This window comes from Phoenix dactylifera, chromosome 5 (assembly GCF_051530095.1).
Source record: "Phoenix dactylifera cultivar Ajwa chromosome 5, Ajwa_hap1_PhDact_Kaust_v1.1, whole genome shotgun sequence".
Taxonomy (NCBI): domain Eukaryota; kingdom Viridiplantae; phylum Streptophyta; class Magnoliopsida; order Arecales; family Arecaceae; genus Phoenix; species Phoenix dactylifera.
In genome coordinates this window covers 22,415,146-22,486,765 of record NC_143194.1, presented here as the reverse complement: position 1 = coordinate 22,486,765, position 71,620 = coordinate 22,415,146, and the positions used below count along the sequence as shown (strand labels likewise).

Here is a 71,620-nt window from a genome sequence, read left to right as displayed (position 1 = left end):
AATAGAACCCTACGGCTCAATAGGCACGGTTCCCTTAGTCCTCCTATCAGTCCCAGCTTTTCTCTTTTCCCTTCCGTGTGAGACTCCACAAGGGCCCGTAGGCCACAAGCAACCAGAGACATGGCAAAAAGACCAAGCCATCACTTTGTTAGGCCGGGTGGGTGCGTTGCTTGTAGTTTCAAAGCTCCTCCTTTGGGAGCCAAAAAGAAATCCTCCTTTGCTTTTCTCTGAACATAGGATTCCTCTGCCAACTAGTGATGTGAAGAGAAGAGGAGAGATGACAGGATAAAAATAAAATAAAATGAAAAGGGACATGTGACTAGGGGTGACAGTGATCACCCAAGTTAAGACTTTCAGATGAAATTTCTCTAGAACTTCGTGAGCATAGATTTCATGGGCCATCAATCTAGCCCTGCCAGACTATGAATATTCCTTTCATTAAGATTTCTAACATGAGCCAATTTCTCTATTTATAGGGCTGTGCCTATAAGTTGTCAGTCCTATATATCTGCCAACTAGGTTGAGCCAAGACTGTTGGCATGATTTGTGGGAGAGCTGAAGGCAGGTTGACGGACCATTACCTGATCATGCTAAGTCCTTGGTGGAGCTTGTAAGGCTTAGTATTGCTCTTGTTTTTTTCTACTTTAATTTCTTACAAAGACCAATACAAGTGCTAACAACATAAAAGCTAGCCTAGGAAACGTTACTTGCAATCTTTTTTATAAGCATTAATTAGGAAGGAAGATTAACCTCACAGATGTGGCTAAGGAGACCATTTCATTCTTTAGGCTCGTTCGCAAGTGACTAATGATCTCTCCATGTCCTTGGAGAGAAGAGAAGATTCACTGAAATAAACAAACCTCATCAATCAACAGGAATGAGCTGTGAGTCACAACCTTGAAAGAAAAAAAAAGAGGACATGAGAGATGTACAAAAAAGTGTCCACGTAGCGCGAGTCAACCACATTATTTGATTCCAAAAGGCCAGCTTGTCCAAAGACAAACTCAATAAACGACGTGGCCCACATAAAAACGCTGTGGTTTGCTATGAGCTGGAAGCGTGGACTACTGGAGCCCCCTTCTAGGCTGGCGAGAATTGGCTGAGAAGACTAGGTAACAAGACTACAACGTTCCCCATGTTCTCCACCTCAAATTGAGGGGGGGAACAGAAGGCAAAAAGAGTGAGGTCTTTTTCAATGTTTCTGGTACTTGGAAACTAGATGGTGGTGCGTCAACTCCGGCTCTGCACCCTGCCAATTTGATAGGACTCCATTAACTTTGTCACTGTAGTTCTGTCAAGAAAAGAATAGACGGTAACAAAAATTTATCGGTTGAGACGTGCTGTCACTGTCTTTAAGAATAGATCGCGCTTCTCGAAGAATGAATTTCGGTGTAGCAGATAATAGTGACCTATTCTTAAAAATACAACAACCGAAAAGAGGAACAGGAAGATATAGATATAATTTTTCTTATGTTAATCCTCGGATCTGATAAGATTTAAAAAGAGAAGATAAATTCAAAAAACAAGCCTGCGCGTGATGATCGAGCGCGACGCGCCCAGTTAACCCATTTTTGGATCGGATATGCCAATATTGCCTTAGGCCTCGAAGAGGTTTTGCGCGCGTGGGTTAATTATTTTCTTTGCTTCACCAAGTTAAAAAGGTTAAAGACCATGTAAAGACCATTTGAGTTTCATCTCTTTTTAATATAGGGCTAAAGAAAGTACACAAAAGAAAAAAAACGTAGGTTTGGAATTTTGAAATAGTCCAATAGGTTCTATTATGAGCGATTTACATATATTTTTCTTAAGAATTTGCATGAGATGGCTCTAAGTTTTGGCGCGTAATAGTTAGAATGCCAGTTGTCTACCTGCCTACGTTTGTCATGCTTTGATAATAAATGAATTGAAGTTACGCATCTGATTAACTGAACTCTTTTCTTTTCAATAATTTTTAATATGTATTATCTAATGGTTTTCTTTTCTTCTCAGACATTATCAACGTTATAGGTACTTCAAAAGATTATACCAGACACTAGACTTAACAAAGGAGAAAGAGAGAGAATTTTTCATTTTCAAGACCTCTTTTATTCCAGAAATTCTAAAATAAGACCTCAAACTAACATTTCATGAGTCATTCTGATATGTTAATTGAATTTTTTGGAGTACCTAGCCAGTGAAGTACACTTATAGCACTATCATCTTCAAATTTAGGATAAAACCAGGATCTTGAAATGAAGGTTGAGAAACTCAGATTTAGTGACAACACGAATGAGAAGTGTAAGCGTCTCTCTAGGTAGAAGCTCCAGAGGATTCAGCGAGGGGAAAATGAATTTTATTTTAATTGATGACAAGTTAACTTGGTCCTACATAAAATTTCTGGGACAACAAAGATGTCGGAGAGAGAGAATCCAACCAATGCACAAAAAAACATTGTTACTTGATAAGGGTGTAAAAAAAGAAGAAGAAGAAGAAGAAAAAAACAAGAAGAAGAAGAAGCTGCTTTCCCCCGAGTTGCTGCCGTTCAAGCGCACAAGAGGGCAATATATTAGAATAAAATGACGGGAAACTCAAACTTGCCTTGATTCATATTTGAATTTGACAGGTTTTTTTTTTTAATAGTAAGAATGAACTCTTGGGCTTATATGATACCAAAGAAAATTAAGGATCCATTCTGCCATCGCTTTTATTTCTTATTTTTTATTTTTCAAAAAATTAAATTAAAGGATAAAAATATATTAGATTTTGATGGAGGGTGAAATGGATCGTCCTGTCTACAACAAAAAGGCCGCCCAATTTTGGCCCAACAAACGGCAACGCCGACCGGTTGAATCCTCGGTTCGGCTCAGAATCATTCCGACCTCGGACTCCGCCAAAAGCTCCATCGACCTCCAATATTCGCCACTCGGTCGGGGCGACTGCTTCAGTAGTACTCCCCAACCCTCGAGCTCGGGGCGTTCCACCGAGCACATCTTGGAACCCGGGGAGCTGAGCTATCCTCGGTACCTGTCTAGCCAACCACGCCAAATGCATGATGCGACCTCTCAACAGGTTCGGCCTCTCCAACAGCCGCACCCATGTGTGCGCCCATGCTCTCTTACGTGGCCGTACTTGCAACGCCACCGCGCCACGCTTCAATAACTGGCCCTCGACAGTCAAAGGACAGCACCATGATTACTCCGGCCATACTCTGCTACGACTGTCAATACCTTACTGTTCTCGAGAACGAACAGCACCACACGCCACCGGCCAGCCTTAGCTGCGCGCCATTCGACTCAGAGCCACCCCCTCTCATGATGAGGGTGGATAATACCTTTGCCACCTGAACTTCTCCACCGGGACTACAAATAGTCCGGTCAGGTAACTTCTAAGAGACTTTTTGGTTGGTATAAATTTACCCCACTCTAACTTAATCGTCGGAGGGCCCTCACCAGAAACACCGGTGAGGCTTTGTGCAGGTCCGCCACGACGGTGACGGCGCAGGAAGTGGCCTCTGTCTTCTTCCTCCAACAACTAGTGGCTCCCTCCACTCCTCCGGTGTGGTCACCCTCGGGCCAAATTTAAACCACAACAGGTATTATTATATTTTATTATATTTCTAGAGAAATGAAGAAAGAAATTTTTATTTGTTATATTTTAAAAATAAAAAACTTATATTTTTACCTCCACCCTTTCTAAGCTTGTTGCCCTATAATTATTGCCATCATTATCATCTCGATCATATTGCTAGCACCTACGCTGCTACCATTATTGTGGCTAATATTATCACCATCGTCGCCACCTTCCATTCTTGTTGTCACCTCTACCACATTGTTAGTGTTCACTACCACCATCACCGTCGCTATCACTACTGTAATCATAATCTCCTTCACCACACCATCACCATCGCAAACACATCTACTGTATCGCTATTAGGCTTGTTACCAATACCATCATTTCCTTCACTATCTTCGCCGTAATTAGCACGATCTCTACCATTATCGTCGTATTTATTTTTAAAAAAATAATAAGCTAACATATTTTTATATATATTTAAAATAAAGAAAAATTAAAATAAAATTTTATTTTTTAAAATTCTAAAAGCAGACAATAATAAAAGTGATGCAGCATGACACCTAGCTTACCAGGCTTATATCAAAGGATTCTCCAAGGAACATGAACACCCTCAGATCAATTTATTATCATCAACTGGACTGATATTTCGACAGTTACAGTGAAACTTTAGTAATACTCCAAGAGTCCCTGACAACTTTTTCTGGGATGGACTAGACCAACCCGGAACTCAAACAAGCATGCCCAAAATTGTACTTGCGAGTAGAAAAAAAAGAACACAATGACATGGACGCCCCAATGCCTAACCTGCGGACAAGTGCAATATCCTGGAGCCTTGCCTTCACATTTTCATGGCGTGGGTGTGAGAAAACCAGAGTCGTAGCAGAGATATTAGGTTCCAACCAAAGGCTGTCTGCTATGGAGTCTACTTAATGCTGGAAGACTAGGTTCCAACAACTCCCACTACAACAAAGCTCGGTGGAAATTCTGGATCAATTGATCAGACTACTACTACTTGCTTCACGACTGGGGGCCAAGTCAATAACTCTGTCAAGTCACATGACTTGATAGATATCATCTTTTGAGCCCGTTCCCACTGTCTGTACGCTACCTGAACTTACATTGTGGGCAACTGCTAATGTTGCATTAATCGATGAGAAACTTCCTCATGTCACAGACTTGTAAGTTTTTTTGTGGATGTTCAGAAATGCTGTACCAAGATATCATGGAGCTTAGATGAGTTTTTTTCAATCAAACAAGGACAGTGTTGCCGATTTTTTTGGCTAGAAACATTGGAAATAGAAGTATTAGCATAGTCGACAAGTTTTTCTTACCACCCCCCACCCCACCCCTAAAAAAAAACAAAAGAAAATTAACATTGATAGTCAGTTTGCATATGAAGGCTATACGTTTCACATATTAGTATATCTTTAATTTCTAAAATTAACAGTGTTGGTCGGTTTGATATGTGTGCATGTGTGTATTTGTGTTCTATACATCTAATACACTCTTTGGGGTCAACTGATCAGCTTGTTTAACATGATATATACTAGTTATGCTTTTATTAGATTCAAAGGCTAAGATAAAAATATATACTTATCAAAAATAAAAATTGCATAGAAGCAAAATTCTAAAAGGATGTCTCGTAAGATAAATATGATTGTTCTTAGACACACAGAGTTGTGAGTGAATGTTATAAATTGATGAGGATATTCCATTGCATGGCAAAAAAAAAAATCCAAGCATACTAATAGCTAGAGAAGAAGAATGAAAAATATAGAAGAATATTAAGAGCAAGTTGTCATTCGAGAAAGTGACCACTTATATAAAATTGTTGTCATTTTTTTATAAAAAAAACTTATATGGGATTGCTGTAAATGTCTATATCTATATACTCCATCATAGTTGGTGCTCTTTATGCAAGCCACTGATATTGCGGATGAAAATGGTGGAACGAGGACTCTAGACCTGCAAAGTTTGGTGGAGCAGGCGAGGAACAGTGCCTTACGGAAAAAATAAAACAGAGCAAGGGAGAAAGGTTGGTTATTAATATAAAAACTTTAAGATGGTCTATATCTAAACAAATACTAATAAAATATCTCCTCCTCCGCCCTACCGCCGTCACCTCTTCCAAAAATAAAATATAAAATTTCTGAAAATAATGCACATCTGCATTTGGTCTGAATTTCATTTGGCTGTCATTTCATCTCTCCCTCTTCCCTTAACCAATGGTCGGGTCCTCTTAACCCCACTGAACACCCCCACCCAACCCCTACTCTCCTGCTTTCTTTTATTTATAGCCTGCTGGCATCCCACAGCCCCCGCCTGGCCCTTCTTCTACCACCCTGCTCTCTCTCTCTCTCTCTCTCTCCCTGACAGGAGAGCAGACTTGGAGAGAAACGTAAGTTGAGAAGATCCACTGGTCATCTGATGATGAGCTCAGAAGGAGATGAGATGGGCAGGAAGATGAGCAAAGAAAAGGAGCCATGGAAGAAGCTTGACTATTCCTTCTTACCCTTGAAACCTTCCACCCATCTCTCCATCTTTTCTTCCTCATCTCTTCTAAGACCCGCAACCTCTTAGAAACCTATCCCTTATTCCGTCCCTTCCTCCTCACCTACATCCGTACCACTACCACCTAACAACCCGTAACAAACAGGAAGCACCAAAAGAACACGCCCATGAAAAGGCCAAGCAGCTCAGGCTCCTTTGGAGGAATAGAAGGAAAGGAACCTGGTCTCATTCCCATCTCACCATCAGGTACTCTCTCTCAGTCTCTCTCTCTCTCTCTCTCATATTATTCCTTCTAAATCTTTAATCACTTGTTGTTTCATCGAACTCTTCAGTGGAGGAGAAAGGGAAGTATGAAGGTAGATTCCAATCCATGTCGGATGGAATGGAGGGGGTGGAGTGCGAGGACGAGGAGCTGTGCTCCCACGGTCAATCAGCGCTGGGGGAGAAGAAGCGCCGGCTGAGCGTGGACCAGGTGAAGGCCCTGGAGAAGAACTTCGAGGTGGAGAACAAGCTGGACCCGGACCGGAAGGCCCGGCTGGCCCAAGATTTGGGCCTCCAGCCCCGGCAGGTGGCGGTCTGGTTCCAGAACCGCCGCGCCCGGTGGAAGACCAAGCAGCTGGAGCGCGACTACGGCGCCCTCCGGGCCCGCTACGAGGCCCTCAAGATCGACTGCGACGCCCTCCGCCACGACAAGGGGAATCTCACCGCCGAGGTAAGCCGAGGAGATCATGGCCTTGTGAGCTCTAGAATTACTATGGCTATGGCTATCCGAGCAACACCATCAAACAAACTATAACTCATTTAGTGAGTCGCTCGCAGCGAGGTCTAGAACAACTGCAAATTACATTTGATTTAACGAGTCACTTGCAGTTTCCTTGTCTGAATCAGTTCGTACTTGCATATAGATGATTTGAATTTTATCTTAATTGTTTCAGATAAAGGAGCTTAAAGCCAAGTTAGCAAATTCTGCAACTACAACAAGATTGAAGAACAAAGATGCGGAGGAGAGGCCGGCTTTGATCTATAGGGACGGGGCTTCGGACAGCGATTCCAGCGTGGTGTTTAATGATGAGAACAGCCCTTACTCTGGGGTGGCGCTGGACCAAGACTACTTTATGGGATTCAAGTCCTACTCCTCTTCTTCGTCTTTGTTTGAGAGCAGAGCTTTAGATCAGAAGGACTACTTGGAAGAGGGGTTTTTGAGCGGCGAGGAGCTTTGCAGTGGCTTGTTCGCGGAGGAGCAGCCAGCTGGCCTCTCTTGGTACTGCTCCGAGCCATGGGAGTAGGCATTCTGGAGTGCTTCTTTCTTGTAAAATGGCAGTGTAACTGGAGCTTCTGTAATGCGAACCGTGTAGAAAGGGGCATAGCTTTTGGAGCCGGAGAGGAGAGAAGGATGATGAAAGGTGGGGAGGAAAGCGACCTTTCTCTCTAACCCAAAAAATTGCCCATTGCTTTGTGTGAGGTTTTATTGGCGGAATCGCCCCGGTTAGAGTAGGGGAAGCTAGGGAATAAAGGGGTAATTTTGAGAGAATGGACTGATGTAGATGGGATATTTGTTGGTGGTAAGTGGGGAATGTTTCACTTCTTTGGGCATGGTAACATCTACGTGTCTTTCTTATTTTCTATGAAGCAATATTATGTTGGACCTTATCTATAATTGAGATTTTATATAAAATTATCTTTTACTATTACAAGACAGCAAGCCACTCTGACTCAGTTATATCAAATCCTTTTCTTCTTTTCCATCAAATTCATGGCTTTATTCTTCCTTTTTTTTACCTCTTTGGGGCCCTTTGCATTGCATCAGTAAAAGTATGGTAAGTTTGAAAGGCTAGCTCATGGAGTTTATGGAGCAACTAATGTGGAAAAATGCTACAAGCACCTCCAGAAAAGGAAAAAACTAATTTCATGAGGGACAGCGATAAAGGAAGAAGAAAGAGATGGGAACCTGTGTTCGCGCAGGGTATGTTTCATTAGCTGATACTTAGGTCCTCCATTGGCAAATATATGGGCTTTGTAATTGGTGAGTGATGCAGTGCCAGTGTCCCATCTCGTATGTCTGTGGGCCTCATCCAACAGAACATTATCTGGCAAATCAGAGAAGTTGTATTCTATCTGAAAGAAGATGTCTGAATCATGTTAACAACACAACTATCCCTTGAGTTATCCTGATCCATTCAAATAGTTCTTTGCACCATCTACTTCCCTACACCAGCTTTTGTTGCCTTTGTTATCCATGTAATTCCTCAGGAAACATCAGCCCGTTGAATCCCTTTTTTTTTACTCAAACTCTGTTGTAATAATACTATTCAAATTATTTAAAGCAACTCCTACCAATTGGGTTGGATAAGTCTTTGCTCCCAAACTTCCATGTTTCTAGAGTCCTTCGACTCACCATAGCATCGTCTTCCTCTTCTTCTCCGTCAACCGATACAACTTTTCCCACAGCAAACTTCCATTGTCCCAACATTTGTTCTTTCTAATATTACTCACCTTGTGCCTAGGAAACCTGACCATAGCAACTACCTTCCCTGGCGCACTCTTTTTTCTTCCTACACTTTGGGGCCATGGGTTGGTGGGATCTATTGATGGATCCCAACCTCCTCCTCAATACATGAGTGGCGCCGATGGCACTCTCTCTACCATTGCAAATCCAAAGTTCTTGGAGTGGAGCCAGCAAGATCGGAACTCATTGTCTTAGATCAACTGCACGCTCCGAAACTGAAAAGGCCATCCAGCTTCAGTTATCTTTTGGGAAGCACCAAAGAGACACTGCATTCTCTCTTGATATCATAGCATTCAACGGCAATAAGAAGTTAAAACATCTAAAGAAACAAACGGCTCGAATGACCAATTATCTGCAACAAAACAAGGTCGTTGCCGATCAACTATCAACATGTGGTTCCTGTGAGGACCGATGTGGGCATGTATTTAGTCCCATATTATATATACTAGGTTGATATTGAATTTTTATACAAGACTAAAAAATTCAAATAACATCTTCCGCTAGCTTTTTTGGATGAGATCTCATATGAGAATCTATGTGGATATGTATTTAGTCTCAAATCAGCTATGCATTGAGTAAAATACTTATATAAAATCAAGAAATCTAAATAACACTTTCCAACTGGCCTTTGAGTTAGATCCTAAATTGTTACAAACGGTATCAAAGAGAACCTGACTCGTGGCCTATATGGACTAAAGGATATTACAGTCTAGACGCATTTAGATTGATCACAGACTGACCATGATGTTTGTATTTGGATTTATGGCACATGTAGTTAGATTTGAACGGATTTGAACATTTAACCTTGCAGGTTTACTAAGGCTTAAATGGATAGTATATGTGAGGATCCGGATAAATGTGTGTGGCTAGCCTTTTTGGGCGAGGTACTAGGTTATTATAGTTCTTCTATCGGTGAGGATGATATGATCATCTAGCATATTTGGATGGATTACCTGCAGCCTATCGGTCAATCCAAACCTCCATTGGAACCAAATGTCACTTTGATCCTCTGCCTCTAAGAGTTTTATATTCCCTTGGTTTGTGAAGAACTCAATCTTGAAGAAGAATCACCCGCATCCACTGCAGCAAACCCTCCAACAACTTTTATTGCATCCCAAGCTCACACAAGTCGGCCTTTGAACTCCAATTGAGGACCCAGACGACGATGTAGCCATAGTCATAAAAGCAAGGGCTGTAGCTAGGGAGCACACTGTAAGAAAATATAAAATATATAACTAAATCTACCTCATTCTATCAGCTTAAGCTTTTAGAATAAGTGGTAATCTCAACGTGGTATTATAGCAAATCCGGTCCATATGTAAGGGGGAGTATAAGAAAATATAAAATATATAAATAAATCTACCTCATCCTATTAGCTTAAGCTTTTAGGACAAGTGGTAATTTCAACACACACGTCCACCATCATCTTCATCTAATCAGCCCAACCTTCCGACATGCTAGATTTGTAATCGAGTTGCTCATCTTGCCATCGGTTCCTACCACCGAATGGATCATGCCAACCGATGATGTTATCCACCTGAGCATGGCTACCATGATTACTGCTTGGTTCTCACTGACATTAGTACAACTCATCATATCGCATCTAATTTGAGCAATCCGACAATGCATAACAAATGTCATGGCTTTGACAATGTGCAAGTTGGTAATGTTCAAGGTTTCTCAACATCTCATACCGGATCTTCCATTCTTCATACACCTAGTAGCACCTTTCACTTAAAAATAATTTTACATTGGCTCAAAACTCCCAAACTTACTCTAATTATCCAAAGATAGTAATTACTATTTTTGTTTTGATTGTTGAGGATTGAAATAATTAATGGGAGGATGTGAGAGTTTTAGTCCCAGATGGAATAATTAGAAGAAGATGGATAGATTGATATGGATGATTGGATTCAAAACTTAGCGGTTCAACTTTTCATAGTTAAATTGAGTTCCAACTTTTATATCAAGATTTTTCTAGCCGAACCGAAAGCATTATTCGCTTTAGGGGGCGACAAAATTATCTTTTTTATCCGTGAAACTCAACTAACACCAGACCACTAAATCCTTTATTTTACGGGATGTCTGTTATAATAATAATACCACTGAAATTATTTAAAAGCAAATCCAACCTGCTGGCTTGGACAAGCCTTCTCGCCCGAACTTTCTAATCGCAGCTGAAAGAAAGCCCTTTATGGATGAAAAGAGGGGCAAATCTATACTGAAAGTCGTATCGCCTTTCCTCCAATAAGCATCTAGTGTTTTATGCTTTCACACTGCTTAAATTGCGAAACATTTTCGCAATGTACATAGAGAACTTTGATGGATGTTGCTTTTATTTAATGACAATTGAGCCCGAAAATTTGGACCTCCTGCAGGCAAGAGAGCCTATGGAGTCGCACCTGCGTCACCAATCCTCAAACCATTGACCTGATCATTCCTACCCCTTCATGCATCAAGGAGGATGGTCCGTTGGCTCTGTCATATATAGTTTGTCCTTTCCAAACAAGACAAGAAAAAGAGTGGTTACTCTAGTTTGCTATGAGGACATTTGCATCCATATAAATATACCTGAGATCTCCCTTTCAGTCACAATAGAGAGAGAGAGAGCCTTCCGTAAGCATCCCATGGGGCCTTGTCAAGGTGGTCACGCAGCAAAATCAAAGCCAATAGGGAACAACTAAAGAATGCCGTAGTGTGAAGGATGGAAGCAAAGACAGCCCCACTCAAGGCAGACTGATATGTCATATGTGTCATCAAATAAATCCACTTGTGGTGACAGCATTCCCTTTCTCTAGAAGGTTAATCGACCAAGTATCAAGTGTGTGACTACCATAGTCTCGATCCCTCATGTTTTTTACTCAGCTTCAAAGCTAGAATTAAGTTGCACCAAAGAAAAAAAGAGCTGGTATCATACCTACCAGAAACAAATTGGTAGCTGCAGCCTGCTTATCTCAATGTTTAGTGCTGTTCTCCCCAGGTCGGTCTGAAGCCGAATATTAGTCAACTAGCCAGCACATTGGATAATTACATATTGTCTGCATGCTTTCTTTCTTTGTTTAATGAAGCATTTCTCAAAGTGTATTTCGATGCATTGTTAGAGTTCCACAATGGTGCAAATTCATGGAAGTCTCTACCATTGTCTAAAACAGAAGGAGAATTTTTTGAATTCGAAAAAGAAATGTGTGCAAAAGGACAACCTGATAGTGTTACCTAACAGAAATACATCTGCAGTAGACACAATATCTAGATAGGTGAACTAGTTCAGCATCCAACAGAAGAATTTTTTAATCCCGCTAGGTTTATTATTAGATCATGCATGTTACTAGAAGTCTTAATCATGTTTCATGGTGCAGGCTTCAGCCAGTGGGGGACTCCTCGTGTTAATTTTCTAATTCTTTGAGTTGGCTTGATGAGCATTTGTATCTTCATGTTCGGATCGAGGGATCTCTGGATAACTCCATCCAGTTTCAACATTTGTTTTAGGTCTTTTGCATTGAGTGTTTAATTTGCTCATTTCTTGTTTATCCTTGTGATGCATAGTATTGGGGGAAAAAATAGACCACCCCACACGTACAATTAAGGCACCCAGATCCGAGCACAAGGGCGCCGAGCTCATAGGCCGAGCCGAGCTCAGAAGACTAAGGACAGAAGGCCGAGCACAGAAGCTGCCGAGCTCATCCAGGCTGAGCTCATCCAGGCTGCTGAGTTCAGAAGGCTAAGGCCCAGAAGGCCGAGCACAGAAGCTGCAGAGCTCATCCAGGCCGCCGAGCATAGAAGGCTGCCGAGCTCATCCAGGCCGAGCTCAGAAGACTAAGGCCCAGAAGGCCGAGCACAGAAGCTGCCGAGCTCATCCAGGCCGAGCTCATCCAGGCTGCCGAGTTCAGAAGGCTAAGGCCCAGAAGGCCGAGCACAGAAGCTGCCGAGCTCATCCAGGCCGAGCTCATGCAGACCGCCGAGCACAGAAGGCTGCCGAGCTCATCCAGGCCGAGCTCATCCAGGCTGCCGAGCTCAGAAGACTAAGGCCCAGAAGGCCGAGCACAGAAGCTGCCGAGCCATCCAGGCCGAGCTCATTCAGGCTGCCGAGCTCAGAAGGCTAAGGCCCAGAAAGCCGAGCACAGAAGCTGTCGAGCTCATCCAGGCCGAGCTCATCCAGGCCGCCGAGCACAGAAGGCTGCCGAGCTCATCCAGGTTGCCGAGCTCAGAAGGCTAAGGCCAAAAGGACGAGCACAGAAGCTGCCGAGCTCATCCAGGCCGAGCTCAGAAGACTAAGGCCAGAAGGCCGAGCACAGAAGCTGCCGAGCTCATCCAGGCCGAGCTCATCCAGGCAGCCGAGCTCAGAAGAATAAGGCCAGAAGGCCGAGCACAGAAGCTGCCGAGCTCATCCAGGCCGAGCTCATCCAGGCTGCCGAGCTCAGAAGGCTAAGGCCCAGAAGGCCGAGCACAGAAGTTGCCGAGCTCATCCAGGCCGCCGAGCACAGAAGGCTGCCGAGCTCATCCAGGCCGCCGAGTACAGAAGGCTGCTGAGCTCATCCAGAAGGCTGCCAAGCACAGAAGGCTAATCATAGAAGGCCGAGCTGATCTCAGAAGGCCGACCTCGTCGTCTATATGCTGCGGCCATGCCTTGCAGCAGCCTCACCGCACCATGCTTTACTTGCCGGCCACGCCATGACATATCAATCAGGGACCATACCCTGCTATGACTGTCAACGCCTCACCATTCCCAAGAATGTACTGCACTGCGCGCCACAAGCAAGCTCTGGCTACGCGCCATCTTCTTCCATGATGGGAATGGGCCATCCACGGCAAGTCATTACTTCACACGCCCACGTCCAATCGTGACGGTAACCCATTAATTCGTCCAGTCACATCACAGGTAACCCTACCACTCTTCCTATAAAAAAGAGAGCTTCTTCCTCCCAAAAGAGGGCTTCGGACTTCGAAATACAGTCCATCTCCTTCTCCAAAATTAAGCCCCCCTCTGACTTAAGCATCGGAGGGCCGGCGCCGGAAACCCCGGCCACCGGCTTTTTGCAGGCCCCCCACGGAGGACGCCGCTCGCCGACAATCGCCGCCCGCCAGTGCTCGCCGGAGCTCCTCCTCCTCAGCCGACAGCCGCCCCCGGGTCCAATTTCCAGCAACAGTTGGCGCTAGAGGAAGGGACCGAGTTGCAGCCATGAAACTAAGGAGCAGAGGAGTCTTTAACGCCTCTCGGCATCATGCTCCAAGTCCCGAACGCTCAGTCCAGAATTTACCACCAAGATCTCCGGTAGATCAAGTTCCACAAGTCCAACCCGAGCACTTCGACGCGCTAGTGCAGCAAGTCCAAGCGCTAGCCATTGCAGCCCAAAGCCTGCAACAAGTGGAGGCCCCTTCTGTGCCACCTCCACGGGTTCATATTAAGCAGAGGAAGAAACTTTCTCCCGAGCCATCTCGAATCAGGCATGGCTCCCGCTGCAACGACGTATGTGGGGGCAACCAGTGAGAAGTAGTAGCCCAAGTCTCACGTCAACGAGTTGGAGGAAAAGAGAAATGAAAGCTGAGGTCTGGAGAAGGAGAGTTATGGAGCTTTAAAATGGGATTGGGAGCCTCTGTGGCGAAGGGTACAGCCCCATTAAATCCCATTATCCTTTCAAGTCTTCTGTCTTCCGGCAGCAAGAAACCAGCATGTACTCCCTCCTCACGGGCGTAAGTCCTCAGGACGGCGCCCGCGACGTTGCTCTCTTTCAGAGCGTTGCCATCACCGTAGCCCCCGCCGAGCTCAGAAGGCCGAGCCGAGCTCATCATGCAGGCCGAGCTCAGAAGACAGTCGAGCTCATCATCCAGGCCGCCGAGCTCAGAAGACTAAGGCCAGAAGGCCGAGCACAGAAGCTGTCGAGCCCATCCAGGCCGAGCTCATCATGCAGGCCGAGCTCAGAGAGCCGAGCCGAGCTCAGAAGACTGAGTCGAGCTCATCATCCATGCTGCCGAGCTCAGAAGGCCGAGTTGAGCTCATCATGCAGGCCGAGCTCAGAAGCCCGAGCGCAAAACACCTCCCAGAAAATCGAGCCAAACAAGGCCGGTGCTGAGCCAAGTCCTGAGGGACTTCGAAGCTCGATAGCCATCAAAATATCTCCAAAAGGTACAGGACGCCACTTTGGCTTCAAATAATTTCAATATTTCATCTATTTTCAGGTCGGAGAATCCAAAAAACGACCTACGGGTATCCCTATCTCCAACGTCTTTCCGCTCCGAATAAGGGCGCACGATCGCCAATGAAGTCCATCTCCTGTATGTATCTCCAATGATGCCCCGACTAAGTTCGGGATGCCCCGAGTGTCGACAGTGCGTGCCCAGACCCCTCGACACTTCGGGAAGACGGAGTAGTACCTTCGCGGCCCTCCGTGGCGCTCAACACCAACAACGGGGTAGTACCTTCGCGGCCCCCCGTAGCGCCTCCTCGACTAAGGTCGAGATGCCCCGAGTGTCGACAATGCGTGCCCAGACCCCTCGACACTTCGGAAAGATGGGGTAGTACCTTCGCGGCCCTCCATGGCGCTCAACACCAACAACGGGATAGTACGTTCGCGGCCCCCCGTAGCGCCTCCTCGACTAAGGTCGAGATGCCCCGAGTGTCGACAGTGCGTGCCCAGACCCCTCGACACTTCGGGAAGACCGAAGACGGGATAGTACCTTTGCGGCCCTCCGTGGCGCTCAACACCAACAACGGGGTAGTACCTTCGCGGCCTCCCGTAGCGCCTCCTCGACTAAGATCGAGATGCCCCGACGAGTCGACAGTGAGCCCGAGCTCCCTCGACCTCGGGATGACGGGGTAGTACCTTCGCGGCCCCCCAAAACATTCGTGATTGACAACAAAGCACCCCCAAATGTTCGTGGATAACAAAAAAGCAACGCCCACACAGATCTCCAATGGCAACTATTTCTCCTATTGTGCCGGCGTCCCTAGAAAGCGGACCCCGAACAAAAGAGCGTCCACAAAAGTTAGTCGAGGAGCAAAGCTGCTGACCTCGACGTGAGACGCTCGACTCCGACAGTAAAAAAAGGGCTCATGGCCTGAGTTTTCGCCTTGTCAGCTGGGAGAAGCGCGACGCGGAAGATCTGTCACGTCGTCTCGACGTTCTCAAGAGCTGAGTCGACCACAAGCCAAAGAAGGCTGCTGAGTCGACCTGAAGCACTTGACTCCAACTGCATGAGAGGTACACCCTACTTGGCACGCACATCTCCATATATATTTGGCTATATTACAAAATGATCGACGACTGTACTACTTCCTTCGCCCGAGCCAAAAAGCAGCTCGAACTCGGAAGTCGGGGGGTAGTGTTGGGGGAAAAAATAGACCACCCCACACATACAATTAAGGCACCCAGATCCGAGCACAAGGGCGCCAAGCTCATAGGCCGAGCCGAGCTCAGAAGACTAAGGCCAGAAGGCCGAGCACAGAAGCTGCCGAGCTCATCCAGGCTGCCGAGCTCAGAAGGCTAAGGCCCAGAAGGCCGAGCACAGAAGCTGCCGAGCTCATCCAGGCCGCCGAGCACAGAAGGCTGCCGAGCTCATCCAGGCCGAGCTCATCCAGGCCGCCGAGTACAGAAGGCTGCTGAGCTCATCCAGAAGGTTGCCAAGCATAGAAGGCTAATCATAGAAGGCCGAGCTGATCTCAGAAGGCCGACCTCATCGTCTATATGCTGCGGCCATGCCTTGCAGCAGCCTCACCGCACCATGCTTTACTTGCCGGCCACGCCATGATATATCAATCAGGGACCATACCCTGCTATGACTGTCAACGCCTCACCATTCCCAAGAATGTACTGCACTGCGCGCCACAAGCAAGCTCTGGCTACGCGCCATCTTCTCCCATGATGGGAACGGGCCATCCACGGCAAGTCATTACTTCACACGCCCACGTCCAATCGTGACGGTAACCCATTAATTCGCCCAGTCACATCACAGGTAACCCTACCACTCTTCCTATAAAAAAGAGGGCTTCTTCCTCCCAAAAGAGGGCTTCGGACTTCGAAATACAGTCCATCTCCTTCTCCAAAATTAAACCCCCCTCTGACTTAAGCATCGGAGGGCCGGCGCCGGAAACCCTGGCCACCGGCTTTTTGCAGGCCCCCCACGAAGGACGCCGCTCGCCGACGATCGCCGCCCGCCAGTGCTCGCCGGAGCTCCTCCTCCTCAGCCGACGGCCGTCCCCGGGTCCAATTTCCAGCAACACATAGTATTCTACGAATACTCTATTCTCCCCTAATAGAAATATGAAGAGCTTGTTCCTCGAAAACAATATCGCAAGAACATTTGTGACTTTGTTTGGGTATGGCTGAATTGTCTTGCCTCAACCGGCCATCATGGAAAGTGGGGCCTTGATGTCGAGAGGCATCTAGAGCCATACCAAGCCAAGGAATTATGGATTGCGGTATGTTAGGTCCTATTTATTTAGTCTGATGGCCTCCCTCTACGTGCCAATTCAATGCCTATTACATCTGCACAGATTTTTCGTTGCAATCTGAAAGAAAGAGAACCAAGTGGTAGCCTACATTTTGCTAATTAATCCTGGCCATACCTTACACTATCTGGTATGTATTTATAGCTCTCTATATAGTTAATTGAACATGTTTCTAGCTGGGCTTCTGAGTTCGAAAAAGCCCTGTTTCAAGTTATAAAGAAAAAAAAATTAAAATTTATGCTACTCTTCTCAAAAATAAATATATGCTAAGATATGTTTGCGCCAAAATTTAAAGCAACTTAAAACAAACCTTTAGTAGTTAAAATGTAACACGCAATAAGTTGCGCTGCTTGCGCCAAAATAATAATAATAATAATTATAATAATAGGGAGGCAAAGCCATCCAGCTTTTATTAGAAAAGAAAAGTTTATATAAACTATTGATAAAAGATTTGTAAGAAAAAAAAATACAAAAAAGTAACAAATTTTTTTTACAAAAGATAGTAGTCTGTAAGTAAATCTGTTAAACTATTCAACAAGTGGATTAATCTCTTATGTGATTTGAAGGATCTCTACTAAACTATTTCTAAGTGATAAGTTGAGATGAGAGCTAGCATAATTCGTTCATATGAATGTCCAACAATTATTGATGGCATACTATTTAACTAGCTAGTTGAGTAATTATTGAAATATAAAATTGTAAAAGAGTCTTGCTTTCCAGCACCACTCATCATCGCTCAGCACTCGTCCCTCATGGCATTTGGGGATTGCTACCTGGGAGTCTGGTTAGGAAATAATACGGAGATCTCCTGAAATAAGTTCATTTCTTATATGTATACATATATAAATATATACATTTGTTTTTATTCTCAAAAGAGAATTCATGTTAGATATTGCAAGGGATTCACTGCAACATAAAATATTTTTTTCAGAGAAAGTACAGATAGCATTCCATTCACAAGTCAACGTATCCCTAAAGGAGAAAGAAATATAGGAGAACACAAGGAAAAACAAACATAAGTTTATGCATATAGTTGAGATTAAATAGTAATTGTTTGCATCCATCTTAAAGTGGAAAAAAAGAGTTAAAGTGGGATAGAACTCAACCTACTGTCCATGACTTAAAAAAAGAAAAAAGAATACGTAAAGCTGTCCATGGGGCTATCCTCCTATAATCCTCTTTTCTTTCTGGTCAAGGGGTTCTTCCCTCTTTGTCCGTCGGTGAGACCTTCCCTCTCCTGGTCGAGTTCCTTTGTTTTCCTCTAAAGTATGGATCAGCCTCTTCCTCCCATAGTCATGTTGGAACTTTAACTCAGAAAAAAAATTTAATTTAAAAAGATAAATATACCAGCTATATTCCCTAAATTTTAGATGGTTTAAAACTTTATACGCTTCTTTCAGAAAAGTTATGACTGTTTTGAAAAGAATGTTGGTTCTGGTTTCTATAGGAATGCAATGTTTTTGAAACATCGCATCTTTGGAAATGCAGTACCGTATCGGTAACTAGATAGAGTCTATAAATAGGCTTTGGTCTAGTATTTTGACAACTCAATTCATATTACTTCTTTGCTTCTTGAGATAAAACAGAGAATTCTCCTCTCTTTTTTTCTTCCAAACCTCTTTCAAGTTTTTCTTTTCAGGTGGACAACTGAAGGAGTTGGTTATGTCAAACCTCCTCGGCGATCGTGCTCGTTAGAGGAGTATTGGGCCAAGCCGAGTTGTTGTACTTTAGGGGCGAGTTCGCCGCAAACCTGAGCGAATCACGTTTTTAGAGCAATGTATATTACACGCCTTGATATAGACAAGCTCTTTTCAATGTTCTGATTTTTTTTAGGATATTATTCCTTTATAAAACTTTTATAAAATACAAATATAGTAGTTTTTAAGCAAAATATTTCCAACAAGCCATAGACCGAATTCACCAATACACAAGTACATGTCTAGATGATACACACCTAGCAAATTAATTATCTAATGTCCCACATATACCTCCAAATAAATTGATACATAATTTTCAAAACATCGTGTTCACTAATATACAATACATGTCCTAGTGTTACATATTTGATGGGTTTCTAACACGTCTTTTAAACTTCTTGGCTACATATCCAGCAGCAACATAATAGACATCTTCAGACAAATTGATATATAGTTTCTAAAACATCTTATCCATTAGTACGCAATACATATTCAAATGATAAACACTCAATGGGTTTCTAATACATACTTTTAAGCTTCTTTGTATACATCCAATAACGACCTATTATACGCCTCCAAGTTAATTGATACTTATCCAGATATACAGTTTTCAAAATATGATATTCACCAATATAAAATATATGTTTAGATGATACAAACTTGATGGGTTTTAAATACATACTTTAAGTTTTCTATTGTATATCTAATAGTAACTCAATACATACTTTTACACAAATTAATATATAACTTTGAGAATATGGTGTATTCATCGATCATAGTCCATAGCCTTATGATGCATACTTGGGACGGATGCTTTCATCAGAGGAGGAGAGAGATTTGAAAGGGAGGGCAAAGACGGATAGAGAGATACGAGTAGACAATCTCACAAATACTATTTATTTAATTTTTTAAATCATGGGACAGATCGACTCGATCAGTAAAAAGAGTGTCCGTAATTTCACCTCTATTTCCATGATTGAGAAAAAGTAGGGTTGCGCACCGTGAAGTTGGACCTTTCTTTCCAAGTCCGGGTGTTTTCGTGGGGCGAGCCGGAGCCTTAAACGTCGTTTTCGTCTCTCTCCTTTTCCTTTCCAACTTTCTTTTTCTCTTTTTTTTTAATTATTCTCCCTCCCCTTTTACGTTTTTCTGATGGTTGCGCCACTTTTGGAGTCCAACGGCAGACCAAAGAAAAAGACCGCACATGGGGGACTTGAAAGGAAACAACGCGTGTCGCTCGTACGTGCTGACAATCACATGATTCTCTGATCTCAGCCACTTGATGTGATGGATGAGGTGGTTCGCCACTGGAGTTGTTACGCGGGGTCCACCAATCGGCATCATCCACGTCAGCACCTCTCGCCTCCACCAGAGGGGTCAGATTAAAATAGGGAGATTCTCTCCGTACGAACAAATAAAAAACAGAGGGATTCGCGGGGGAGTGGATGCGAAGGATATTCCATCGGAAATCGTGGGCATTTTCTATTACGCGAAATAACTATTGGGGTTATATGATAGATTTTAATAATGCTAAAAGCATTGTTATTTCGGGGGTGGTTTCGCGAATCTCCGAGGCAGCTATTGGAGGTAGCTCATAGGGTGGCATGCTCCCCGGCAACCACGCAGCAACGGGATAAAAGATAATGGAATTATAATAAATATACTTTTTAACTTTAAAATTAGTGTTTTTTTGAGGAACCTAGAATTGCTTTGTTCCACTACCTAAAGTGGTGCATCTTTGCAATACACGATGCATCTGGGTCATCAATGGAGGTGAAGTTGGTGTGTAGTACACATAGTTGGTGTGTAGTACAATATTTTTGCCCATAACTTTTTATTAGAGTTTTAATTTAAAAAATATTTTTTTATTCTTTAACTTTTCATTATTTTAAATATTTTAAAATATTTTTTTATAAGATGCCTCTTTTACGAGAGTTGTAACTGTTCGAAAGAGAACGTTGATTTTTAAAAAGATACGGTCTTTCCGAACATTTCGTATTTTTTGAAACATCGTGTTTTTTTTTTGATCTTTCGAGAGTTTTTTCTGCATACAGAAAGTTTACTTTCCACTTTCTATATTTTTTTATTTTCTAGACAATTTTTTTTATAAAAAACAGTCATTTTAGAAAGTCATATTACTCTGAAAAGTATGCAAACTAATTTTTTGCAACTTTAAAAACTATACATAAATTTCATACAGATTTAAAATATTTGCAAAATTTTTCTGTAACTTTAAAGTCTATGCAAAAATTTTCTGGATATTGTTGTATAGGCCGTGACTAGGGTTTTGGGCTAACTTTAATAAAATTCTCATGAAAAATCAAGGTACCAAGCACAAGACCTTTAAATGGCGCTAACCGCATAAAGACCCAATTGATCCGAACTGCGTGTGTGATAATTAAAAGTTTGAGTCAAATGACCTTATTCAAGGTCTAATCTACTATGGTTTCTTTAGATAGATATTATTAATACTAAGTGAGATTCAAGTCCATGAAATATCTCACCCATTACACAGTATAAGTTGTCCAGATATTCTACTTTATAATTTTTAAATCTTGTATAATTTTAATTAAGAAAAATTAAATTTTCTTATCTCATAAACTTTGTTGTTTTAAATGCTTTAATTTTTTTTTTTAAGATGCCTCTTTTAGAAGAGTTGTAACTCTTTGAAAGAAAATGTTGGTTTTTGAAAAGATACGACATTACATATCTTCGGAATCGTCACATATCTTCAGTCTTCTGAATAGAGTCTATAAGTAGACTCTTCTAGAATTAATTCAAAAATAAACTGATCTCTCTCTCTTTCTTACTAAAACTCTATCTTCCGAGAGTTTCTTCTACAGACATACAGATAGAAAATTTTTTTGCCCCTCAACTTTCTGCTTTCCATCTTTTTTTTTCTCTGGGCATGTAAAGAAATCAGTCAGGTCAAGCTTCCACAGTGATTATGTTCGTTAGAGGAAGATCGGGCCAAGCCAGATTGTTGTATCATAGGGACAAGATCATCGCAAACCTGCACGTAAAGATTGAATCACGTTCTTAGGATAGTATATATTACAAGCCTCGATCCAGACAAGCTCTTTTTAATTCTCTAATTTTATTCTAATAAATTATTTTTTTATACTATTTTATAAAAATAAAGATGTAGCAATTCCTAGAAAATATTTTTCCAACACTTTTTTGGGCTTTTCACCACTCGTATTAGTTTATTTGTGAGCTAAATGTTGGTAACTTCTTTCATGATTTGTTCAAAAATTACTATGTAGCATTCAAATATCACCTAGTTGTTTTTGTTATGATGCTTAGCGAATAATTAGGGAGAGGTCTCGGTGGTTTGGAGATTAAAAAAAGAAAAACTAAGGTTAAGGGAAACAACATATGAGTCATGAGAAAATGTGGACATATGAGTCATTCATATGATATTTCTTATTTTTTTTATAAACATATTGTGAAGTTTTTAATTATTTTTTCCTATGTTATTAATTTTGCATCTATAATTCACATGTATAAAACATGTATAAATGCATGTGATGCTTCAATATTGGTAGATGAACAAGTATTATTCACGATGTAAAATGATAAAATTTCTCATCCTTGTCTGGTATGTGTGATAAACTTTTTGCTGCAAAAAAAAATTAGATTCCTTATTTAAAATTGTACCTTAAATACAATACATCTTTAGTGCAAATTCTTTTTCACGGTGCCATGGAAATGAAAATTTGTACCCACATTGTATCATTGTCAAGTTGAATTTCAGACACTAGCTCAAGATTAGAATTATCATAAATGAACGATTTCGTATCTCGTGAGAAGGTTGGGGGTTTGATTCTGAGTAGCACTGGCTCCCACTTCAACCCAGATTAGTGAAGCTCGGGCTCTATGACTTGGTTTACTTTGGAGCCTAGGCACTGATCTTGGTGCGGGAAGAGGTGGGAGAAACCAGTAGCAGTGAGGATTTAGCCCCTCCTAATCTCAAAATAAATATATATATAAAAAAGATAGCAATGCTACCGTATATTTTTTTAAGCAGTATGTCTTTTAGAATTAAGACCGGAGGAAACTCAACCAAAATCAACACGAGGATAACTTATTAACACTTGAACCCAATCAAACCAGACTAATTAGTGTCGTAGCTTTAAGTAATAGCTAGTTAGTACAATTATAGGGCTCTTCTTCTTCCTTTTCTTTCCTTTTGTTTTCACATAGGCGCTACTGCTTACTTCAACAAAAAAATTATTCTATTACTAGGCAATCTAATCATATCTAAGGGAGAAGCGAGAAATTCCCCTAACATAGAATAAGATGGAAGAACCTTTTCATGTTTTGAGGTCAACAAACCTTCATAATGTACTCATTAAATTTGTTAAATATCATATCCTGACCCGCTACTTCAAAATTTAATTTGTTCTTGGTTACCTCCTTTTGAAATCAGTAGAGGTGGCCTTGTCATCAGCGGGGGGCCTTGAAAGAGGACATCCTACGTTCAAACTAGGCAAATTATTAAAATTTTCTTTAGGGGCCTTGTCACCTTGGCATATGGTCATCAGTTCTCAATCCTGATCTTTTAACCTTGGTTCATACTAGGTGTCATTTTTTCCTCTTGCTACTCTATGTTTCCAACTAACTTATATTGTTTATCTTTTAATTCTTTTTCTCTTTTTGAATTAGATATCAGGATACTATTTACAAATCAATAGTAGATTAACATTCAGATAAATTTATATCCTCTCTACTGCGGCCAATTTTTAAATATCCACAAACTATTTATAATAGTAGAATTTGTTCTAAATTAGAAATAAGAACCTCTTTCCAGTGCAAACCCAACTGCCAACTAGTAGACCCAACTCCCCTTGGCCTTTTCAATGATAAAATATTGTATAGAAACGCCAAGTCCTTATCATGAGGACATTTCCATGCTTGCGTATGTCCTTCACTAAATAGGCTAAATGCCAAAGTTAAATGCGGTTTCTGTGGCTGCATGGGTATTGCATTGTTCTCAATAAAGTATTTGAATAGAAAGAGATTAGCACACCAACTATACTTGTTTAAGCCACATCCACCTTCAAATCAATGTTACACAGATAAAAGAAGAAGGATTAAGATAAGCTCAAGTGGCCAAACACGAGAACCTCTCTAATGATTATAAATACGGCTTCAGCCTTCAGGTGAAAAAAGAAGAAGAAGAAGAAAGAAATCAGGCCTTCCGTTTTTGGAAGCTAACTTGTTATTTCCAAGGGGAATGCAGAAAAAAGAAATTTTCCTTTTAAAACACTCGTAGGTTATCAAAGATGTCATGTTCATTTCTCTTTCAATCCCTCAATGCCCCATGGTTTGGTAGATGTCCCCTTCCTTCATGGGGCCTGGAAATTAAATAAGTATATCATAGGACTATAGGAGCCACGATATTTTAAAAGGTCAGGGGACAGTTCACATCCTAGTCTATTTCTAGTGGCTCTTGGAGTTGGCCCTAACCATGGGTTTGCTTGTTCATGAATACAGCTTACCTGGTTAACACCCACCCCCTTTGGCAGCAATCGGGTCGGATCATGTCAGATCAGATGACTTGTGATTTAGACCCGACCACCTAGCCTGATCTGATTAAAATGTGTTGGATTAAACCTTCTTTTATGATATTAGTATACTTCTTGTTGGTTTGGAACTAGTTTGGTTGGAGTAAGACGTCCTTCAAATGGAGATGGAGGTAACTTCTTTAGAACCCGTTCATGCTCGTACAACTTTGGAGGAAAAGAAAGAGACTCATCTTTATTATTAAAGTTATTATTTTTGGATCACATTCACTGAAGTGTGTAATTAGTTCGTTTAAGCCAGATTTGGCATACAACAATAAGAAGAAAAAGAGAAAGGGAACCCGAAACCAAAACGGACCGATCATCAACTTAATTAGGCCAATTCATGTTGGATTTTGGTTTGATGTCAGATTACGTGCACATGACGCATGTGTGAGTGTATTAAACCGAACTTTTTTTTCTTCTTACGGCAAGCGAGCCGCTAAAACTAGCATATATCTAATGAAAGCAATACCAAACGTCATGGAGAGTAGACCTAAAGTTTCTTACCCAAGCGTGACTTGGCACGTACCATTGCGACTCGTCCCATTTTACCCATTTCATCGCCATCGCCATCACCATCACCATCAACGTCATCAAGCTGGTTACTGTAGGAGAAAGCGTGGCCCTTGGGTCTTCTAGAAGAGGCAAGCCAGTCAACCATAGGGCCGGAAAAACCGATTTTTTTTTTTCATGCTATTTGCCACAAGTACCTGAAAGGTAAGTGGCTTAGAAACAATGCAAAACCTCGTGGAATAATGTTGAACCTAAAACCATATCCTATAACACATACACCGCGTGCCAATGCACCATACTAATTATATCTGCTTGCTTGTTTTTATAGACCCATTCATCAAGCACTTATTTCGATATATTTCTGTAATAAAAATGAGTGGCTATGATTGGCATTGTATACTTTCACATGGTGCATAGTGCATATGGTGTAAAAAATAATTTTTCTATCAGCCTTAACAAATCAAATCATTTATCTTAAATAGTGTAAGCTTATAATGTTTTTAATTCATGATCTTCTTAGGAAAAGAGAAAAGAGGAAGAAAGGCACATCTCTTCCAAAAAAAAAAAAAAAAAAAAGATGAAGAAAAAAAATCTATTCACATTGTAATTATTGAAGTACAAATTATGGAGATAACTAACCAAAACTTTGAGCCCATGACATCCGGTTGGATGCCAGGCGAAGAGGTATAACCATGGAAGCAACCTTTAATTTTTTTAATATAAGAATAATATTTACCACTTGAACAGCTAAAAGGTAAGTTTTTAGGAGTGAGGAACAAACTAACCGTTAGCTGCGGCAAATTCGAACCATCGGATTTAAGTCACCAATCAGGCCAAGCTATGTCTGAACTTAAGATCAAAAATGATGAGCAAAATCCTAAAGATTTTCCTCGACCTCCATCCCACCAATTGGATGCAAGAGACTTGAGGGTGCAAGTCACATTATTTGCTTGGGCGAGTCTATTGGCTAGGTCCAACAAACAACCATACAGAACAAGCACCCGTGTATAAAAGCGCAAAGCCGGACATATGTTTTCACGAAAGCAAATTAAGTCGCTATTAAAACAAAAGGTTGATCCTGGAACGCTGGAAACGGGACGGTCCTAGGCTACACCAAAGAAAGGCCTCCAAAATCTCTAGCATTAGGCCCAGGCCAGATGTTGCTCCCGTTACATTCCTTTCACGGATACTATATTAAACCACCCAAGTCCAAGAGCAAAAGATTCGAAGGCAGATCCTTCAAATGGTGTTTTCCTGACCAACTTAAATTTTCCTCATGATTCTTCCTAGGCCGTAAGGTCCCAGCAATTGTTACAATATTACACAACTTGTATCATTGAATTCAACTGCAGCAGTCCAATCTCAATCAAATAATTGCAATCCAGATGATTACCGATCACTGTCCCAATAAAGGTTGACGATGCATATCGAACGAACAGAAGACAAACAGAGGAAGGGTAATTGGCTTGGCTTATTGAGATGGAAGAAGCTAAAGCATTGATGCGGCACTCTGGAGTCGACATGAACCCTCCTGAGAGCACCTACCTTCTATATATATACTGCACCAATCACCAACTGAAGCATGGGTCGACCACGTACGGGACTAAGCAAAGGAAGATGGTGGGCATTACTCCATTGAGAGATGTTAAAAGATCGCATTCTCCATGATTTAAGCACATATATTGCCTTCCCCTGGAAGTGAAGTTTGGAAAGAATAAACTTTAGATAAAGACGGCAGCTACCGGATGAATCTTTACCAAATCAGTTCATGACATTCTTATCAACTGATATGAATGATAACTAGCACTCTTTGTGCACAGCAAGGTTGACCTAGAAACAGCGTTGGCAAGCGGTACCGGGGGGGCCAGCTCGTGCATGGCCCCATCAAAAAGATGCGCCAAAGTGGCGTCGCTTTCGCCCACCCGTGCATGAACGGTAATGCGACGTACGTGCATGCTATTTAAGATCGACAGCTTCTGAACTTAACTTTCCAGGCCTGCTCGGTACCTTGGCATTTCATGCAAGCTTTAAGGCGAAGGATTAGGTGTATTGAGGAGATAAATAAGGTGTTCCCTGATAAGTTTGCAGCCAATGCACCAAGGCCAGGTAACAGGAGCCTAGTAGCCAACTTGCTCGACTCTCCTGTACTGTTACATGAGAGCTAGGTTCGAAGTTCCTGTACTCGCTCTGGTATTTAGCTGGGCTTTCGCCAACCCTGGTTGTCAAATTAGAACAAATAGGCCGGCTACTAGTGGACCAGTGCCCGTTAGGTCGGCAAAGAATATTGAAAGCTAGTTGAAACCAAGCCCAGCCAGCATTAACCTTCTTCCGATGAAAGAAGATAGGAAAAATGTGGCTTTAAGCATGTTTGCACAATTTTGTTAAAACAAATCGAATCTTTAGACTTTACATCATTTATTTCAAGCAACAAAGTTATTGCTTGAGCTCCCTAAATACTAACATACCTTGAAACAAAGTGCCACCAAAGCCATTTTTTCTGTTTACACAGACATGGATTTTCGGGCAGGCATGGATGCGCATAAGGGCTTGCTTAGGTTGGGTTATTGGACTTTAGAATCACCGTCTTGAACCCGAATGGAAGTCACCAAAACCAATGGTGCAATTTAAGAGGGATCGCGCCGCTGACGTGATTCACAAGAATGCAAGATTCACGATGCGCCATGTCAACCTTGACAGTCCAGCAAGTTGAGAACCATTTAGGCAAGTAGTTTGAGCCACATAGCTTCTACTACCAAATACAAGTTGTTGGATAACCCAAAGAACTTCATCAAAACCTATAAAACATTGGCTTACAGTCTTACATTCCCTGATCGGTGGCCGCACGGAGGTGACTTTAGGCATGCAAAGAGGTATATCTAACAATGTGGTCTAATGAACAACAGGGACACAATAGGATAATAACACTAGGAAGATACATGTGAATTGCTAACTCTGTTCTCATCAATTCTTTTATTTCCATCTAGTCAAGGTTTCAGTAACATCGTTATTCTTTTTTTTTTCCCCTATTACTTGTGACTACATAAAATTGAAATTTGAAGGAGAAATCAGTACCCAAAAAGAAAAAAAATGAATGAAAATATCTGTATCTAAAACATGTACAAACAAAAACAACGAACATCATGTATGTTATAGCATCTTGTTAAATAGTAAATGACATGTTATAACAATCTTATTATTTTTTCCGGTAATTACATATAACATAAGAAAGGAACTTGTAAATGCTATTATACAGCCATTATTTTAAATCATGATCCAGTCAAACTGACAGACATCTAGGTCTAATAATGATATGTTGGTGGACTACTGGACTAGATCTTGTTTGGGTATTTCTAGAAGAATATACTATAGGAATCGGATCCAGTGGCCTGCCCAGCCCGCAGTCGTATATGAACTTATTGAAGGAAAAAACCTATGAACGACTAATTCTTTTATCCTGCGGGATTTGGACTGAAGGGTTGTGTTGATATGGCCTCTACTCAAATGGGCTTCAGCCCATAGCATCTGGATTTCTCAACCTGCTCCTTGCGCTATCCCGTGGGCCCCGTCGGAGATGGTGGACATCGCTGTCCCCGAAGTCTCACGTGTGAAAGGGATCCTTTTGGATAACTATCAACAACCCATCAGTGGTTAGCACACCTACCGACTTTTCCAGCACCCACCCCACCGCCCGCAATCCAAGACACGGGCCCCTCGCGAGGAGTCCCCACGTGTGTGGGTCGTGAGTGGGACGTCGTTGCACACGTGGAGCCGAACGACTCCGGCCCTTGCGTCGTTCCCACGCGCCTTCCCCCAAAGCAAGTCGCCGATTCTTTTGTAATTCCTCGCGCCGATCTACGCGAGATTGGAGACGGAATGCGAGGCTATAGGCCGACGCGATCTTGGCCGTCCGATCTTAGAAGACAGAAGATGGAGTAGTTTGAGAACGATGAGGACCGAAAGGACACCGCGCCGTAGATTCACGAGAGTCGCTGATACTCGTTTGGACGGACAGACGGATTTTGGTGTGATTCCGGCACAACTGGAAGCTTGCTATGTTATCACCATGGACTCCAAAATGATACAGAATCATCTAAAATACATCAAGCCCACGTTTTGTATGACTGCTCTAAATTAAAGTCTAAACTCTATAATCTATGACGTGAAAGGCTCGGTATCTGATTATCTGAATCAGCTTCAAAATGTCAGGCATTATTTATATATATGATTTGACCTTGAAACAATTAGATGTGAGAGCTATTTTTGGTGACACACGGTATTTATGTGCTGTGTGCATGATTCACACCGGGATTTATGTTCTCCTTAGACAGGGCTGCGTGGGCCACGGTCATTTTTATAGCTTTGAGTGGTGAACTTAAGGAAACCCACTCAACAATAAAGGAAAGCATGACCAAATACCAAAGTGTGATGTTGAATCACATTACAACATGAAGAATCCTAGAAGCTCACCTTCTCCCAAACTCATCTCCTCAATTCCTTTTTCTTCCTTCTATATAGTCCATATATAGAGCACATTCAAGATAATAATACACTGAGATCATTATTACAGGTCTGAGAAGATTTCAGCCATCCTAGATAGATAGATAGATAGAGAGAGAGAGAGAGAGAGAGAGAGAGAGAGAGAGAGAGAGAGATGGGGAGTTCAGAGATGGATGGCAGGTGCAAGAGGCATCCAAAGCACAGGCAGTCCAAAGGTGTATGTCCCTTCTGCCTCAGAGAGAGGCTCTCTCATATCTCAGCTACTTCTTCTACAACCACCACCAATGCTTCTTCCACCTCTTCATACTCTTCCGACTCCAATCTCTCTTCTTCAACTAAGTCCCCTCCTCGCCAAGGCACCAGGAGCACGAGATTCTCCCTTCTACTCAAAGGAAACCCCGGCAAGTCCGAACCGCTGAGGAAGAGTCGATCCTTGGCTTCTGTGATGAGAGATAACAAGGAAGAAGACAGAGAGAGGCAGAAAGAAGAGGGGAGAAAGGAGAAGGACAAGAAGAAGAAGAAGAAAAGGAGGAGGACAAGGAAGAAGGAAGGAAGTTTCTGGTCTAAGCTCATGATTGGTTCGGACAGGAGAAAAAGGGAGGTGAATGGAAGCTTGTCGCACTCCAAGACCGTGAAGGAGAAGTCTTCTGCCAAGTGGGCATTGTTCTGATGGATGTTCTCTTCCCCTTGTTGTTTGAGCTTCTACATAGGGAATAAGATAAAGCATCACCAAGGACATGAGAAGCTATCAGAAGTCGGTCATGTATATAAGAAATATATTGTGTATTACGTATGTTGGTGAAGCCTTTTCTTTTGAGTATGCGAAGGCGAGGAATTTATAATCATAAGGCTAAACAATTTGTTTGTTCTCTTTAAGCTCTTTTTTGTAGCTACCATAAGCCCTCGGGCTATAATTTTTGGTCGTGTTTACAAAGTTTAGTTGAGATTAGGGATTCTTAGCTTGCACTTTTGGTTGCTTTAATTTTCTTGTGTGGATCATCACTTCCTTTAAATGAGCAAACTCTGAGAGGCTGTAAAATATCCTCTATAGATGTTTCCTAGCTTCCGTGCAATGAAGATCCGAGGCACATTCCAACAGGTGAGGTATGGCAGTGGATGGTGAAACGTATAAAAAAGCCAACAACTTTCTACATCATACAACCTATTCCTCGAACCGAATTGACCAATTCATCAACTTGCCATCACACCTGCCGACAGATTTGTCGTAAATCCATCAATCATATTTGAATTGTTAGGCTGCACCCATTAGGAACTGGTAACCCTTCAGCTACCATCGACGCAGTGGACCAACCTTTGATGTAGAAGTACCACCAGATCAGCTCATCAAAACTAGTTTCTCACTGCAGAGCCAGAAACCACAATTCTACAAGCATATCAAAGTATTTACAAACACTTCTTTAGCTATGAGAAAAAATAAAATAAAATAAAAAACAACAAAGTTTCATTGATTCTTTTTGTCAGAAAAGCAGCAAATATTCTATTGATCCTCTGGTTCCATGTAACAGAGATGAAACAAAATGAACATTGGTATCTTCGCTGCTGTCTAAGATATGTGGCCATCCCCTATGACTACTAGTAAATACAACAATATGGCTATTGGTATATCATCAATCTTCTACATTACCCACATTCCTTGGAAAAATATCAGGAATTGCTATTGTACACCTTTCATTTCGGTTTCATGAAACAGAAAACTGATACGATAAAACAAGATTTGAATTTGGGTTTCTGTTATGAACATGCCCAATACTATTCTGGATGACCCTGAACTTCATATCGTCGTCATTGCCACCATAACCATATTCGTTGTTATGGTCCCTACTAGGATGCTGCTTCAATCTCTGAAAGATTTCATCGAGGGATTCAAAGCAATAGACTCTGGTATAATGTGCAAACATTGATCTCTCATCTATATCATAATCCATATCGTTTTCTCCCGATCTACCCCCTGATGGCTTGAAAGTTGGATCTTCATATAACTAAAAGAAAAGAATCTTGGATATTTTAGGAAACTAATGTCTATGACCCAAACCTTTTCTTTACTCTATATAATATTCATAACTAGAACTGCAAACTTTGTCAAAGTACCATTTATCAATAATAATTCATTTTATCAATAATAGAATAGTTGAACCTGAAAGAATAAGCAGAAGAATGTGAATTCACCGATAAAAGTGAGTGGCAATTATAAGTCATCATTTATCATCACACTGACAATATGTTTTTTCACGAAATGATTATATGAAGTGATAGATGGGGAGGTAGAAAGTAGAACGACAGTAGAATGGCTTGAGTGTAAAATTAATTTTGGAGTTTAATGTGGTCACTTAATAAGAATAAGGGTTAAAGTAAATCTCAATAGTCAAGTTCTAATACAAGTTCTGTTGTATATATGAAAATATCTAATCATAAAGAGATATCACAAGCATTAGACAAAGTCATATGAAAACCAAATCACCAGAATACTGAGAGAGGTGCACCATTTGAAATTCTCCATGCAATACATACAAATTTTGGACTAAACGGAAACAATACAGATCTAGTATATCAAGGGGTCAGTATTGCTCAGCTTCCCTGATACATCATGCTAGGTATTGACAAACATAATTACCACACCCAGAATAACAGATTTTATATTCTTTATATGTTTCTAAAGTTAATTTATGTCTTGAAGTTGTTAAATATTGTGCTAAGTTCGTTACCAGCATCAAGATTCATAGTAAAGTTGGTGGGTGATGCAATTGCTTCAGTTTTGTTCTCACTTGATGAGATGATAGTTGATTAGGTACAGCAATTAGGGAGAAAAAAGGTTAGACAAATTATAGAATATACAAAGCCACATTAACTTTAGTGTAACTAAGATGTTTTTGCATCTATCCTCTGTTATTTGTGACAGTACTAGCACCATTTAGTGTAGTATGATTATTTACATTACAAAACCAGGCATGATATTAAACTATTCTAAACCTTTGTGCATGCATGGTACATTAATAGGTATAAGGTCATGAAAAAGTGAGTAAGAGAAAGCATGAGAACCAAGTAAAGATGAAATGAGAACTGCTGGAAATGGTTCTACTATGAGCACATATATAAGCAGAACCAAGGTAGTTCTATTTCTTCCCCTTCACTAATTAGTTTATGATGGCGGGTAGCAGGGGCACCAGTCCAAGCTGCCTCCAACTAGCAGCTCCATACCAGTTATTCCCGTGTATTCTTTTCCTTTGCTCAAGCTGAAGGTGATGATAGATCATGGGCTATAAGGAAGGATGAGCACAGCAAGGAAGCTCACATAAGAAACCAGCTAGAGGGAGCCTAGTCATAGTTTCAAATGCCTCCATTCATTTTATTCAAGTCTTGGAACATCTATACTTTCCTACTCCATGACAGACAAGTTTTAAAGATTTTTCACAGAGGCATATTTGGCAAGAAGACAAAGAAGTTATATCCAGAACTAAGAATATGAAATGAAGGCTACTGGTTCACTCTAGTGTTCAAACAACATAATATATTTAAGATCAGAAATATGAATATCATACTGCTACCAACTTTAGAAGAAGGAATGCTCTATGGAACCCATCCTTAACTGCAATCAGCTCCCCATCCCACTCTAATCCTTCCCCTGGCTCTTTGAACTGAGTGAACAACATAAATTTTATCTTTCCCTCCATTGATCTCTTTCCTGCCCCTTCACCCATATCGCTGCAGCTAGCACCTAAGATAGCAATGTCTTGCTTGTTAACACAACTGTTATAAGACAACCATAGTACAGCATTTAGCATGAACAAAGTTAAATGAGATCGATAAGCTTTACAACTTCTCATAATAGTTTGCTCAGGTGCCATGGGTGATCTACAGACACCAATACTCTAATCACAAAATTCCCTGGAATATGTAAAAAAAGAAATCCAATTATTCTGGAAGCTTTTATCTTTCTACTTTTTCAAAACTTATCCTCATAAAAAGAAACACACCATTCTTTTGAATTGTCCGTGGCTTTATTTGAATTATGAACATTTTTCTCAATATATAGTTCATGATTTTATAGCTCAAAGATTGAGAATTAATAGTTGCAATTTTAGACAGTCAAGATTGTCAGAGCTTATTATACAGTAAAAAAGGGGAAGGAGACAAATACATGATAAGTTGAACAAGATAAAATGAAATAATAACATAGTGAAACAATACCTAACTGCTCAAATAAGATATGTCCATACCACTGTTGCATTTGGGAATCCTTGATGAGCATTATGAAGGCATACAGCCATTTTTGCAACCTCATGAGAAAGAACCTTTTGGTGATTAATCCAATAAGCATTCTTCCAAATGCTCCTAGGAATTTCACTCAAACCAAAACCAAGAAGAAATGCACCTGTCACAAGCTCAAAGGTATTTGAGCAAGCCATAGCTAAGCCAACAACACCTCCAGTCCTGACAGCAGAAGAATCAAAATTCAGGAGGACTTTCATATCGATTTACTGTACTAATATGATGTTGCAACCTATGAGGCTAGTTATTTGCATGGATGAAAAGCTTTTGAAAATATATGTATGTATATATGTAGGTATATATTTCATTTCATATTGTCTACCATCTACATTTAGCTAGTTTTTCCAAGTTAATGAAGATTTTTGCATAATTCATATAATTTATAAATAAAATTTTATTATAAAGCACCTAGTTTTTACATTTCAAGTGCTTTTGGGATTTAAAAATAATCTAAATAGTTCTTTATTATCAAATTTCTACCCTGTCATTCACATGTTAATCAAATCTTCATATTTGTCCCTTCTTTTTGCTCAAGGAGAACATCCCAATTTCCCAGAATTCTTTAAATATTTTTCCAAATTATGATTATCCCTAGTGTAATATTCCAAAATGATGACATGCAATTGTGGTATAGCATCCACTTTCATTTGAAATAGGCATTCAACAAAGAAAAAGAACAGTAGTGTAAATCAATTCCAAATTGCTTATAAGCAAAATAAGATACCAATTTGTTTTCTAGCATGCTACTGTCATTAAAATTCCGATGTGCATGGCATTGAAGCTTCCATATACAACCATAAAGCCATCAAGCATTTGCTCACCTTTTAAAAAAGCCCTTTGGTTATTAGCAATATGGTATAATTTCCTTAGAAAAGAAAAAACAAAAGCTAAATAGATCACTTCTAGAGTTCATATCCTTCACTGCCACATGAACAACCTTTCTAAGAGGTAAGTACCAGAAATCTGAAACCAGCACAGATAATCTTTTTCAGCTTTTTATCTTTGTAGATTGTAAGATAGGCATATACAGTGACTTTGACAAATTTGAGTACGAATTATCTCGATTCTCCTCACTAGATTAAGTTATAAAGAGCAAATAATTGAATGAGATTCAACTTAATATGCATTTTCTCAGAGCTTGTCTGAACTTTGAGGCCTGCAAAGCTAGTTTGATATACTAAACAAGAGTAGCTTTGACACTACTACTTTAACTTCTCTGTAAAATACGAGAGGTTAATTTAATAATTCAAAAGACATGTTTTCACATTATTGGGAAACAGAAGTTACAGAAATATCAGAACAGATGCCCATGTCAACCTTTACATCTTACATAAAAACGCCCTAACCATTCTGTTGTAATAACCTATGAGATCATGGGCACAGAGCGAAAGAAGAATTTCTTCTAAAGTAGTTAGCAAGCAAGTCAATATGCTGGCAGATTCGCTTCTCTCAAACATGCCTCACAACCCAGTAAAGAATATTATGTCAATACCATTGGCCTTTAATAAAACGGGCAGGATCTCCATGAGCAGTTGTACATACATAAGAGAAGAAATGTCAATACAGGAGGGTTGAAGAAGTTATCCCCAGTAGCCCTTCTCTCCCCTACCCCTTCCTACCTGTCATTTCACTTTCGATCTAAGAGCAAGCACGATCCTCTAAATATAATGGTATAACTAATGCCCAGCTCTAAAATGCTATTAAACTTAATTAGTATGCTTTTATCCTCTATTATTATGTAGTTCCTTTTATCCTGAAATTACATTCAAGCAATGCACGCATGAACACATGCATGCAGTCAATAGGATAACAGAATGTCCACTGGGTGCAATAGATTACAACCAAATGTTACGTCCTTTTAAAGCCAAGTCCAATGCTAAATGTAAGTACTGCTGTGCAACTGGTTGGGTTGGTTAAGTCATTGGGGAATGGTACCAGGGACCTGGGTTCAACTCCCACCTACTAATTTAAATTTATTACTTCTATAAACCTTGTCTTTTGAAAAAAGGGTAACTATAAATTTGCATGTGTCAATCAACCATATACAGATACATACAAGCATCCCCCAACCTTATGCATGTAGTGTATGACATATTAGCATCTCAAGCGTCAAGGTTCCCAAAAAAATGAACAGAAAGCTTAAGGTTTCTCCATTCACAACCTGCATCACAAGATCGAAACTAGGAAAACGAATAACCGACTCTTTGTGAACCCAAGGGAGACACAAGAAAACACTCCTAAGTGCTGTCTAATGATTTCCCACCAGCACCACCATAACCCAAAAGGAACAGTTTGAATGATCTAAATAATCTCTGTCGTAGTGGAAAGTAACACTGAATTTTTCTTCGAAATTTTTTTGTGTCAGTGAGAAAGGACATTTGCATGCTGGTGAAGGTAAAATTCTTATGCCTGTGTCTATATACATGTGGTGCAGAGAACACGTTTATAGTGGTGCGACTGCAGATACGCACAAATATGAAAATAAGGGAACAGATAGCAAGCAAGAAAGCAAATGCAACCATAACTTTCCAACACAACACATGTAACGCTACCTGAGCACTTTTATGGTAACATGAACCTGTTCTAAAATGTCGTAGCAGAACAAACCAAAAGTTACAAGGAACAAGTGAATGAAAATGACTTTAAGAAGGGGTAAAAAGCACAACCAATTTCACTGCATAATGATAAGCAGAATAAGTCCAATAAGGCCAATAGTTCCCATGATTAGATTAAAAAAAAAACAGTTCCCCCGAAGACTAGTTTTTAGTCTTTCTGTCACTCAGAAATATCCAGCATCTTCATAACCCTGATAGAGGGAACAATAGCCCTGCTTAGAAACATAAAATAACATAAATAAATAAGAATCTATACATCAGTGAATTACATAACCAAATCACATACATACAACCACAGAAGACATCTATTACGATTCCAAAATATACGGTAATCATCAACACTTTCTACTCCATGGTGACTTTATTAGGTCAAAAGATACAATTAATAAATTAAGTATGAACATTTATAAATAAAAAGTAAAAAAGTTGAAAACAACTTATATTAGTGTACTATACCTCACAAGGTCCAAATGGGTTGCCTTGGGTTTTTTCTCTATAGCCTCTATTTATAGGTTTACCTAGACATCAAATTAGAGGTCTGAAATGGTCCCAGCTGGTGGCTATGTTCTATCATGTGGTTTTATTGTAACATGATTTATATAGATATGGTTGCACTTAGCTAAACTTTCTTAGAATACAACCAGGCATGTTATAATATTAAGAAAAACCATAAAATTAGCTTTAAAATGACACTCATCAAAATAACAGCTTGCTTTTTATATCTTCTAATAAGGATATCCTTAATCTAAGTTAGAAGATTCTGACTTGTAAAGGAAAGCTCACCACCCATTTTGACAAGGAGAAGAAGAGGATTTTAGATGCAGATATTGAACGGTGCAATTAAGTGTGCTACTCTATATGTAATCTTGTAGCTAAACTAACTATATGGTTTCTATGATCAATATATCTTCACAGGTCTGAAAAGAACATCTTTAGGAAGACCATATTTTCGAAGCATTAAAACATAAATGTATGTATGTATGTACGCATGTATATAAAACTCTTGGTTTTCTGAGTAGGATAACTACGGCTTGACAAGATATAGTACGTATGAATCTAGAGAATCCAACTACGTGAACATACCATGTCAGAGCAAATGTACTCCAATATGACCAGCTCCAAAAAAATGCAATTCCTCCCTTCTCTTTGCGAATTATCATCTGCACGAGATATTTGGGGATCACGAACCAAATAAACTAGCATAACTAGCAACTAAGCTTCATGGTAGAACCAAAGGAAAATATACTGAACGTTTGTTTCATAACAAAAATGTGTATGATTATTCAAGCATCGGCTGATAAAAAAAGGCAGTACCAATGTATTGCAACTAAACGCAGCAACTCACGCTATTAGCATATCAGCAAAATACTCGCAAGACTGTTTAGCTTAAGTAAATTGTGAATGACATATATAATGGAAAGTCCGGGAAACTTTTTATTGGCATCCTGTTATGAATTAGAATAAGATCGAAAGCATATGAACCAATGAGAATTGTTAAATTTATATATTTGAAAAATTTTAAACAAGTTATATATAGCAACTCAAATAGAGGGTATACCATCCTGCCAAAAGCAGCCAACAACATGACAGTTTTTTATATGTGTATGATGGAAAATCACACTCTTTGGCTCCATTGCAGACCATGACAAGAATACTTTTGCAAGCAAGGCCCTCCAGAACACAGATATCTCCTTAGCACAAGGGCCCTTACATTCCCTCCGAGTCCCACCAACCAAGCCATCAATTGGAACAGAACATGCGGCAGTCAAGGTGCTAAATTCCAGCATAACAGCTATTCCAGGAAGCAACCAATGCCAACATGAACATGATCCTGGCCTTCTAGTCCAGAATGAAAGGCTGAAGAAGCATTAGAAGGGTCAAGACATTTAGCCTTCTAGTGATGTAAAAGAACAATAGCAAGATGCTCGAACCATATGTTAAATTCATAATGACCGAAGACTCCAGATATATCAATTTGTCAATCAAGAAAAAAAAGATTCAACAATTTATTTACATCGCATTGGTAGCTCATGTGTGGATACAAGTGGAAAATGAGGCGAAGTAGTACATATGCTTGCAACAACTCAAGACCTCACCCAAAAAGTTTATTTCAAATCCATTCAAATCTAATCATAAGCACCACAATCGATCCATGATCAGCCCCAATAAATTCATGTTGCAGTGCCATCTAGTCCACATAAATTATAGGTCAGGTCTGCTTGGGTACCATGAGCAACAACCCAGAATCTCACCCAAAAAAACTAGCCAAAAAGTATTATTTGGATTTCTTGATTCTATACAAGCATCCAATATTTACCTAGCGAATAACTGATGTGGAACTAAACACCCACCTGTACGGATCGATGCACTGATCATATATTTTCTTGCTTCCCGGTGTCTACTAGTATAAGCCCCTTCTTTGCCTATCATGTGATTAAGAAAAATAAATTATATTGCTGCATTCCCCCTAGCCCAATCAAAGTAATTAACCGGTAAAGAAATTCTATTACTCCGACTAATTCCGAGAGCACGGTTAAGTTCTATTGCTCCAAGCCCATTGTCGATCAACATCACCAGCAAGCTCCATCATACAGAACTACAAAACAGTGCTTCAACTAAAAGGGAATAAGATGTTACCTTTTTTTTTCAGTACAAACAAGATGTCACTTCAATTTCAAAAAGGAAATCAAGGGATGAAAGAGGGAAGAGATCTGACGGTCCAGATATCGGCGGGGACGAGGATGATGACGGAGAGAGGGAGCAGAACCAGGCTTATCCGACGGTGAAGAGCACGTTGCAGGAGACCCGCATCTCTCTCCCTCTCTGTACGCGTGTGTCCGGAATTCTTCTCCAATAATCTTATATTCCTTCTGAGATGTGAGAAGACTAGAAGAGAGAGAGAGACAGAGAGAACGGTGACGATGTAGGTATCGTCGGCGAATAAACCAACCCCTTCTCTATTTTTTGAAGCGCTAGTCACGTGAAACACACGTGCACTTGTGTTGTTGGAGATTTCCCCTCTGATCCATCATATAAACATGGACGGCTATGGAGCAACCACGACCCATCCTTGATGTTAGCCCGGCATGTATCATAGGTAGATGGGCCATCAAGGGTGACAGAAGAGTGTGATCACACCTGCGCTCCCTCTTCCTTGAGTAGAAGGTCTTGATTCTCTTAGCTGCACCAAAAAAAAAAAAAAAAAAAAAAAAGTAGAAGAAGAAAAAGAAGAAAAAAAGAAAGAGAACAAAAGAAAGAAAGAAAGTCCCTTTCTCATGTCATCCCTATGTTTCTCCCTTTACGGTCCCCTTCTTTTAAGATGCTCTCGTCTTGTTCTATGCTTGTATCTGCACTTATTATCTTGCTTGTAGGTTTTTTTAAAGAATCTGAAGAGGTATTTCCCACCCTCTGCTCCGCATCCTTCCCATCTCCATCGAGGCCGGAGCCCGGGCTTTTAGATGGACCAAAGTCATTGCTCCCAAAACCGGGGATATATATATATATATAATCAAAGCTAGCCAATATGCTTTAGAATCGAAACCCATCCGTTGGCAGAAGGGATAAACAAAGGCTGTACTACCATGGTCCTTGTAAGTTACTTCTGCCCACCTAAAAGGCTAAACTCCTTCGCATCGCTCTTTCCATCTTTTTAATAGAATGAGTGGCATTCTCTCTCTATTTTTCTAAAAAATAAAAATTAATCGATAATTGGAAAGAAAAAGAAAAAAAGCTTTGGCTAAGCCTGCCGGGCACTGTTTTATGAAGAACCTGGCTCGCGACACAGGCATAGCTTGAGATCAGTGATCCCAAGGACTGATCCTCGAAGATATGTCTAGCTCCGCACAAGTTCCTCCATTGGACGCAGGGGCGGCCCAAAACATTTGGGGGCCCAAGACGAACTCACAAAAAGAGGCCTTTTTTTTTAAATAATGAAATTTTTTTAATAAGTATAAAATACTTTAAAATTTTATGTAAAAATAACTCTTCTAGCTTTTTGAGATGCAAAATTACTAATCAAATTTTTATACTCAAGATCCATTAAAATACTATTTTCAATCAATAATATAGCTAATCCATTTAATCTTTCTTGTGACATACTTGACCGCAAATAAGATTTTATCAACTTTAATTTTGAAAAACTTCTTTCAGCAGAAGCAACTGTTACAGGTATTGTTAACAATATTCTGTAAGCAATGCATGCATTTGGAAAAGAATCTATTTTTTTTATAAAACTTAAAGTATCAATAGGGGTACTAGTTTCTATTTGTAAAACTTCTTTTAAAACTTTTAACTCTGAAAACGAATCAAGACCATCAATATCAGAATATTCACCATGCTTTAAAAAGTTTTCAAGATTAAGACAACACTTTTTCAAATCATCTTCATTCAAAGATTTTAACTTTCTAAAATTAAACAAAAAACCAAAAATATTTTCATATATGGTAAATTGTTCAAACCTATTTTGAATTGAAGAAATAGCTTGATCTACTATATATAAAAAGTAATCAATTCTAAAAGATTCTTCAGCTGATCTTGCTGTCTTATCAATACTATTTTCATCAAAATGTTTTTTTCTACGGATCACGTTTTTCACGAAATGTAGGTTCTATTTTCATTTCATTTGCAATTTCTTTAGATGAATTCAAAGCATTCATGAATCCATTTTTCCTATAACTTTTCAAATAAGAAAGAAGACCTTTTAATTGATCTATAGCAACATCAATATGCATGTCTTCAGATTGTAAAGTCTTACTAACTGAGTTAACAGCAAACAATATATCATACCAAATATTCATGCCTAATAAGAATTCAAAATTTTCAATCTCATATGCAGCTAAGCATGTGGCTTCACTCTTTATTTTAGGATCTTCACTAGTTTCTGCTAATTGAATTAAAGCATCTCTTATTTTAGGAGCTTGGTTTTTAATTGCTTTGACACTTTCAATACGACTTTCCCAACGTGTCTGTGACAAGGGTTTAAGAGTCAATGTGGATATATTATTTTGTAAAATTTTTCATCGTTTTGTAGAAGAAGAAAATAAGGTATAAATCCGTTGTATCACTCCAAAAAAAGATATAGCTTTAGAACATGAGTTAGCAGTATCACATAATACTAAATTCAAGTTATGACATCCACATGGTGTGTAAAATGCTCTAGGATTTATATTTAATAATCTTTTTTGTACACCTTGATGTTTTCCTTTCATATTAGACCCATTGTCATATCCTTGTCCTCTTATATCATTAATTTCAAGTTTATGTTTTTCTATTATATTTATAAGTTCATTAAAAAGACCTTTTCCAGAGGTATCATCTACTTCTAAAAATTCTAAAAAATATTCTTGTACTTTTACTGGACTTGTTGAAGTATCTACACATCTTAAAATTAATGTCATTTGTTCATGATGGCTTGCATTAGGAGTGCAATCAAGTATTACAGAAAAGTATTTTGCTTCTTTAATTTTTTTAATTATTATAGCTTTAATTTCAGATGCTAATATTTAAATCAATTCATTTTGAATATTATGACCTAAATAATGATTGTGAATTTCACCATGTTGAATGCGTCGAACATGTTCTTGCATTATTGGATCAAATTCTGCAATCATTTTAATAAGACTTAAAAAATTTCCATTATTGTTTTGATAGATCTTTTCGTTCTTTCCTCGAAATGCTAAATTATTTTTTGAAAGATTTTTCACGACAGCAATAATTCTTAATAGAACTTTTTTCCAATGATCTTTCTCTTGGTTTATTTGTTCTTGGAGACTTTTATCAATTGTCTTATTTTTTAGCAATCTCACTTCTAAATCAATCCACATATTCATGCTAGTAATATGTTCATTAGTTATTTCATGACTTTTGAGCTTGATACCTAAATTTTTCCAATCTTTAGTTCCTTCATTGACTAATTGACTTGTGCTAGGCTTTGAATAAAATAATTTACAACAAAAACAATATACTCTATCCAAATCCTTCGAATACATTAACCACCTTCTATCATATTTTTCACCATTAGATAACTTACGAATGTAATGTATTATAGAGAAGTGTCTATTGTTTTCATCTTTAGGAAAATGAATATCATAATCTCTAATTGGACCTTTTTCCACTATTAAGTCTCTCAACTTTGTATCAATATTTTTCCATTGAGCAGGATCATATAAATTTGTAAGAATAGAACTAGTTTCACAATATTTTTCCTTATTTATCCTATCTCCATCCGATTCTTCATTGTGCTCTTCACTAGATATTGTTTCAGTAGATGTTTGAATACTACTATGAATTTGGTTGTCAATTTTATTTTGTTTCATTCTTTGTATGTCATTTTCTAACTCTATTTCGGGTGCATGCTCTGTTGTTAATTCTTGAGTTGAATTTGATGTGGTTTTTTCTTTGTTTGTGACAACAAATCTATCTAGAGCTCCTTTTTGAGATTGAATGAGTTTATCAATTTTTCTTTTCTTTTTGAGTTTTTCATACCCACATTCATATTTTTTATTAGACATTTTCATCTAAAAAGAATATTATCAAATAAAACAATTAAAAAAATACCACAAACAAATTAAGATATAAAAAAGTTGAAAATGATAAAATTTGATTGTGTCAAAAAAAACAAACTCAGGTCCCGACAAGTAGTGCCGAACTTGACGGGAAGAAGAGGCCGAATAGTGCCGAACTTGATGGAGAGAACTGAGAAGAGGCCGAACCGCCGAAATCACAACCAACCTACAATTAGACAAAAAAAAAAATTTGTAGTGTCTCTAACTTGAATAAATCAAAATTAATTGGATCCAAAAATTAATCAGTTAGCCATATATTCTCTTGACTTTTTTCATTATTGTATAACATTAAATGCAATAAGCCAATAACAACAATATGGCATATGAAAGAAACCCTATTTATATATAATTGTTCGGTAATCACAGATTCACAGAACTATTAGAAAATAAAACAACAATCAACAAATACTTTCATGAAATAATTAGTGAATAGTGAATAGTGAATAGTCATTAGTCAATATAAAATATTAAAACTCACCCTTAGCCTAAGCCTGGGATTTGATTTTGGCTGTCTTTGCCCTTTGGGATTTGGGATTTGGGAATAGCCGAGCTGCCGAATGATGCTCCACTCCAAGTGGAGGACGGGAGTCGGGAGGAGCCGACGAGGCGACGAGGCTGGAGCCGCGGAGCGGCGGAGCCCGGAGGGCCGGGGGTCGGAGGAGCTGGAGGCCGGAGCCGAGGACGGAGCCGAGGAGCCGGAGGCCGGAGCCCGGAGGCCGAAGCCGGAGGCCGGAGGCCCGGAGCCGAGGACGGAGCCGAGGAGCCGGAGCCCGGAGGAGCCGAGGACGGCGAGCAGAGTTGGAGAGGAGATCCGGACTCCGGAGTCCGAAGCAGGGGCGGTCGAGGCGTCGAGCCTCAAGCCGTCGACGGTCGAGCCTCCCGGCTGCCGGTAGAGAAGGAAACTAGGGATTAGGGAAGGGCCGAACTACCGAAGAACTGAAGTGAAGAAGCATTGAGGCCTGAGGGGAGATCGGGAGAGCCGGAGAGGAGAACGGAAGTCGGAAGGTACGTTCTATTTTTTTTTTGTGCTTTGAAGGGTTCTGCGGCTTCTGGCTTCTGCCGACTGCTTTGAGAGGAGAACGGAAGGTACGACGAACGCCCTGGCGCCCCGCCCCGCTCTGCCTGTCTCAGGCCCCTAACGGATCATAGGCTCGTAGCCTGTCTCAGGCTCTCAGGAGGCAGCAGCATAGGCATAGCCGTCGGCCCGCGCCCATCGCCTCGTCGGGAAGATGGGGACTGTAGCAGGCCGCCGTCGCCCGTCAACCCTGCAGCCAGCTTTCGGATGTGACTCAAAAAAAAAAAACTCTTCACGAGTCGGGCGGGGGGCCTTCCATGAGCCAGGGGCCTTAGGCGACCGCCTCGGTCGCCTAAGGCTCGAGTCGGCACTGATTGGACGTGCTGCCTACCGTCGACCAGTGTATAGAATTTTAAGGAAGTAGAAAAAGAAGTGCATGGATTCAACAAGATAGTATATGTTGAAGTAGACGAAAAAGAGAGAAAGACAGAAGAAAAGATTATGTTCTCTTATCCATTAAAACAAACAGTGTCATAGCCCCCTCTTTATAGATGAGGGTGGCTATGTACAATTAAGATACAGTTTATGTGTACAGCTAGTATACGATTAATAATACATCTAGTATACAGCTACTAAGATAGAACAAGTCATATACTGCTAATAAGATAAGACAAGTCATATATTGCTAACATCCTCCCTCAAACTCAAGATAGTAGCGAAGATGCCAACTTGAGTTGGCGAACCAAATCTCGATGACGCCCCGATGGATGGGCCTTCGTAAAAATATCGGCGAGCTGATCTACAGAAGCAACATGCACCAATATATCATTATGAGTGGCAATCTATCTCAATATACTTCGTTCGCTCATGGAACATATCATTATGAGCAATCTGCATAGCACCTATATTATCACAATTAAGAGAGGAACCACTAGTCAAAGGAATGCCCATATCATGGAGTAGCCATCGAAGCCAGACGAATTTAGAAGTAGTATCCGCCAATGCATGATACTCAGCCTCTGTACTGGAGCTCTGCTTCTTACTTTTTCAATAAATGAGAGAAAAACCAAGCAAGAAATAATAGCCGGTGATAAAGCGACGATCTCTAGGGTCTCCAGCCCAATCAGCATCAGAATAGACTTAAATATCCAAGGTAGAGTAGGTTGAGAAGTAAAAATCGTAGAACAATATACCCTTAACATACCGAAGGATATGTAGGACTAATGCATAGTGTGTAGAGCGTGGTGTGTGCATAAACTGACTAACTAATGTAACTAGCCTATACCTAAATAAAATATTCTTTATACATGGGGGAGAGGTTCACATACGATGAGTGAGAGAGAGAGAGAGAGAGTCTTTACCCAAACTATAGCACATTACATGTAATCGTATTTTCTAAGTAGCATTTTCAACCACCGAAGCTCTCTGATGCCGGACCAACTTTTAAATGGAGGCAGGAGAAGAGGGGAAGAGAAGGAGGAAGAAGAAGAGAAGAAGGAGAAGAGAGGAGAAGAGAAGAAGAGGAAACGTGGGAAAAGAAGTCTTTTAATTCTGCATTAAAACCCTAATCAGCTTACAAGTTCCCTTTAAATAGGGCCCCATAAGAACAATTAAAATAAACCCCTTACATAAAATAATTCTCCACAAATAAGCCCTAAAATGCAAATAAGCCCAGAATAAAATAAATCACAAATAAATCCCTAAACACAAATAAACCCAGAAATAACAATAAGCAAATATGCAAATAAAATGGGGACCTAGCTGATGTCCCCATCAACTCCTCCCGGGTGAGAAAAACTCGACCCCGTCGAGTGAAAATCGGGACGGCTGTCGTACTGCTCCAGAAGATCCGGGTCAAGGCGCTGCAACTCAGCTCACGAAATCCACGACACATCTGATTCGGGTCGACCTTTCCACCGAACAAGGTAACGTTGGTAGCTTCCTCTCCTGGTAGATATAACCTGCTCATCTAATATATGTTCTATGTGTTCTCTGCGTGCATGAAACTGTGGAGGTGGAGGCTCACTAGCAGGTGCTAGAGCAGGGTGATCAACAACAGTGGATGTATCAACAAAAGGGTCAGAAGGAATGAATGTTGATTTCTTGTATGGGACTAAATCTTCAATATTAAATGTCGCACTAATCCCATAGTCTTCAGGAAGATCTACAACATACGCATTCGAACTGATTTTCTTTAGGACTTTGAACGGTCCCGCACTACGAGATTGCAACTTTTTGAACGTCCCCGAAGGAAGTCGTTCAGGTCTAATTCTTACCATGACTGAATCACCTACATTTAATTCTTTATAACGTCGGTGCAAATCAGCAAAGGATTTATATTTTAAGTTATTAGAGTGAATAAGTTTGCTGATCTCCTGATGCAATGAATGCAGGTGTGAAGCAAATGATTGTGCAGACTCAGAGACTCTATGTTGATGAGACATGGGAATCAAGTCTATGGGTTGCCTAGGTTTATAGCCATTCACCACTTCAAAAGGACTCATGCCTATGGTCCTATTGACCGAACTATTATACGCAAACTCGGCAGTTGGTAACACGAGATCCCAAGTCCTAGTATGCTCACCTACCAGACATCTGAGAAGACTCCCTAGACTTCGGTTGACAACTTCGGTCTGGCCATCAGTTTGGGGATGATAGGCAGAAGAAAATTTTAACTTGGTACCCATCATGTGCCAAAGAGTTTTCCAAAAATAGCTCATAAATTTAACATCCCTATCGGATACAATAGATTTAGGAAGACCATGGAGTCTAACGACTTCGTCAAAATAGAGTTTCGCAATCCTAGAAGCATCAGAAGTCTTAGAACATGGGAGAAAATGAGCCATTTTAGAGAATCGGTCCACTACTACAAAAATGGAATCGTGTTTGGTCGAGGTACGTGGAAGCCCTAACACAAAATCCATGCTAACATCTTGCCACGGACAATCAGGAACAGGTAGTGGAGTGTAAAGCCCAGTGTTCTGTTTACGTTGTTTGGCTAATTGACATGTGCGGCACTGAGCGACGATCTTGGCCACGTCTCTCTTGAGACTCGGCCAGAAAAAACGTCTTTCCACCAACTCAATGGTTTTGTCTCTCCCGAAATGCCCAAACAGTCCTCCAGCGTGTACTTCCCATACTAGAAAATCTCTCAAAGAAGTTCGAGGAATACACAAACGGTTGGAGCGAAAGAGATAATCATCGTGTAAAAAGAAATCATCGTGCTCTCTCTCTACTCCATCTCGTAAGGTCAGGTATACATTACTAAAATCGGGACAGGTGGTATATTGTTCCCTGATCCTTTCAAAACCAATTACTTCAGTGCTCATCATGGATAGGAGGAAGATCCGTTGACTGAGCGCATCAGCAGCCTTATTCTCAACTCCAGCTTTATGTTTCAGCACAAAAGTATAGGCTTGTAGAAACTCAATCCATCGGCCATGTCGAAGGTTTAATTTCTTTTGAGAATTGAGATACTTTAAAGCCTCATGGTCTGAATACAGGACAAATTCTTGCGGTAGCAAATAGTGTCGCCAATGTCGCAAAGTTTGCACTACCGCATAGAATTCCTTATCATAGGTGGAATAACGCAACCTGCCGTCACTTAACTTTTCGCTAAAGAACGCGACAGGGTGACCTTCTTGGCTTAACACACCACCTATGCCAACGCCAGAGGCATCACATGCGACCTCGAATACCTTAGTGAAATCAGGGAGCCGCAAGACAGGTGCTTCGGTCATCCTATGCTTAATATCTTTAAATGCTTGGGATGCCGACTTAGTCCAGATAAAGTCTCCTTTCTTCATGCAATCTGTGATAGGAGACATTATTGAACTAAAATTCCTAATGAAGCGACGATAGAAAGTAGCCAGACCATGAAAACTACGTACTTCGGCTAAGGTCTTGGGCTCAGGCCAATCGACTATCGCGCTTACTTTTTCTGGATCAGCGGAGACACCCTTGGAAGATACTATGAATCCTAAGAAAGTGACGTGATCAGTCAGGAAGGCACACTTCTTAGGGTTTGCAAAGAAGCTTTCTTTCCGCAGGACTTCACAAACCTGCCTTAGGTGTGAGAGATGGAGCTCTTGAGTTTGACTATAAATGAGGATGTCATCAAAGTATACAACGACAAATTTGTTCAAGAAAGGTCGAAAGATCTGTGTCATCACCCTCATAAAAGTACTTGGAGCATTTGTTAATCCGAAAGGCATTACTAACCATTCGTAGAGTCCATCTTTGGTTTTGAATGCTGTTTTCCATTCATCCCCAGGACGAATCCGAATCTGGTGGTACCCACTCTTTAGGTCGATCTTGGAAAAAACTGTAGCACCAGACATGTAGTCTAAAAGGTCGTCCAGCCTAGGAATGGAAAAACGATACTTTACCGTGATTTTATTGATAGCACGGCTATCGACGCACATCCTCCAAGAGCCATCTTTCTTGGGAGTGAGGAGTGCAGGTACAGCACAGGGACTCAAACTCTCACGAATATACCCTCGAGTGACGAGTTCGTCAACTTGGCGTTTCAGTTCAGTGTGCTCGTTTGGATTGAGTCTATGGTGGGGAAGATTTGGCAGTGACGCTCCAGGAATGAGATCAATTACGTGCTGGATATCACGCATTGGAGGGAGTGCCTCTGGAAGATCAGTTGGAAAGACAGAGTGAAACTCCTCCAACAGAGGAACTACGGCGGCCGGATGTTCGACATTTGACTCCACATTAATAACTCTAGCCACAAGGGCGAACACAGGTGAATGGCTTTCGATATCTTTCATTACCTCTTTCGAAGTAATGATGTGGAGTGACTCTTCCTTTTGTGGTGTAGCACCCTTCTTCTCAGGTACGGGCTCTCTAGGAGGCAATGAATTCAATATAATTTTCCGACCCTGGAACATAAAACTACACGAATTTGACCGACCATGAAGTGTGACGTCCCTATCGTATAACCAAGGTCTTCCTAAGATGACTTGACCTACGTCCATCGGAAGGCAGTCGCACCAAATCTCGTCTTTATAAGATAGGAATTGAATCGGGACAAGGCATCTTTCTGAAACCGAAATGGACGTCTTATCTACCCAGGCTACTTTATATGGATTAGGATGAGGGGTAGATTTCAGGCCAAGGCGAGAAACAACTCCAGACGCAATGGCATTGATGCAACTCCCGCTATCAAATAAGATTTTGCATGTTTTACCATTGATCTTAATAAGTGTATAAAATAGGGAAGTTCTTCGCCAGTCTTGTTCGGTCTTTGTTTGGGCTAGTGTGCACCTAACCACATGGAGCCTATGGTTTTGGTCATTCCTATCAGTGGGCTCATTTTGGTATTCAGTCTGAACAAATTCTAACCCGGTCTTTTCGTCTCCAAAGTCATCTACAAAATCCTCGATGTTTGGTTCATAGACTTCTTCGACACATTCAGTATCCTGGGTTCCTGCTTCCAGTTCAGTCATCAAATAGGTCTTGGCATTACATTGGGACGCAATATGGCCAAACTTTTGGCACCTGAAACACTGGGTTTGGTTTCTTAAGGGCGGGTTGGACCCTAATATGCCTTTTCCTTTATCAGTTGATGTACTTTGAGCAGGCACCGGGAACGTCCTAGTCGGTGTTTGGCTAGAACCGGGCTGGGAAGGATGGTTGGAGAGTGGTCTGGGTTGTGGGAGATGGCTTTGATTAGGTCGGGCTCCTGGGGGTAAGAACCGAGAGTCGGTACGTCTCACCACAGGGACTCGTAAAAAACTATCCACGTCTTGAGCCAATTGGTATGCCTGGCCAAGGGTAGTAATCTCTCGGAGGATCAATTCTTTCTGGATCTCCTCACGGAGTCCTGCTCGAAACCTAGAAAGAGTAACAGTCTCCTCTTCGATTACACCACACCTCATGTGAAACTCCTCAAATTGTGCAATGTAATCGGCAACAGTTGAAGTTCCTTGAGTTAGTTTCTGCCACCTATCCATGAGGCGTTGTCGGTAAGAGAATAGCAGATACTTCTCATTCAGTTTCTCTTTCATATCCTCCCAAGTGGTGACGCGTGGAAGCCTCTGGGTCTCACGCCGATGTTCAACGTTATGCCAGTACCAGTGAGCTTGCCCAATAAGCTTCATTTTGGCAAATTGTACTTTTCTATCTTCAGTCATATCGTACCACTCAAAATAATTATCCATGGCTGCTCTCCAATCGAGGTACACGCTTGGCTCTAATTGACCAGCAAATGTGGGGGCTTCTACTCGCACGGTACGAAGTAGTCGCTCGTCAAGATCGCGCTGGTGATCAGGATGATGTTGGTTCCTAGGGGGATGGGGAAAAGCTGCAGGCGGTGTGGTCAAACCAAACTCGGGATAAGCTGCGATTGGGGATGATGGTTTCGGAGTCCTAAGGTGTTGTATTTGAGCACGGATCTCACGTTTGAATTCGTCGTGATCAGCTCGTATTGCAGCTAATTGTTCTAGAATATCTTGTATAACTCTGGGGTCCATGGTGGATAAAGGGGTCTGAGAGTCAGTGAGGAGGTACTCTCTACCACTACGGGTGGGCATACAGGAACTACTCTAGTTGGTGATATGATATGCAATGCTACTAATGAACCCTAATTGTCCAAATGTGATGCAGGACAACCTACTGATGCAACCCACTAATGCAACCTACCATGAATTCGGAAATCAGCAATTTTTTTCACAAAAGTAACTTAAAATTAAATTTTACTAATTTGTACTTTGGTTATTTCAGAATTAAAGTAGAAAATTAGTCACTATAAGAAGTTAGATTGCAAACACGTTTTACAGTCATTCAAAGTTTGAAAGTAATCTGATCTATGGATGTTGATGATGTTCTGACACTAAAGTGTGCTAATTTAATATTTAGATTTAATTGGTAGGTAGGACAGGTGTGGTGGAAAATGTTCTAGGTTTTGCAGTTTGACAAGAAAATAAGTTTCAAAATAGGGCTGTCATGCAAGAGAACTAGAACATATTTAGATAAGCAAGTCCAAAGGAGGAAGAACCTATTACCTGTGGTGAATGCAGTTGACCAGAATCGTCTGCTCGTGGAGTCTCGAACACAAAGTTGGCGCCGGGCAGAGCTAGCTAGAGCTGTGGACCTAGATCTACAGCACAAGGGCTCCTGGGCTTCTGAAATGGACTGAAGAAGACTCTGGATCGGGCCTGAAACAGGGCCTACGGCCAAGTGGCCTTGGGCCGCACTACAAGCCAAGCTTGTTTTGAGACCGCCTGGATCTGGGCCACACTCAAGGGAGTTTGGCGCGCGGGCCGGGTGCTGGAACTGGGCTTGCGGCCTGCTGAACACGAACTGGGGGGTCAGGCTGGCCGAGCTCGAGTGGGGTCTGATGGCACCGGCTCGGCTAGGAGAGAGGGAAAGAAGAGGGAGAAGCGTGCAGTGATGGCGTGCGGCAGCGGAGCCGCAGTGGCGAGGATGGCGGCAACTCCGGTGTCGGTGGACGAAGGTTGGTGGAGGCGGAACCTGGAGGAGGCGGCACAAACGGTGGAGTGGCTCTGCGGTTCAGAGAGAGAGCTCGACGGAGGGCTCGGAGGAAGCGGTGCCCGAAGGATGGAGGCGGCGGTGGTCTTCCGGCGGCGAAGATGGCTGTGGTGGTGATAGAAGCGGCGACGGGAAGGCGGTGAGGGAGGGAGAAAACGGGCTCGGGCGAAGGCGGATCTCGGCGGCGGCAAGAGGCGGCACGAGCGGAGGCGGCGAAGGTGGAGTGAGGCCCGAACGGCTCGGACACAGGGGCGGCGCGGCTCGGTTGACAGAAGAGAAGACGCCGGCGGCAGAGAGGCACGGCAGGGGCGGCGGCAACGACGTCGGCGGCGGAAACCCTAGGGTTTCCGTTCGACAGAAACAGAGGTATTTTTTTTTTTTTTTGAAGGGAAACACGTGCAGGTCACGTGATCCGACTTCTTCTTTTTTTTTTTTTTTTTTTTTTTAACTTACCGGATGTGGACCCGGGCTAACGGGTTTTGGGGTAACGGGTTTAGAACTTACCCGTTACCGTAACTCCTTCTTCAACCTCCCGATCGATTCGGGAGGTCGTTCCGGCCGCTTCGGCGGTGGTTGCGGAGCGGCCGAACGGAACGGTGACAGTGGTTCTGTTGTCGGCGGCGACAGGCGGCGGCTGGTCGTGGTGGCGGCCGGGAGTTCCTCGTGCACGGTGGTCGGCGGGTGCGTCGACAGTGCCGAGGGACAAGGTCGACAGCAGGTCGGCGACGCTCTTCCTCTTTCCGGCAGCGGGAGTCACACGTGGCCCTTCGACGCGCTCCGGAGTCCGTGGTCGACGTACGGCGTAGTATTCGTGCGGCCACAGGAATCCAGGAATCTGGCGACGATCGGCCATACACCGGCTGCCGGTGGTTGCAGGTGGTGGGGCAACGGCGACGACCGAGGGATCAAGTCAGATGGACGCGAGGGGGAATCCGGCGCAGGGACTGTGGCTCTTTCTTCCCTCTCGGCTGCAGAACTTCTCTTTTTTTTTTTTTTTTGGCTCTCGGTTTGGAAGAAGTAGCCGGGAGATGGAAGTGCCCAACACAGTCTTCTCTATTTCACAGGAAGGCTCGGATGATCTGGATCGGGCTTTGGCAGCAGAGGCAAAGCCTCTTGCTCTGATACCAAGTTGATACCGGACCAACTTTTAAATGGAGGCAGGAGAAGAGGGGAAGAGAAGGAGGAAGAAGAAGAGAAGAAGGAGAAGAGAGGAGAAGAGAAGAAGAGGAAACGTGGGAAAAGAAGTCTTTTAATTCTGCATTAAAACCCTAATCAGCTTACAAGTTCCCTTTAAATAGGGCCCCATAAGAACAATTAAAATAAACCCCTTACATAAAATAATTCTCCACAAATAAGCCCTAAAATGCAAATAAGCCCAGAATAAAATAAATCACGAATAAATCCCTAAACACAAATAAACCCAGAAATAACAATAAGCAAATATGCAAATAAAATGGGGACCTAGCTGATGTCCCCATCACTCTCCTTCACATTAAAAGAGAGTTCGACAATTCTTTGTATGGTTGTACCATTATATCTCAAAGAATCATTCTAGTAGTACAAGCACGGAGGGATGGGACTAACGGAGAGCGATCCTACGTAAGTCTGCCCTCATATCACATGCATCTGCAATATATTATAAGGATTTCCGTGGTAATAGATATTTTTTAGTATGAATATTATATGATATCTTTATTCATAGACAAACAATGCCCATATGTGACACAATACATGGGTGCATGAACATTAAGCATGCCCTTTAGTATTGATTGGCATAAAGCAGGATTTTATTGATTCATTATCAGACACTTAACCACTTGATTTTTTTTTTTGAGGTAGATCGGAGGAAGTAGAGTACTTCCCCCTCTTCATTAAAGAAAAATTTACAACATATTTAGGTGGTTACATTAGTGGTGGAACCTCTACCTAAAGGGAGGTGAGCATGTAGAAAAGGAGATTAGTTACAAGAAACTTTCCTTGTGATTTCGCACTTAACCATTTGATTCAATCTACTCATACATCAGTACTAGGCATGAGCATTGTCATTCGTATTGTGCCATCCATCCCTGCTGTTCTATCCATCATCAAGTCATCAAATCTACTCTAGGTCATCTTTCAATTGATACATGACATATCATCACGCAATATTAGACACAATCTGAGACAAATTAGCTGGCTCTTCCACCTACTTGCCATCGTAATTCTAGCACCACCACTTAATAATGGTCATTCCTTATTGACCATTGACCATTGACCATTGACCATTGGCCCCCACGCAAGGATGCATCATCCTTTCTTGTCTGATGACCAATTCAATTCAAGAGAGCCCAAAATTTTAGGAGGCCCCTCTGAAATTGACCTCACACAAGTCATGTCCTCCCCCAACCCCCAACCCCCAACCCCAATAAATCCAACTCTTCAGAAGGCCACATCCCCGGCATCCCAAAAGCGCTAAGAAGAGAGCAACACCAGTAGAAGACATGGCGTGCGCCAAGGCCCTGACCCTTGCTCTCGTCTTCATGGCGGTGCTATCCTCCTCCCTGCAAGCCGACGGCGCCGAGCGCCCGAGCAACGAGTGCTTCTGCACGTGCATGATCGAGCGGTGCATGCAGGCCGCAAATGCCTCACGTGAGAAGTGTCAGGACACCTGCAATAAGAGCTGCCTCGAGGCCGGGCAATTGGGCCGGATAGATGAGGCAGACTACTGTGGATACTGAGGCCCATCAAGGGCCAGGGATTGATGCGAATCCAGCCGTCTGTCATCAGCTCAATGGATCCTTGCTTGGTTTCCTTTGATCCCTTAATAAGCTGTCTCCCTGTTCCTGCTATGGTGGCCTGAGAGATCAGTCTGCTAATTCTCAGGGAGCAATGGTGATGATTGTACTCAAATGAAACTTGAATGCCAGATCTTTGCTGCAAGTTCTTCCATCTTTCTTGTTCTTTTTCTCTTCCCTCTTTGTATGGGCTTGGCTCTATTTGTACCTTCTCTAAATGAACTGTTTGGATTGTTGATTGATTAAAATTAGTACCGAGGGGAAAGCTACGGTGCCTATCTTTAGATGGAGGTGGAAAAGAGATAAAGAACTTGGACGACTTGGAAATGCTACGGTTGTTTGTGTGAATTTGACTTTTCTGCTTTTCAATCACCTAGATTTCGTTGGATATAAATTTTAAGGATCTTATGTCAAACTGTACTTCGAGGGAATTTTGAGAATCTTATAATAAGGTGTTGTATTTTTCTCACTTGAATGTCCTACCTCGACTTTGTCGGATCCTAGCGTCAGATTGAGGATTGCTCCTTGTGCAAGCTTGTTTTAGGTTTGAGGAGACAATCTCACTGAATCAAATAACACCACGTGGAAGTGATGATCCCAATCTCACTGGCACATGTAATGCAGCAATAAAGTAATGGATAATCCGTGGAAAAAGTCATGGGGATAAATTGGTAGCTATAGGAAATTATTGCAAGTAAAATGTTCCCAAGGAATTCTTATTAGTCATAAAAGAAAACAGAATATCACCATAACTTCTTTTTTTTTAATCCATTAAAATTTGCCGACTGCTCAGCTTGAAGGAAATTCGTGCAATCCATCGCGAGTTGGATGTAGAGACTACTTCACCGGCGTGGTATGGGTGACTCTCAATGCATATAGATAATTTTTCTTCTGCATGCCGACGTAGGCTTAGCATCAATTTTGATTTGGACTTGGTTTATGCTTGATCTAGACCCGTCTGGATGGTTTGGCGGATTTATTTTCTTTTTCATGAGTCCAACTCGACAGACCTGAACTGATCGACTAATAGGTTAGGTTGGATCCAAAATCATGATATGAAATGTAACCGAAGTTGGGACAAGAGGCAAGCATGCCTCAGTCCAAACCCAGCCATTTGTAGTTCTAGCAATATATCCAACGAAGTTGCAATGTTAGAAACTTTCAATCGGCGTGGAGGGGAGGTTTATAGAGAGCAAACAAAAGGTACAAGAAATATATATCGATCAAAAACTATGAATGAAAAGAAAAATACCTGAACAACAGCCTAGCTAGGGCATCACAAACACAAACAATAACATCTAATGGATGGCACAGCAACCTTTTCAAAGAAAAAGAAAAAGATATATTTCGACATCTCCTTGCATCATGTTAAGATACGGCCATCATGTTAAGATATATTTCAACTACTTTGTAGCTATCTATTCTTGAATACATTGCCAAATTATTAATTTTTTTTTATTTTTTTAATAATTAGAGGAAGAAATATGGCAAGATTATCAAAGATGTTTTCTATGGGTTGTAGATAATTTGTAGTAAAGAGGAGTGTCCCCACGGTGCCAATCAGAACTCCCACAACAAAAATCTCTATGATAATTAACCACTCTCAGATGCTGCTTCTTCGAGAAGCCTTATAAATTTTGAGGTAGCATAAGCACAGAAATAATAAAGTAGCCATGATGCTTAAAAACGACACGATTAGCGACATAAGGTGGCCAAAAAGGGACCGCTAATGCTATTAGCGTAGTGCTAATCAGCAAGAGAGTTCTAATAAGAAAACTCGTCGAACTTCTGCTGTGCAAAGAAAAGCCAAAATCCTTCTACAGAGTTGCAGGTGTTACCAATGATGCGAATTTTGCAAATGGATTGATGAAAGTGGTATAAATTTCTATCTTTGAATACGGGTTCCCAACCGGAAGATTGTCCTATAGATTTTAGACCTACACAATACATTAAGGGCTCGTTTGGTTCGCAAGAAAAAGAGGGGGAAAAGTGTGGTCAACGGAAAAGTAATGAAATGCCTCTTGTTTGGTTGGAGTTTTCAAAGGAGAGAGATGGAAAAGTTGTATTCCCATGGGAATATGATTCCCACATTTCATGGGAAAGTCTTTCCCATGAGAAACATGGAAAAGTTACTTTTCCATGAGGTGGGAATCACTCCTTTTTTATTTTTTCCCAAAAAGACCCTTCAGCATTAAAGAAGCATTAAAGAGGCATTAAAGACCTAATTTTTATTAAGGGCATAATAGGAATTATACATAACTTTCCTAGGAAAGTGGATGGTCAACCAAACATAAGCACTTTGAAAATTTGTCACTTTCCCATGGTTAACCAAACATGCCAAAAGTACTTTTCTAGGTATCCTCTTCCTAGGAATCTGATTCCCAGGAATCATATTCCTAGGAGGGAAAATACTTTCCGCGAACCAAACGAGCCCTAAGTGGCCCAAAATTGCCATCAGTTCATTATTGAGCATGCTTAGAGTATAGGGATATGCTGTCTCAGAGAGAACAATTTAATTTGGGAAGCATATCAATCTTCGATCTATATTGATTGTTTCCTACCAATGGAAAGTTGAAAGGCTAAGGTGAACACTAGATCATCAAACATCTAATTCAAGGATATAATATTTCTACTCAAGAATGAATCTTAATGTTGATTCTGTATCTCATGGATTGAAACTTGAATTTAAGAACCCTCAATATATATACATATATGTGCATACATACATACATGTATGGATGCATATACATAATTACAGATACATACATACATATATACATGCAATCCTGTGCTATATTCTAATTGCCGTTGGAAAGGGTCAATGGACTTCCTAAAATATCCTCTCCTACTGAAGATAGAAATGGCCATTCGACGAATGCCACCCTTGTTCTCATCTTTCCCTACGAAGCAGTGCAGACCTCCAACGCTAACAACTATTTCCCAAATATGGCCCCTCTCTTATCAAACCTTCCTCTCACTCACCCATATAGATTCCTTCGTTCTATCCGTATACAACAAACTCTTGGTTCATATATCAAAGGATTGCAGACCTGAGAAGAGGAAGAAGACGAGATGGCCGGTGGTTCCGAGAAGATGGTGGCGATGCTAACGGTGGTGATGGTGTTATCGTCGCTGGTGGTTGGGAGCTGGGGCGTGCCGAGGGAGTGGTGCTTCTGCCAGTGCATGCATGAGCAGTGCATGATCCTGCCTGAGACCACCCGTGTCGAGTGCGGCGATCAGTGCGATAGCGCCTGCCTTGCCGGAGGCAACCCCGGACGCAGCAGCCCCCAAGACTTTTGTGGCTTCTGATATAATATTTTCATGTAAATAATTCAAAACAACTGTTTTGCATGGCTGATTTTGTTGTTTCTTTTTTTTTTCTTCCTCGATGCTCTGTAGTTAGTCTGAGTCCAACCAAATGGCTCAGATTTTCGGTAGAGATATCTTATCGAATGCTTGTTAAATGGGAAAAATATAAGGTTGTCTAAATTTTGAGAACTTAAAAAAAATACACATCATGATTGTTCCTTAGAGAAACGCATTCCATTTTAGTTTTCTTTTCCTTTTAAGAAAGGTAGGCAAAGCCTACCAATAATTACATTGAGATCATGAAATATAAGAATAGGAATTGGCCCTTCATATAAATACTACGAGACTTCGCTTGCTCAACCTTCCGGCACCGTCATATATTCCTTTTATCTAAAAAATTGAATGCCAAATTCATCTGGAGAAGAATTTGCAAATCAATGTGAAAACAAAGTGGTTGCAGACAACAGTGACCAGCTCATACAAAAGACAACCATATATATATATATATATATATATATATATATGGGGGTTGATAACCTATTCTCTGTTATGGTAGGTTATCAATCTACCCATTTTTCATTGGACAAAAAATACCCTTACTTTTTATAACTTTTAAGAGCACTTTATGTCTTTTTACAATCTCACATTTACTCAACCTCTTAACCCCTCCAATTAATGTTCTCTCTCTCTCTCTCTCATACATATACATATAAATATACATACATACATACACATACATACATACATACACATACATACATACATACACATACATACACATGCATACATACATACATACACATACATACATACACACATACACATACATATGTACATACATACATACACATACATACACACATATATATACATACATACATATATAGACATACATACATACATATACATACATGCATACATATGTATGTACATACATAAATACACACACATATACACACACACACCGGAGAGAGAGAGAGAGGGAGAGAGCATTAATTGGGGATTGAGAGGGTGAGTTAAGGTGAGATTATAAAAAGACATAAAGCATCCTTAAGAGTTACAAAAAATAAGAGTATTTTTTGTCCAATGAAAAATGGGTAGATTGATAACCTACCATAACAGAGAGTAGGTTATCAATTCCCTATATATATATATATATTATGCGCTCTTCTTTCATATTCTTATTCACAAGAGAGAAAAAATAGTGAGAACAGCTAGGGATTTGATGCATACACGGGATCACATAGATGATGAGACATGGGCCCTCCGTACCATCCCACAAGTGCACGGGAAATGGAGCGAGGGTGGGAGTGGTACAGTGATCCGTGATTATTGGTGATGCCCTCCCAGTACCAAATCAAAATATTCTGAGCATTTGTAAGTCCTCAATTTGCATCCGACAACGCATCAGATTAATAATTTGAAACAAGGAGCTAATAAAGAAACCAATCAATAAGCAATTATTCAAATGTTGGCGATTTCTAGCTGTTACAAACTGCATCATGCTAACCGAACTCGATAGTTCAGTCAAATGTTTGGGTGAAAAAGCAGTTCATCTGGAAGCAAATCCATTCATTTATGTGTTAAACCGTTAAACCTCTCCTTGGACTTAGAACAAGCCAAAATTTTTATTCATTATTCTTTTCTGAAAAAAGAGCTTCCGAATTCTCTCAGTACAGATATTGGTGTTCCAGTTTCCAGAATCTCAGAAGTGAATTTACTGAGATTTGTTTGCACTGGTCATCTACAAGGGACCAGGAAAAGTCCCATTTTCTCGTTGCTCATTCCATCGCTCGATCTGCAAACATGAATGTATATGTTACTTCAGCAGTAAAATAGAATTTTGAAAAGTACTTCTCTCTCTCTCTCTTCCATTTCATTATTTTTTTCCTTTCCTTAGGCATTAGAGACAGCATTACAACAGACAAACATTCCATGTCTATTCTCTGCATATAGAAGGGATTGAAGTTACCTAGAGCTTAACTAGTCTAACAAAGGTTCTGCCTACTGAGATGATGGAATCAATCTACCAGTATAGAATTGATAGAATCACAAAATAATTCGAAAATGAAATATTAAGATGGCACCAGGTTTCCCCAATTAGCATACATGCTATCAACCAGAGTTTTTAAGTCTACTGTACTGTACTGGGCAATAGGAGGTGTACCATACAAGACCCCGTAAGGTATTGGTACCACTATGGGGTTTGGCATGCCCTTGTACCAGCACATGGTACACCTTCTGTACTAGTTGCAACAGTATACCACGTATTAGTATGAGGGTGTATCGTACCATAACAGTATTTATGATATAGACCTTGGTATACACCGTTATGGGTTCAGTACCGAGACAAAACATTGCTATGAACTCCAATGGTTATATAGTAATGCTTGAAACATAACTTCACTATGATCTTAACAAATGCAGCCTTTATGGAAGTATTTGTTTGATGTTTGAAACACAAGGCATTTCAAATTTATTTCCCATCATGCTTCACAAGTCAAATTTATTTCAAAAATTAATAATGCAATTGGTGTGTCTAGGTGTGCACAGAAGGAATGAGCTCTGTGATAGATTTTTCACAATCAGATACAGGTAGACTATGAACTCTAATTCCACCAATAAAACTGGCTATACATGGGGGAGGTTGTTTGTTTTGAGTACCCTGGTGGACTGCATAGCATTAAGTATTTCGTGAAAACTTGTCCCGGAGGTGTGTTTATTGCCAAGCTTGCGTGCAAACCATTTGACCCATTTTTGGGAAAGGGCTACCCTTGTTCTATAGCCCAGTCAAGCTTATGGGCTGAACTAACAAAAGGCAAACATGCAGCAGCAGAAGGAAACAACGAGCTAGAACCCTATGATAACCAAAAAGCCCTAGGATTTATGGTTGTGATACAATTATTTGAGAAAGATCATATTTCAATTGTAGAGGGCGGACTAATAAGATCTTATGGGCAAGGTAAGCGGTTATTATATGATGTGCTAAAAAGCATCTGTAAAATTGGCAAGCTCCGCTTGTCAAATGTAACTATTTCTCTTGCTATTGGTTTTGCCAGAGCATGCTTTACATGATAGCATGTATCCTTCCCAACAGAGCAAATTTACTATCATCCAACAATGACATCCAAAAAACTACTTAGGAGTACCCTGTACGACCATGAAAAAGGAACATGCAGTCGTTCTAGACACATGAAAATGAACAAGCTTTACCTCACCTCGTGACAACATGACACACATGAGGGTGCTGCAGATGATTCTTATTTTGAGAGTAATCCCAAGTGGGGGGTTTTCTTCCAGTAACCAGACAAACAAGGATATTTGCTCTCAGAGGTGTACTACCATCTATCAGGTGGGAACTCTTTGAGGAGCTACCGAAAACAATATTCTTGGACAATAATCAAGGAACTTCTTGGCTGAACTGATGCATCTTGTATTTTTAACAGAAATGGCAAAAGGACCTTGCCGACTAAAACAAGACATCGCTTATTAAATACTACATTCTGGATCACTTTGAACCCAAAATTTTACAGATGTCTGAAGCCAATATGCAAAGGTCAGGGAACATTTTCTTGGGTACGTTTCCTTTTAAAAAAAATAATGATGTTATATGCAGTCCATCTAACCCTATTCATGCAGCCCACCAAGCACTAACATCCTGTAAAGAATCCAAACTCTTATCATCATCTTTCCATCCAGCTAAAAAATTGTAGTTACTTTTCTAAGCACATCTACCTGACCTTATCAACTTATACTCCCTACGTTTGTGATATTGACTTAACAGAGATAATCTTCCTCATTAAATTTGAGGAAGCGTCCATCATGGTTTCAAAAAGTGGTGAACGGATGGAGGTAGTCAAGGTATCAGTACGCACCATGCAGCCACTTAGGTGGGTGCATAGGTACGTTACGAATAAATTTATTCATAATAAAAATAAAAATGTAAGAAAAAGGCTTGGGCTATGACTAACCTCTTAGCCAAATATCCTACAAATGTTAGTGTGTGCCAATAGCCACCCGTCATTTCTTAGCAAGGTTTTGCTTAGAAAGGCTATGCTAACCTCTTTGTCAAATCTTTAGATATGATGCACAAGTAAAAGGTAGGACCCAAGTTATTGGTAACCTAGGACAAAATAAATTAGATAACATGCTGTAGATACTTGCACAAACACTGAGAACAGAGAGATTAGATAACATCAACTTGATAAGTGCCAACCTTGCAAAGAAAAATGCATTGACATCCAAGATGATAAATTTTGTTTACTTTTCTACAAGATCTTAAGTAGAGCGGGCTGGGAATGCTTTAAGTGAAGGATCCAAATAGATAACAAAAAGAGTCCAGAAGAATAATAATCATATATCCACAGGGTACAAGATTGTCATCCATGATTCTATGTGTGAATGTGCAATTCAACACTACAAACATAAGCACCTACAAGCAACCAAAAGATTATGCCTCATAAAAAACACACTAAATGCTTTCTACAACTGTGATGGAGATGAGGTTCCCTTTAAACAAAGGTTTACAGTAATATAACAAGCCATGAAAAAATTGTTTGCACAAACTGCAAGGGTTCATTCACTTATGTTAATTAGACCGGCTTTTATATTTATGGAACATTGGGCATTGGGACAAATTCATGTAGAAACTAAAAAATTTTACACTTATCTTAAAAGACCAGGTCTTGGAAAGCTAACAAATATTAATTGAACATTGAATTTGCATTAGAAAAGTGACAACATAAAAGGAAGAAAAAAAATATGCATACCCATTCACTTGGGCAAAGTGAGCGATAATATTTTGCAAATTTCTCACACTCAGGAGCTCCCTCCCCTTTTACAGCTGTGCACCTGAATCCACATGTTATCATGAGCCATTAGTGATACAAATGTTACTACAGGAGCACAAATGTTCTGATTGTGGTAGTCTGGTCATACTTGTGATATTCAATATAACGAGTAAAGCAATGCCTTGTTTGATTTGTTGTTGGAAAACGGAAATCTGCTGGGGCTGTTTCAAGCTGTAAAGCAACCATACTTATAAATTGGAATTTACAAAAATGATATGGAATTCTTATAAATTAAAATTTGCATCCATGCTTATGAATTAGAATTTACAAAAATGATATTGAAATTCCTGTACACATCAAGAAATATTTGAATCCTAGGTTTACATGTTTTAGTCATTGAGGAATCAAACCTTTATCGCTGGTGTCTCTTCAGCAGCTTCTTGTGATTCTGTCTCTTCTTGCTCGGGAGTTTTGCTGTTTTCCTCTGCAACAGGATTAGCATCATCTACAACAGGAGTCTCACCAGTCTTCTCCGAAACAACTTCCTCAGCAGTGGCATCAGCAGGCTTCTCATCCCCTGTTGTTTTCTCAACAGGGACCTCACTCTGAGCTGACTTGTCCTCCTTGTCCTGGAGTGACCATTGCTGCATGCCATTGGATTTAGATTAAAAGGTTCATATGAAACACAACTGGACATGATTTATGGGGCAAAGAAGGAAATAAAATGGAGTAACTCATCCTCCTGAAAGTTTTGAGAGACAGCAAGCTCTGAAATAAATGTGTATAGAAACATTTATTGTAGAAATGCTCTATGTGACTTGAGGATACTCATTCTAGGATTAAAATACAATTTGGCCATCCTAAAAAATATATGGTCATACAGAAAAATTTAATCCTTCAACATTAACAGGTTAACATTGTGAATAGATCAACTTTTGGCCTACAAATTATTTGCAGCAACAGACATGTAATTAATCAATATTCCAGTAAACAGTCCCCATAGACATGAGTGTAATATGGGTTACTAGAATGGGTCTGATCCTTGCTTAAATTATAACATTAGTACATTCTAATTACATTATGCAACAGATTAACACAAAACAATATAAAACAACTAAAATAATACCTTGACTCATATGTCTTGGCTTTCAAATTAATGTCTATAATGCTTTTCATATGACAGTAATGCTTAACTGTTTAAAGTTCTGCTTGACACAGTTAACCATATAAATAAGACTAGAACTGAGAAGCTTCCACACAGTTCTCTTTTGGTAGGACAGAGTATTAGTATTTAAGTTCAGGGAGTCCAACACTAATGCATCAAACTTGTAGAAGCTTCCTCTTATTATTAGATTAAAACAAATGTGATCTTGTCTAACAGATTACCCTAGCATCCTGTCGTTCTCTGGTCAAATCACCAAAATGCTCATTCATGTCGTAACAAGATAGGTAGATTACTATGCACCCATATAAAGCATCTAATATTTTGAAAAACCATTTTTACAAAGAAACAATCACTTAGAAAGTATTTTTAAATTCGGAATTAAAAGCATTGCATAGGCATGAAGCATCGTGCAATTGCATGTTGTTGATGTACTTTTGTGTACAAAAGTTCCTTTCCTCAAAACCTAGCATTACTTTTGTACTCCTAACATAGTATACAAAGTGCATCAGTTATTCTTGTCAGCAATATTAGGGCCACTTGAAATATTTATGTATATAATTTATCTACACAATTAAAAAAAAAAAATCTTGTATACCTTAAAAATGACAGCGTAAATGTAGCTTAATTATCTTTATGTCTCCATCTATGTCCTTCTGTGCTAGTGCTAGTATTCAGGATAGTAAGTGATGACAATATATTTTTGTTTTTGGGTTCTATTCGCTACAAGATTAAGTATTATTCTCATAAACATTGATGGAGACCAAACAGTGGATCAATATGTATATCTTAAGATCATTTGACCATTATTATAACAATGTAAAAAGTTCTTATGAACTGAAGGAAAGTTTGCTTTGTTCAGGGTTTCAAGTATTGTTCCATTTCAGACAGATAAGTTTTTTGTACAAACTATTGCTTTTTGGCAAATTTTGAAATGAAAAAGATTTAGGAAATCATGAATTCAGATTGTAACAAATTGTGTCAATTAATATTAAACTATGCGACACTGGTCGACCAAGATACATGTTGACATAGGTCAATATGAACGCAGCTAGCAAGTATTGTTTCTTTCAAGATGCTTAAAAGTGACTTTTTTTTACTTCCCAAATAATTACCACCGTTGTTTCACTATATACTAAGATTCAAATAAAGTTGACTGAAGGGGGGCAGCGATGAGATTCAGCATTATGCATAACACATAATTGCAATTTTCTGACTGAAATCCATAGAAACTCATTTTTTTATAACAGAGAGCTCATAATTCCATAAATTCTTTAGAAATCCATGGGTAATTGCTGGAATCAAACCAATGGTGAAGTGATAGCAAAATCAGGTTAAACATTACTATTGTCTGAACTTTATAATCTTATCGGTATGTCTATAAACCAATCTTAAGTTAACTGTATAATATATCTTAGCAAGCATTATGAATCAAATTACCTTAAATTCTATTTTGTACCTTGTGTTTTGATTTAATTGTTATCGAAGGTGCACCAGGCACTTGTTTAGTGGTGAGGCAAGGGCATTCCGGAGCACCTCAGTAGTCCACAAGTGAGGCAGATTTCCTAAGGTGATGCCTAGGCGAGTGCCTGGGACAAAGCAAGAGGCATTCAAGCAAGTGCCTCTCCAATGTCCAACACTATTCTTATTGTCCCTTTCTTGCCTACTCTTTTAGAGCTTTTTGGGCTTCACTATGAGAGTCAGTATGGTCGACTCGAACTATTATAAAAACAAAAGTAACTCTAAGATGTTCACATGTTTGTTTTTGGGTTGTTGTTATTCTGTTTAAAAACATCAAACATGTCACAAGAAGTGGTATTCTGCTGCCATGTTTAAACACTGGAGCTACTTTAGGATGTCCAAAATGGTTTATTTTTGCTACATTTTACTTAAAAACAGGTCATGAAAAGTGGTACTACCATGTGATGTCTTGAAAGATAAGGAGCATGTTCATGTTCGAGATGATCACAATTTAGAATCTTGAAACCTGATTGATTAATTCCATGATGTTGTTGTTGTTCTTGGATACAAATAGTATTTAAACTAATGCAACTATCGAACTTATCTTAAATTAGCATGTTGCTTTCTTCTGGCTAGTGCCCTTTTGGTGCCTAGCACCCTCCCTGATGCCTTAAGGATAATAGTGATTTAATCTAATGCAACTAACGAACTTATCTTAAATTAGCATGTTGCTTTCTTCTGGCTAGTGACCTTTTGGTGCCTAGCACCCTCCCTGATGCCTTAAGGGTAATAGCGAATTTCTTTTGTTTTATTCAATACAAAATAATGGTTTAGGTTGCTTGTCTGTGATCTAAGAACATCGATATTTTACATCAACACTATTACACGTCTTTATACATGGTTTAAATGTATACAATGTCTATCATCAGCATGAAGTTACCCATGATAGCATAGTGCAAAAATAAGAAAAGGAAATGGATTTCCTTAGTATCGCATTGCATGTCTCTTTAGGTTTTATAGACAGATTTAGGTATACTTTATGTCATCATGTCATCATTTGGTAGCACTCTATCACACCATGCAACAGAACCTCACTGGGATTGACAATTAATAATGATACTTCAACCTTAATTTACAGGACAGATAATCAAGATCATCCTCTATTATAAAAAAGCATGGTATGTGTATACTTTCTGTCACCATGTCATCATTTTATGGCAATATATAGCACCATATAAAGAAACCAACTGGGATTGACCACTACTAATGATACTTCAAACCTTGATTTGCAGAATAGATAACCAAGAAATGGAGTGCATATGTGATACAACAGGCTTAGGAAATCATAGACCATCCTATATTATAGGGTAGCATGGTATGGTACATGGCAGGAAATATCACCTTTCAATAAAACTATGTAGAAATTTATAGGTATCCAAAGAGGATTCGTGAACTCATAATGCCCGATTACATATACTAAAATGAGAATTACTTAAAGCATCTCTAGAGGACGCGATTCAATATAACCTTAACAGCAAGGACATGAATCTGCATATGTTAAAAAACAAAGCTACCCAGATTTTCCAGTAATGCTTGCAAGACATGAAACAAAACTCTTCAACGAAGAAAATTACTATATCGAAAAAGAAAATTATGGGAGAAGAAAGAAAGATGACGAAATAGACCATGAATAACCTGCTAGACAAAAAAAGAAACATAATACACCCCTTCTCTTTTTGAGGAAAAGGTTAGGCATGAAATCTACCTAACACTCGCCGTATTGGGATTTATCGGTTTTTTTTAATTTACAATGTAGAAAAATAATATTAACAAAGTACAGATTCGTCCTATATCAATTAAGCGGATTGAGAATTTAAGAAAAAAAAATCTACCTTTCTCATGCATTTTCTTTTCTCCATTCCAATAGTTTTTTTCTTTTTCGTCCTTTATCTCAATATTACTTTATTTATGCCTATAAGTTCACTAAGAACATAAAGAAACTGATATTAAGAAATTACCCACATAAAACTACATTTAGATTCGCGTACCTAGATAACCACCGAAATCAACCATTTGACAAACATAAACATACATCGATTGATTAGATCATGTTGTCCTCAACAGTCAGTTTATGACAGCAGCATGAATCTATTCATAGCTTCTTTCTTCCATTCAGATCTAAATTAAATGCTCTATTTTTAGCCTCTTTCTTCCATTCAGATCTAAATTAAATTCTCTATTTTAATACCTGACCAATAAAAAACTCATTAATAGATTCTATAATGACAAAAACGATTAATTCCGCATGAATCTTTCCCCGAATCTACTGATCTTTTCAGTGAGATCTAGCATAACAAGAAATGAACTAAAATTTATATATCAAATCATCAGATCTACAAGAAAAAATGCGGATCAATTACAGGTGTAAACAGAGGGAGATCAAATGCAGAATAAGGAGAGCGTCGCCTGCATCATCTAAAGAGTATTGATCATTTAAAGAAATCGATGGAGCGAAAAGAAAAGGTGGCGATTACCTCGGCAAGGCTGGGGTTTTTCTCCTGAGCGGCTTCCGCCATGGCCGGCGACTTCTCGCTCTCAGAGGCTCAAAGAAGGCGGCGCCTTTTCACAAGCGAAGAGGGAGAGAAAGGGGGCTTTTGGCATCCAAATAGAAGTTTAGATGACGCGAGAAGCACCTCATCGCCTCCGACGGACCAATTCGTTGGGCTTCTCTCAGCCAACAACCCTTCCGATCGGCGGTTGGGTTCGGACCGCCTAAATCGAGTCTCTTTTGCATTTGGATTGAGCCTAGGCTTGACGGCCGTGAGCTCGTACGCAATCTTCATGAAGTCGAGAATTCAATCTAGATCTCTAGTGCAACTTTATTAATAAACCAAATTAGTATATATATATATATATAGTATGAGAACCGGAGCTAAGGATTATTAAATTTTAATATCAAAATTAGGAGCAACGATAACAAATATGCGACTTGGTTAGTTGACATTTCGTAAATGGCGTGTTAGATGAGACCGGATCAAGGCACTCTCCTTCCCCTTCTCAAGGCTCCACCGGTAGGCTTCAATGACATCGACACCACTTGCTCACTGATTGATTTAAATTATAGTTAAAGATTCATCTCATTCGTAGTTAATAATAGTATAAGATACGTGCCTCTGTCTAGCACTACAACAAGCTAAAATGTAGAGTAATAAAAAAGATTTGAGAGATTGAGAGGGAGCGACCAAGAGAGTTGTTAGCTCATTCAATTATGATCACTTTTTTGCATTATGAATAAGTTCATTCTATAAAAATTAGAATAAAATATTTTTTATTTGTAATGGATCTCTCATTGTCCTATAAATATTTTTGTAATTTTCTTTTCAAGATCCCAATGGATCAACTAGCTGAGCAAATTATTTTTCCTCTATCGTTTTTTTTTTGTGTTATATTAAACTGGCCTAGCTCTTTATATATTGTATTTGGTGCTTGCTTTCACCTTAATTTCTTTTTCTTTTAAATTATTTTGGCAATTTTGCAAAAAAAAATCACTTTATTCGTGCCTGCAAAGTAGCTCACTTTATTTCTTTTAGAAATATCTTTAGCTTTATCCACTTATAAGTACTTTTTATCGATTCAATAGAGTTTGATCACATAATTTTTTAACAAAAGGAAAAAGAGGGGCAAAAAAAGCTACCGATAAGCGTTGAATCCTTAGCCGTCCGCAGCAGCAGCCAAAAGGAGGCTTGCCAAAAAAATGGCTACTTGGTTGATAAGCAAGCGGCGGCTTCGTAAAAAGATTTGGAGATGCGGGTTATCGATCCCCGTACCTCTCGCATGCTAAGCGAGCGCTCTACCATCTGAGCTACATCCCCATTCGTCCACGGTGTGTTGAGGGAAAATACTAAAACTCTACTCAAAGTAAAAGCTTCCATTTTTTTTGGTTGAGAACCGCGATAGGATGACCACCGCGGATGGAGGAAGGAAGCCTTCCCCTAATTTTATTAATAAAGAATAAAGAGTAGAGTATTAGGAAGGAGGATACAAGAGCGTAAAAGATGGAGTCAAAGGAGTTTACCTGCTTTAGCCACAAAAAAAAAAAGGAGTTTACGTAATCTTTGAGTCTCATATTGGTCAAATAGGTTAATGGCAAGCAAATCACCGGCATGACATTCATCTTCCTCAAATCTTATAGCTTCACAATCATAAAAACCTTGCAGGTAGAATAAATGTAAGCTTTCTTCCTTTTTTTTTCTCTTTTCTTTTTGGGCATTTGATACAAGCAAAGGGTTTTACAAGAACAATGTTTGAAAAATCTAGATGAATTGGAAGGACAAAATAATGAAGTAAATGGGCAGGACAAGTGTTACTTGTGGAAGCTTCTCCTTCTCAGCTAGTCTCCAAATCTCCGAAGAATTCTTTCTCTGCCTCATTGCTGATTCCCATCTGTTGCTGGAAATTGGACCCGGGGGCCACCGCGAAGCCGGGGAAGGAGGAGCTCCGCTGCTGCAGGGGGCGGACGGCGGTGCGCCGGCTGGCTGCGTCCTCCGCCGGGGGGCGTGGGAGCGTCCGAAGAGGGGTGGTGCGTCCAGTTCTGTCCTGTCCTGCAAAAAAGCCGGTGGCCGGGCTCCCCGGCGCCGGCCCTCCGATGCCTAAGTCAGAGGGGGCAAGTATGTGGAGAGAGCAGGGAAGAGAGTATGTGGAGAAGACAGGGAGAGCTTCGGGTTTTTCCTCCCGTTTTTTGGTCCCCCTTTCCTCTTCCCCCCAGGTTCCCTTTTATAGGAGGATTCGGTTACCTGGGAGGTGACATGAGGTTTGTCCTGTTATGTGATAATTGGGCACGATTTGGCCCATTAATGGCGTGGTGGAAAATAAGGCCGAATCAGACCGGAACCAGGGAGTTGTCACGGTCGACCGGACCTGTTGGAGTGGTTGAACCGCCGGCCGTAGCGGGCCTGGGGTCTGTGGATGGTAAGTGCATTTATTACCGAATGAACCGGCGGTCAGGTAGAGCCATGCGCTCTGATGGTTCAGTGATCCGGAGATCGTCTTGGGCCGTGTTCATTAAATGACTGAGTGCATCGGAGACTTGAGAGAGTCTCGTGCATTAATGGCAGGTCGTGCCGAATACCTGCGAAGATCTTATGCCTTGATGGCTTGGAGATAGTGGCAGGTCGCAAGCCGTAGGAGTTGTCAGTCCCTTGGACTTTAGGCGGAGGTTAAACATTTGGTTAAGGCATCGGCTCGGCAAGAGTGCCGAGCCGAGCTGGTCGCCCAATGGGGCGCCCTGTGGCGGGGTTGCTTCAAGTACTCCTGGTCGGCGACCTTTAGGCGAGCGCCTTCTAGCAGAGCGCCTTGGCGCTGTCTTTGGTCGGCACTTTCTAACCGAGCAGCTTTGGGTGGGGCACCTCTTGGCGCGCGCTCTGGTCGACGCCCTCTAGTCGAGTGCCTTCCTGGTCGGCATCCTTTGGCCGAGCAGCTTTCCGGTCGGCGCTCTTCGGCCGAGTGGCTTTCCAGTCGGCACTTCTTGGCCGAGCAGCTTTTCGGTCGGCGCTCTTCGGCCGAGCGCCTCTGTGGATATATGACTTAGGGTTTTTCCCCTAACACCATCCATACTCCGAGCCTTCTAATTGTCTTCCATTTATGGGGTCAGAATCATCAGAGTTCACTGATTGTTCATAACTTTTGTCTATCAATGCAACCGTTTGGTCCTTCTTTCGCTCTGCAGCTCCCTAACACTATCAAGAGCAGCAGCTTCACTGACCTTGAGAAATTCAAATTCTTGCTTCATGCATTGCAAAGCCTTATCCTTCCCTGATAGTGTATCCTTGAGCTGAGAATTCTCAGTCCTAGCAATCTCCAAGGCTTCTTTCACCACATTAGCCTCCTTTATTGCTTGCTTTAATATATCCCGCAGCTTGGAAATCTCTTCTCAATTTACTCTTATTCTGAGATACAATCTCTTCTCAATTTACTCTTATTCTCAATTATCTCCTCTTCACAGACCCAATAGCCAATGGCAATGACAAACGACAAAGAAGAAGATGAACCCAGGCAGACTGGGTCGCCTCCTTCGTTGCTCGGCATTCCGAAGATTTTCTTTGGACTTCTATAGGAGACATTCCCTCTCCTTTGTACTCTTTACTTTTTCGTAACTTGGCAGGATGTACTCAAGTTAGAGCTATATAAATTGCTGCTTTTACCCAAAAAAAAAAAGAAGATGAACCCAGAGAGAGAGAGAGAGAGAGAGAGAGAGAGAGAGAGCCGGGTCTCCTTTGTGGGAGGCCTTTCGTTGCGGTTCCAATGCGAGGGCCACTAGATATAGCGGGAGATTGGAATCTCTGCAATGGTTCGGTTCTGTTCGCTCGGAGGGAAAATCTAATGTAAGAATGATCCTTAATCCTTATCCACCACCACTAAACACAGTTAATTAGGCACTAATTCTAATGTTTCAACGTAATTTTGCTGGTATTGCCTTATATATCGTTAGAGCAATTGAAATCAAGTTGGCGTGTTTGGCATCACCTAAACTTGGGTCTTATTTGAATTGGGTTAAGAAATTGGATTCAAGCAAAATTAACTTTTATTCTTTGATTTTGTGAGATCAGATTCTTTTTTTTTTTTTTTCAGTGTAAGTGGAGGCTAGGAGGACAAATCCCTTTTGCTTAAAAAAAAAGGAAACAAATCAAAGTCAATTATAATCTAAACATGATCCTGTTGGTTTTGCTCGATTGTGTCATAAGAATTTCATGCAACAACGCAAATATGTTGTTTGTTATAAAGTATTAGTATGTTTCTCAAACTTGAGAGAGGGACACCATATAGTGCATTTACAGCAGGACATTCAATTGCAAGAATGGA

The 71,620-nt window shown here is 40.5% G+C and overlaps 5 protein-coding genes across 16 annotated transcripts; 2 read left to right on the top strand and 3 right to left on the bottom strand.

The window, feature by feature from the left end:
* The first annotated feature begins 5,802 nt into the window (after positions 1–5,802).
* LOC103711020 (homeobox-leucine zipper protein HOX13-like) lies at positions 5,803–7,757 on the top strand. The gene is made up of 3 exons (XM_008796988.6): positions 5,803–6,309; positions 6,396–6,775; positions 6,999–7,757. The coding sequence occupies exons 1-3, from the start codon at positions 6,231–6,233 to the stop codon at positions 7,347–7,349; spliced, it is 810 nt and encodes a 269-aa protein (XP_008795210.4). The 5' UTR covers positions 5,803–6,230; the 3' UTR covers positions 7,350–7,757.
* Positions 7,758–29,440: 21,683 nt separating this feature from the next.
* LOC148703472 (uncharacterized) lies at positions 29,441–30,245 on the top strand. Its single transcript, XM_088721869.2, has one exon. It carries the CDS (start codon positions 29,441–29,443, stop codon positions 29,954–29,956), a length of 516 nt encoding a protein of 171 aa, XP_088577995.2. The 3' UTR covers positions 29,957–30,245.
* A 486-nt stretch (positions 30,246–30,731) lies between these two features.
* LOC103711018 (uncharacterized) lies at positions 30,732–39,130 on the bottom strand. Of its 12 annotated transcripts, none has more exons than XR_016413225.1 (6): positions 38,699–39,123; positions 38,540–38,611; positions 37,747–38,045; positions 37,272–37,348; positions 33,522–36,400; positions 30,732–31,286 (listed from the first exon to the last, which is right to left on the bottom strand). XR_016413225.1 is itself a non-coding variant. In XM_089930739.1 (6 exons), exons 3-6 carry the CDS (start codon positions 37,771–37,773, stop codon positions 30,987–30,989), a joined length of 618 nt encoding a protein of 205 aa, XP_089786865.1. In that variant the 5' UTR covers positions 37,774–38,045; positions 38,540–38,611; positions 38,699–39,114; the 3' UTR covers positions 30,732–30,986. The 12 variants fall into 12 exon arrangements, 4 of the variants coding, with proteins under 4 accessions (XP_089786865.1, XP_089786864.1, XP_089786866.1 ...); XM_089930739.1 differs by having other exon boundaries at positions 33,522–33,735; positions 38,699–39,114; XM_089930738.1 differs by having other exon boundaries at positions 33,522–33,735; positions 38,540–39,114.
* Positions 39,131–40,049: 919 nt separating this feature from the next.
* LOC149753492 (uncharacterized) lies at positions 40,050–52,119 on the bottom strand. The gene is made up of 3 exons (XM_089923534.1): positions 51,771–52,119; positions 41,303–41,559; positions 40,050–40,662 (listed from the first exon to the last, which is right to left on the bottom strand). Exons 1-3 carry the CDS (start codon positions 52,117–52,119, stop codon positions 40,156–40,158), a joined length of 1,113 nt encoding a protein of 370 aa, XP_089779660.1. The 3' UTR covers positions 40,050–40,155.
* Positions 52,120–58,783: 6,664 nt separating this feature from the next.
* LOC103717968 (cytochrome c oxidase subunit 6b-1-like) lies at positions 58,784–67,455 on the bottom strand. The gene is made up of 5 exons (XM_008806564.6): positions 67,297–67,455; positions 62,550–62,783; positions 62,288–62,370; positions 62,119–62,200; positions 58,784–59,147 (listed from the first exon to the last, which is right to left on the bottom strand). The coding sequence occupies exons 1-5, from the start codon at positions 67,336–67,338 to the stop codon at positions 59,094–59,096; spliced, it is 495 nt and encodes a 164-aa protein (XP_008804786.1). The 5' UTR covers positions 67,339–67,455; the 3' UTR covers positions 58,784–59,093.
* Positions 67,456–71,620: the final 4,165 nt, after the last annotated feature.

Coding starts and splice junctions, on each gene's coding strand:
- LOC149753492 (XM_089923534.1), bottom strand. CDS start 52,119: ATGGCCGATCGTCGCCAGATTCCTGGATTCCTGTGGCCGCACGAATAC. Junction 41,560..51,770: donor AGAAGGAGTTACGGTAACGG/GTAAGTTCTAAA, acceptor TAAGATGTGTAG/ATACTTCAACAAGTCCAGTA. Junction 40,663..41,302: donor GATGTCATAACTTGAATTTA/GTATTATGTGAT, acceptor GATCAAGCTATT/TCTTCAATTCAAAATAGGTT.
- LOC103711018 (XM_089930738.1), bottom strand. CDS start 37,773: ATGTTGTTGGCTGCTTTTGGCAGGATG. Junction 37,349..37,746: donor TGGCTGCTTTTGGCAGGATG/GTATACCCTCTA, acceptor TATCTCGTGCAG/ATGATAATTCGCAAAGAGAA. Junction 31,287..33,521: donor GATTCCCAAATGCAACAGTG/GTATGGACATAT, acceptor CTTTTCTTTTAG/TTATATGAAGATCCAACTTT.
- LOC148703472 (XM_088721869.2), top strand. CDS start 29,441: ATGGGGAGTTCAGAGATGGATGGCAGGTGCAAGAGGCATCCAAAGCAC.
- LOC103711020 (XM_008796988.6), top strand. CDS start 6,231: ATGAAAAGGCCAAGCAGCTCAGGCTCCTTTGGAGGAATAGAAGGAAAG. Junction 6,310..6,395: donor CATTCCCATCTCACCATCAG/GTACTCTCTCTC, acceptor CGAACTCTTCAG/TGGAGGAGAAAGGGAAGTAT. Junction 6,776..6,998: donor AGGGGAATCTCACCGCCGAG/GTAAGCCGAGGA, acceptor TAATTGTTTCAG/ATAAAGGAGCTTAAAGCCAA.
- LOC103717968 (XM_008806564.6), bottom strand. CDS start 67,338: ATGGCGGAAGCCGCTCAGGAGAAAAACCCCAGCCTTGCCGAG. Junction 62,371..62,549: donor AAGAGACACCAGCGATAAAG/GTTTGATTCCTC, acceptor GTTGCTTTACAG/CTTGAAACAGCCCCAGCAGA. Junction 59,148..62,118: donor CACTTTGCCCAAGTGAATGG/GTATGCATATTT, acceptor TCATGTTTGCAG/ATCGAGCGATGGAATGAGCA.